This window comes from Pelodiscus sinensis, chromosome 1 (assembly GCF_049634645.1).
Source record: "Pelodiscus sinensis isolate JC-2024 chromosome 1, ASM4963464v1, whole genome shotgun sequence".
NCBI classification, from domain to species: domain Eukaryota; kingdom Metazoa; phylum Chordata; order Testudines; family Trionychidae; genus Pelodiscus; species Pelodiscus sinensis.
The window spans coordinates 329137920-329209430 of record NC_134711.1 but is presented as its reverse complement, the minus strand read 5'-3'; the positions used below and the strand labels follow the sequence as shown (position 1 = coordinate 329209430).

General features: G+C 45.3%; 6 protein-coding genes across 6 annotated transcripts; 2 read left to right on the top strand and 4 right to left on the bottom strand.

The window, feature by feature from the left end:
* Positions 1–5809: 5809 nt before the first annotated feature.
* Positions 5810–6409, bottom strand: LOC142829361 (olfactory receptor 52N4-like). Its single transcript, XM_075929034.1, has one exon. It carries the CDS (start codon positions 6407–6409, stop codon positions 5810–5812), a length of 600 nt encoding a protein of 199 aa, XP_075785149.1.
* Positions 6410–19636: 13227 nt separating this feature from the next.
* Positions 19637–20575, bottom strand: LOC142827326 (olfactory receptor 52D1-like). The gene has a single exon (XM_075922244.1). It carries the CDS (start codon positions 20573–20575, stop codon positions 19637–19639), a length of 939 nt encoding a protein of 312 aa, XP_075778359.1.
* Positions 20576–29107: 8532 nt separating this feature from the next.
* LOC102454755 (olfactory receptor 52P1-like) lies at positions 29108–30046 on the bottom strand. The gene has a single exon (XM_006111799.2). The coding sequence runs from the start codon at positions 30044–30046 to the stop codon at positions 29108–29110; it is 939 nt and encodes a 312-aa protein (XP_006111861.2).
* A 13934-nt stretch (positions 30047–43980) lies between these two features.
* LOC106732288 (olfactory receptor 52N4-like) lies at positions 43981–44961 on the top strand. The gene has a single exon (XM_014575496.2). It carries the CDS (start codon positions 43990–43992, stop codon positions 44959–44961), a length of 972 nt encoding a protein of 323 aa, XP_014430982.2. The 5' UTR covers positions 43981–43989.
* Positions 44962–54621: 9660 nt separating this feature from the next.
* LOC142827320 (olfactory receptor 52N4-like) lies at positions 54622–55560 on the top strand. Its single transcript, XM_075922233.1, has one exon. It carries the CDS (start codon positions 54622–54624, stop codon positions 55558–55560), a length of 939 nt encoding a protein of 312 aa, XP_075778348.1.
* A 13633-nt stretch (positions 55561–69193) lies between these two features.
* Positions 69194–70191, bottom strand: LOC102455014 (olfactory receptor 52D1-like). Its single transcript, XM_006111800.3, has one exon. The coding sequence runs from the start codon at positions 70166–70168 to the stop codon at positions 69230–69232; it is 939 nt and encodes a 312-aa protein (XP_006111862.1). The 5' UTR covers positions 70169–70191; the 3' UTR covers positions 69194–69229.
* Positions 70192–71511: the final 1320 nt, after the last annotated feature.

The window sequence follows — 71511 nt, the reverse complement described above, 5'->3', positions numbered from 1 at the left end:
CAATTCAAGGTCAAAGAGAGGAAAATGGGGCAGAGAAATTGAGTCTGAAGAAAGGGAAAAAGGCAGTTCATTTTGTGGCAGACTAGGAAGGAGAGCAGACCTGACACAGGCAGCTCCAGGAGAGAGGAGCTGAGGGAAGGCAGCATCTCCCAATGAACAACTACTCAAATGAGGGACGGGAGGGCCTGGCTCAGAGACATCCTGAGCGGGAAGCATTCATCTCTCAGATGAATTGTTCTGTATCCTCTGAAAACTTGCCACCTCGCTGTTTACCCCTTCCTCTGGATCATTTATGAACATGTTAACCAGTAGTGATCCCAATATTCTAGCTGGTCCTGGTGGCGTATGACTGTTTAATTTAGCCATTTTTTCCAAAATGTCTTCTAAGGACACCTCACTCTGGGACACCTCCTTAGATGTATCACCTAAAAAGAATGGCTCCCCTTCAGGAATTTCTCTCTCCCCTTCTCTGCAGTGATGACTGATGCAGGGTTGGGGGGTTCTTGTGCTGGCCGGCTGGGGTGTGTTTACACAGACAATGTGTTCTAGCCAGGCCAGCCATCCCTGTGCCGAGTCCATGGGGTGCTCACTGACTAATAGGCCAGGCTCTGCTTTTGACAGGCCGTGGCTGTTGCTTGTCGCATAACTTGTGCTGACTCTAGTTCAGGCCTCAGGCCTTGCAACAGGCCCATCTTTCAGCCGCTTTCTTTTGATTATGGTCACACTCCTAGAATTCAGTCGCTCTCAACTTGTACAGCATTTCTATGGCACTCACTGGATTTAATTTATTTTAGATATTGCTGCCATATTCATACTATCGACTAGAAAAAATATGCACCTCCTTGTAGAGGTCACACTTTTGTCTCAATCTTGCTCCTGGACACTCAACGAATGTCTGTATAAAACAGCCACTGGGTGAAGATTGACACCAGCTTTTTGGTTAAAATGGCAAACCCCCTTGAACTAACTGGGACTTTATACGGTTTATAATATTTATTGCTCCATTATAGACAGATCCCTTGTGGAAAATGCCAAAACAAGGTCCATAATCGAGGCCTGCATCTTGGACAAAATTATTTAATAGCGTTAAAATCTTTTTGCCAGTTGCTCGTGCTGATAGTGGATATTAAACAAGAAATTCCTCGTTTCCTTCTATTACTGTAGCACAATGAATGCCCACCACCAGCTGTGCAGCATTACCTAGGCTTAGAAACCTCAGAATTTTGTGAACAAAATTCATGGTTGTTCTTTCAAATGTTTTCAATTGTACATCGATCAATACAGCCTTGAAACTGCACTGCGTAGAGTTAAAAAGCAGCTTTCTCTTTATTTGTACTATAGTAGCTTAGGTTTCATGCAGCACTGGACTGCATTGGCTTTTGGGGGGGGGGGACTTACTGCCTCCTGATTGTGAATTTCTATTTCCAAATGAGGTGCGTGGTTGGTTGGACAGTCTGTAGCTCTGGTGTTCCTCACTGTGAGGTTTTCATGTATGGGTAGGTGCATCTCTCTGTATAATGTGCCCTCTGCTAAGCATCTTTCTAGGAGTTCCTCTGTTACATCACTGGCTGTCTGCAAAATATGGCGTGTTATTGTGTCATGAGAAAGTGGGATTCTGTCTAGCTGTGATGCTGCTTTCTCTCTTGTCATCCCCAGACATGTATCACCTTGCAGCTGGCAGTAGCAGCTTCTCACCTTTGTTGTGCGGCTTACTACACAATGGTAGTGCGCAACGTCACCCTGGCCTTCCTTTAACAGAACTGGGCTCTTCAACAACTTTTTTTTTGTCCTGTTAACTCATTGAACTGCCTCTGAAAAAAACCACAATGAGCTGAGGGACTAAGGTAGGTGTTTCGTGTGGAGAGAGAGGTGTGACTTCCAGGCCAGAAGACTGTCCTATGCCAGACCTCCATGGCGTACCACACAGCAAGGCCCCAGTGCATTGCTAGACCTGCTCCACAGAAAGCCCAGTTTGAACTCAACTTCATCATATTTTGGGCTTCTGCCTTTTGCTGTAGAAGTCACCTGGCTCTTCAAGCTGCAATATGAGTCACCCCTCTTCAGTGCTGCCTGTCTCTCACCTGGTTGGCTGGTTGTCTGCCTCCCTCAGCCCAGTTGGCTCATGGGCAGCAGGTAGGTTACATGGGAGCAATCAAATTACTCCCTTTAGGTACATAGCCTTTGTCCTCTGCCACATCCACATGTTAAAGAATTTCAACCTAAAACAAATCAGCTTGTTGCCTGATCTAAGATTACATATGAATTTCCCGATATCACCTTGAGGATTGACAGGTCTTTTGTCTCAGTATTCACTTATTCTATGGTTGGTAAACCTAATGTGCACAAATGCAACACTCACTCATAGGACCTCTTGCATATTGCACATATAGTTTATTAATGCATTTAGCACCATCACAAAATGCCTGGGCCTTTGTGGTTGTCATCATATTTGTTATTTCTGTCCTACCCAGTTAGTCAGTTTGGTCTCAAATGGTTATTTTGGGTTCTTCTAAGTACTGATGGACCAGCTAAGTTTGAGGGTATTCTTGGAACTGCCTATACCATGGAAAGGCACAGTATCTTATCACCAGCTAGCTAGGTGAAAAGTCTCAGACATATGTGAGCTAACTGCTATCTGGGTGAAAGTCCCAGACAAAAATAATAATCTTGCCTTCGCTCAACATAGAGGACATGGCCTGTAAGTCTCTTGTGTTACAGCCAAATTGTCAGTATAAACATGCCATCACTTATTATAATAAACATTAAATCAAAACCATATGGAAATAATGCTATTTATATTTCTATAGGCAAGCAACCAGGTTAGCCCTCTAGGCTACATTGTGTGTCCTCAGTTTGAGGGCAGCAAACCATAGGTGAAATTCTCCCCTGCTACTCCAGCTGTCCACGGTTTCACAAAACAATGGCAGACGTGAGATATCAGCCATTTATGTTGCAACAGGCTGATCACAGTGGAAAGACTTTCTATTTCATCAGACAGTGAACTCCCACAATGCTGATCTCAGCCAAAGCGGGGCACAGCAATCTTGGTTAATGAGGCGGTAATGGTTCCCTTCTTGGGACATAGTTTAAATTCAGAGGCTCAATGTGATCACATTCTGCAGATGTTTTTCCGCATTTTGTCACGGAGCTCTTTGGTTTTGACCCCATATATGATTGGGTTGAGCATGGGGGGAACAAGGACATTGAGGTTGGCCAAGATGACATGGATGTGGGGAACGATGCCCTGACCAAACCGATGTGTCACAATGGAGAAGAGGTAGGAAGTAAAAGACATCAGCATCACAGAGATGTGGGCCGTGCAGGTGCGGAGGGCTTTCTGGTGGGCTTTCTTAGAGGAGATTCTGAGGAGAGCCCTGGTGATCAGACAGTAGAATCATAGAATCATAGAATCATAGAATAATAGGACTGGAAGGGACCTCGAGAGGTCATCGAGTCCAGCCCCCCGCCCTCAAGGCAGGATCAAGCTCCGTCTACACCATCCCTGACAGATGTCTATCTAACCTGTTCTTAAATATCTCCAGAGAGGGAGATTCCACCACCTCCCTTGGCAATTTATTCCAATATTTGACCACCCTGACAGTTAGGAATTTTTTCCTAATGTCCAATCTAAACCTCCCCTGCTGCACTTTAAGCCCATTACTCCTTGTCCTGTCCTCAGAAACCAAGAGGAACAAATTTTCGCCTTCCTCCTTGTGACACCCTTTTAGATATTTGAAAACCGCTATCATGTCCCCCCTTAATCTTCTTTTTTCCAAACTAAACAAGCCCAGTTCATGAAGCCTGGCTTCATAGGTCATGTTCTCTAAACCTTTAATCATTCTTGTCGCTCTTCTCTGTACCCTTTCCAATTTCTCCACATCTTTCTTGAAATGTGGCGCCCAGAACTGGACACAGTACTCCAGCTGAGGCCTAACTAGTGCAGAATAGAGCGGCAGAATGACTTCACGAGTTTTTCTTACAACACACCTGTTGATACAACCTAGAATCATATTTGCTTTTTTTGCAACAGCATCACACTGTTGACTCATATTCAACTTGTGGTCCACTATGACCCCTAGATCCCTTTCCGCCATGCTCCTTCCTAGACAGTCGCTTCCCATCTTGTATGTATGGAACTGATTGTTCCTTCCTAAGTGGAGCACTTTGCATTTCTCTTTATTAAACCTCATCCTGTTTACCTCTGACCATTTCTCTAATTTGCTAAGGTCATTTTGAATTATGTCCCTATCCTCCAAAGAAGTCGCAACCCCACCCAGTTTGGTATCATCTGCAAACTTAATAAGAGTACTCTCTATCCCAATATCTACATCATTGATGAAGATATTGAATAGTACGGGTCCCAAAACAGACCCTTGAGGAACTCCACTTGTTATCCCTTTCCAGCAGGATTTAGAACCATTAACAACAACTCTCTGACTACGGTTATCCAGCCAATTATGCACCCACCTTATCGTGGCCCTATCTAAGTTATATTTGCCTAGTTTATCAATAAGAATATCATGCAAGACCGTATCAAATGCCTTACTAAAGTCTAGGTATATGACATCCACCGCTTCTCCCTTATCCACAAGGCTCGTTATCTTTTCAAAGAAAGCTATCAGATTAGTTTGGCATGACTTGTTCTTCACAAACCCATGCTGGCTATTCCCTATCACTTTATTACTTTCCAAGTGTTTGCATACGATTTCCTTAATTACCTGCTCCATTATCTTCCCTGGGACAGACGTTAAACTGACCGGTCTATAATTTCCTGGGTTGTTCTTATTCCCCTTTTTATAGATGGGCACAATATTTGCCCTTTTCCAGTCTTCTGGAATCTCCCCTGTCTGCCATGATTTTTCAAAGATCATAGCTAAAGGCTCAGATACCTCCTCTATCAGCTCCTTGAGTATCCTGGGATGCATTTCATCAGGACCTGGTGACTTGCTGACATCTAACTTTCCTAAGTGATTTTTAACTTGTTCTTTGTGTATCCTATCTTCTAAACTTACCCTCTCTCTGCTTGTATTCACTACGTTAGGCACACCTCCAGACTTCTCGGTGAAGACCGAAACAAAGAAGTCATTGAGCATCTCCGCCATTTCCAAGTTCCCTGTTACTGCTTCTCCCTCCTCGATAAGCAGTGGGCCTACCCTGTCCTTGGTCTTCCTCTTGCTTTTAATGTATTTATAAAAGGTCTTCTTGTTTCCCTTTATGCCTGTAGCTAGTTTGATCTCATTTTGTGCCTTTGCCTTTCTAATCTTGCCCCTGCATTCCCGTGTTGCTTGCCTATATTCATCCTTTGTTAGTTGTCCTAGTTTCCATTTTTTATATGACTCCTTTTTTATTTTGAGATCATGCAAGATCTCCTTGTTAAGCCAAGCTGGTCTTTTGCCATATTTTCTATCTTTCCTACACAACGGAATTGTTTGCTTTTGGGCCCTTAACAACGTCCCTTTGAAATACTTCCAACTCTCCTCAGTTGTTTTTCCCTTCAGTCTTGCTTCCCATGGGACCTTACCTACAAGTTCTCTGAGCTTATCAAAATCTGCCTTCCTGAAATCCATAACCTCAATTGTGGTGGTCTCCCTTCTACCTTTCCTTAAGATCATGAACTCTATTATTTCGTGATCACTGTCCCCTATACTGTCTTCCACTTTCAAGTTCTCAACTAGTTCCTCCCTATTTGTTAAAACCAAATCCAGAACAGCTTCTCCTCTGGTAGCTTTTTCAACCTTCTGAAACAGAAGTAGGATAGGGCGATGAGCATCAGGTCCAATCCAGCAATTAAAAAGGCCATCACCAAGCCTTAGAGCCTGTAGAATGTGAGGTTCCCACACGAAATCTTTGCCAGAGATATAGGCTCGCAGTACGTATGAGGGATAATGTGATTGGCACAGAACGGCAGCCTGCTTGCAAGCAAAGGCAGGGGCAGCACGCAAAGAACCCCTCTTATTAAACTGAGCAGCCCTAGCATAGCTATCCGTGTATTGCTGAGGATGGTGTTGTATCTCAGAGGGTTACATATGGCCACGTAGCGATCAAAGCCCATTGCCACCAGGACGGCTGAGTGCATTGCAGAAGCCGTGCTAAGGAAGGTAGTCTGGGTGAGGCAACCTCCCAGAGTGATGCCTTTCAAATTGAACCAAAATATACACAAGGCCTGTGGCACGACACAGGTAGAGATGGCGATGTCGGTAAACGCCAGCATGCAGAGCAGCAGGTACATCGGCTTGTGCAAAGTCTGTTCTTTGCCAACAATAAACACAACGGAGAAATTTCCCAGCAGGCAGATAACATAGCAAGTAGTGAAAGGGATGGAAATCCAGAGGTGGGCATCTTCCAGGCCAGGGATGCCTGTTAGGATGAAAGTTGATGTGTCAGAGGGGGTGAGGTTGGAAACTGCCATGAGGTAGCTGATGCATCAACAGGGCTCAGAAATGCACCAGGCACCTAGGAAGACACAGAAGCCCAGCGAGGGAGGGTTTCACGTTTTATAACAGATATCACAGAAAATATTTTATAACTATTGCCAATATAAAAGGAAGGTGAGTGATGAAGTGGCCACATTTACAGGTGGTACCAGATTACTTAGATTACAGTCAACTACAGAAAACACTTCAGCGGGAGCTGACTGGGCCAGGTTAATTGGCAGCACGATGGGAGATGAACTTTGACGTTGACAACTGCAGTGTGTTTGCCCATTAGAGGGAAAAGCTTGAACCCCTCAGACACCTCTCAAGGTTCTAATTGAACTGTATGAACTCAGGACAGGGACCTGGACATCATGGCGCACAGCTCTGAGCCCTGACAGAGTCTGACCAAAACATTGGGATCCAGGAGGAGTGGGAGGGGAAATCCTACAGAAAATGCAATGCCATGAGATCACTCACACCATGTTTCATTTTCCAGTCCAAGGTAGGGACCCAGACTGAGACAGATACATTCTGTAGGTCGGGGGTGGGGGACCGAGGCCTGGGGCCCAGGCAGCATGCCCCTCTCCCCTCCTCCCCGGCTTGCCTGGATCTGGCCCCCAAAGCGCCGAGCTTCCCCCAGCATTGTGGAGCATGTGCTGGCCCTCCAGCCTCCTCACAGTCTCCCCGTGGGGCTGGAGCACATCAAATCTACACGCCTGGGCGCCCCTCGACTGGTGCATAAGGGGAATGCTGGGAGTGTCTTTCTCCTCCTCAGTCGGGTGCCACGTCAGAGAGGATTTGGAGATTTTTTTGTTTCTCACTTCTGCGAAGCCCCCAACCCATTTTCTATAGGTCAGTGGCCCCCTGACCCAAAAATGAGCCCCACGTGTGCTGTAGATGAATGCCTGGCTGTGAAGATGGGGTCCCCAGGAGGGCTTTGGCTTTCTTGACTATTGGATGTTGTTCCAGGACGCAGGACTGCTAAGCAGAGCTGGGGTCCACCTATTGAGAAAGGGGAAGAGAGTGTTTGGCCACAGACTGGCTCACCGAGAGAGGAGGGATACAAACCATGTTTGACAGGGGCAGAGGACCAAAGCCCAAAGGTACATCAAACACATGAGCTACGTCTAGACTGGCATGATTTTCCGCAAATGCTTTTAATGGAAAAGTTTTTCCGTTAAAAGCATTTGCGGAAAAGAGCGTCTAGATTGGCACGGATGTTCTTCCTCAAAAGCACTTTTTGTGGAAAAGCGTCTGTGCCAATCTAGACACGGATTTGCGCTAGAAAGCCCCGATCGCCATTTTCGCCATTGGGGTTTTTTTGCACAAAACAGTTTTTAGCTGTCTACTCTGGCCCTCTTGCACAAAAACATTTCCAGATAAGGGCTTTTGCCCGAACGGGAACGTCAAAGCATTTGCGCAAGAAGCACTGATTTCGGACAGTGGAACATCAGTGCTTTTGCGCAAAATCAAGCGGCCAGTGTAGACAGCTGGCAAGTTTTTGCACAAAAGCACCTGCTTTTGTGGAAAAACTTGCCAGTCTAGACGCAGCCATGGAGAGCTGGGAGATGGTCCAGAATTTGAGGGGAGCATGGACAGTTTCAGCAGAGACAAGACGTAACAGGAGGGAAAAATCCAATCAGTATCCTAGTTGTCAGTGTACTAATGTGAAAAGTATGGGGAGAAAGCAAGAAGAACCTGAAGTACTGGAAATAACCCTAACTTGAGGGGATACGGCGCAGGACTAGAATATGGGTACAGAAGGGAACAGCTTTCTCAGGAAGGACCAGCAGGGGATAAAGGGAGAAACTGTTGCTTTATATGTTAAAAACTAGGAGACTCACCTTGCATTTCCCAGGTCTGGGTGCAGCCCAGGGCCATGGGACCTGTACACCCAGCCCGCTAGCTTCTCCCCAGGGCCAGCTCATGGTGGTAAGGGCTGCATGGCCAATTGGGTGACTGCTTCCCTGGGGCAGCATGAGAAAGTTGTGGCCCTGGGCAGTGAGGGACAGACAGTGTCCAGCAGCTGCTCCACAGGCCTGAGCTGGGGGGGGTTATATCTGTCCATGCTCCCACAAGTCTCCCTTTCCGTGTGATGTGAAACAATCACATTCCCTGCCCATCTCATTGTGCTGGCACAGCCACATGCTGACCTTGCTTTAAGAAGTGATAAGTGGTAGCAGCCTGCTAAAGTGGGTGGTCCTAGCTTTTATCGTTTACAAATGGACTCACCGACTGGTGGGTGATCAGACAGACCGATGCACAAGCCCTCTAGAGTAGATAGAAAGGTGTTGTCATGGCTCCTTCCCCACTATGGCACAATAAATGCAGGAGTGGGGGTCAGCAAAAGAACCCCAAAACCTTATCTAGCAGGCTTTGGTATGAAACTTCCCTCAAAAATCTTAACAATGTAGATTTTGGGGATAAAATCTGCTGTCACCACCCAAATATTAATAAAGCAACCAGGGAGAGACTACTTGGGAATTCTCACCCCTAAAGTACAAACCAGGGCTGTGTCCAGACTCAGGGTTTTTTTTCGAAAAAAGTAGCCTTTTTTCGAAAAAACTTCACCTGCGTCCAGACTCAAGCCGCGTTCTTTCTAAATTAAATCGAAAGAACGCGGCTTTTCTTTCGATGGCGGTAAACCTAATTCTACGAGGAAGAACGCCTTCTTTCGAAAGTTCCTCTTTCGAAAGAAGGCGTTCTTGAATGTAAATAGGGCTTCCTCGAAAGAGAGCATCCATACTCGCTGGGTGCTTTCTTTCGAAAAAGCAAGCCGCTTTTTCGAAAGTTCCGCGTGTAGTCTAGATGCGCTCTTTCGAAAGAGGCTCTTTCAAAAGAGGCTTGCAGTCTAGACATAGCCCAGGACACAAAAATTAACCAATACCAGGTTAATAAAAAGGAAAGAGAACGAACTTTTATTATCACCACAATACTCCTGTTGCAAGGATAATGACTAGATGGAACAGTAACAAAATAATATACTCCTAGGCTGTGTCTAGACTGGCAAGCTTTTCCACAAAAGCAGCTGCTTTTGCGGAAAAACTTGCCAGCTGTCTACACTGGCCACTTGAATTTCCACAAAAGCACTGACTTCCTACTGTAAGAAATCAGTGCTTTTTGCGGAAATACTATGCTGCTCCCGTTCGGGCAAAAGTCCCTTTGCACAAAACTTTTGCGCAAAAGGGCCAGTGTAGACAGCTGAGATTTGTTTTGCACAAAAAAGCCCTGATTGCGAAAATGGCGATCAGGGATTTTTTGCGGAAAAGCGCAGCTAGATTGGCCACGGACGTTTTTCCGCAAAACGTGCTTTTGCGGAAAAGCGTCCATGCCAATCTAGACACTCTGTTCCGCAAATGCTTTTAACAGAAACCTTTTCGTGAAAAGCATTTGCGGAAAACCATGCCAGTCTAGACGTAGCCAAAGAGTACTATTGAAAAAAGGCGTAATTCCTCGTAGAATGATGTTTACTGCCATCGACAAAACCGCCACGTTCAGGGATGCCAGAACAGCATATTGAAAGATATTTTGAAATAACAGGAGCATGTAAAAGACATGAAATAGCTATTTTGGGATACCTGTGGTATCCCAAAATAGCTCTGCTGTCTAGACGTACCCTCAGATGCCTCAGGACTACTCATTGTTGCCAAAAAAGGAAGTTACAGAGACAGAGAGAAGGGCACAGTAACAAACAAAAGACTGATTTTAAAGAAAAATATTTGTCTAAACTTTTTCCATTTGCAGTTCCAATTTGACCAGGTAAATCCCAGGGTGTGGCTAATAATGCCAAGTACTCCAAGTCACTGTGCTGGTGAATTCCTGCCCAGATAGTTCTAGATTAAAGCCCTGGAACCTCTCCTCAGTCAGTGGCACTAACATTCATGCAAAAAGAGGCAACTCACCAGACTCCCGCTTAGCAGAGAGAGGAAATCTCCTTCCTGCGGCAGTGAGGCAGAGATAAGAGACTCAGCGTGTGAATCTCACCTGTCTGACTCTCGACAAACTGAACTGTCACCTTTATGATTTCCCTGTTCGGTCCCTGTGGGGTCCCTGGGATTCACCGACAATTCCCTCCACTCTGTGAGTGGTGGGATGAACAGAAATTAGACCCTGGAGAACCTAGAACTTGAGAGCCTCCCCCAGGAGAAAAGTCATTTGATGCTAATAGGGGCTCAGGTTGTCTGGGCAAACTGGACCTTCCCACTGCTCAGCCTGGGCGAAATGGGATCTGAAAAGGTAAAATGTGAGATATCACGTCACCATGTGGGACTCCAGGTCACTCTGGCCCTGGGAGTGGCGTAGGAACCACACACTGAGTGGAGAAGTCCCCTGGTGCTGGTCCTGCTCTAGGACACCACAACTACTTGTCTGCTCTCCGGGTCCTATCATCACCCAGCACGGCAGCAGATGGCACCACACACCCAAACGGAGCTACCTCGGGGATTCTCTAAGCCAGCCAGGTACAAACGGCAGACACCAGACATTTGAGGACTTTCCCTTCACCCACTGCCCCGGTTCTTCTCACGCAGACACAAAGCAGAACACCAGACGTTTAAAGCGCAAGCAGTAACATATTTATGGCCATTAGTTTGCAGAAGGTGCTGGTACCATGAATCTGATGCTGCACAGCCTGATTTACCAGGGTCCCTTCCCAGCTCCAATGCCAGAGTCTTTACCCTATCCCCACTCTGATGCTGCAAAACCTGTTTTCCCCAGTGCACCAATCTTCCCCCAACCTTAGAAGGCAGAATGATGGTTTCTGTTCCATTTTACCAGTGGCAAGCCTGCAAGCCACATGTAGCCCATCAGGGTTCACTGCATGGCTCTGGGGACATGGTATTTACCATTGCCCATGTCCACGGCTGCCACACTCTACTGGTTTTCATCCACATAGGGTATTTTTCCCCTACACATATTATTTAAGTGACACGCACATAATGCAAAGGCACATGTGGTGAGGTTTGCACAGACTCAATACACAGGTTATTAATCCATTTAGCCTGAGACCAGCACTTCCCCGGTTTAGTCTTTGTTCCTCAGCTGTCACCAGGAGTTCTCTTGTGTGGGGAGTGAGACCATGAGATGTCGTCACATCCCACCTTATACGGTTTTATCTGGTGGTGGGAATTTCTTTGTCCTAGAGGCGGTTATTGGTCAGGTTTGTGAAACATACGGGCTACGTCTACACTGGCATCCTTTTCCGGAAATGCTTAAAACGGAAAACTTTTCCGTTATAAGCATTTTCGGAAAAAGCGTGTCTACATTGGCAGGATGCTTTTCCGGAAAAGCGTCCGTGCCAATGTAGACGTGCTTTTCCGCAAAAAAGTCCCGATCGCCAATTTTGCGATTGGGGCTTTTTTGCGGAAAAGACTACTGGGCTGTCTACACTGGCCCTTTTCCGGAACAGTTTTCTGGAAAAGGACTTTTGCCTGAACGGGAGCAGCATAGTTTTTCCGGAAAAACACTGACGATTTTACATTAGATCATCAGTGCTTTTCCGGAAATTCAAGGGGCCAGTGTAGACAGCTGGCAAGTTATTCCAGAAAAGCGGCTGATTTTCCGGAATAAGTGGCCAGTGTAGACAGCCACAGGGAGTGAAAGTGGAGTTCAGTGCCATGTGATCTGGTCACATGAATGTCCACACTCTGCTAACCCATAGCTGACAGAAGAATGCCTAGGTAGCCCTACCAGATGGGGAACGTAAGAACAAGAGTCACCAACGAAAATTAACAGACACCAGGTTTAAAACGAAGAGAAGGATTTCTTTACACACCGTGCAGTCTGCCTGTGGGACATATCGTTTTCCCAAATCCAATATATCTTTTTTTTTTAGATAGGATGATCAGATCTGCAGACAATATTCAAGATGTGGGTGTGCTGTGGATTTTCCTACAGGCAATGGGATATATTCTGTGGTATTATTTATTCTTTTCCCAGTGCTTCTCAACCCTTGCTTGGTTCGCTTTATTGCACATGAAGGGGTTCTTGTCAGAGAATGCTCCACAAGGATCCCATGATGACTGTCTTGGGTGGTAACAGCTCATTTTAATCCTGACATTTTCTTCTTATGGTTGAACTTCTGTTTTTGCATGTGAATTATTTGGCATTTCTCCGTGTTGAATTTCATCTGCCTTTTGGTTGCCCAATCACCTGATCACCTATACAGAACAACTCAAGGTAGTTAAGTCCCAAGCACATGGTGAAGTGTTACAAAGGGATCTGAGGGTGTGTCTACACCGCAAAAGTATTTCGGAATAATGACCGTTATTCCAAAATAGCTATGTGAGCATCAACACAACAATTCTGTTATTTTGAAATAGTTTCGAAATAACAGAGAGCTTTTTCTGACTTCTGTAAACCTCATTCTGCAAAGAATAATGCCTATTCCGAAATAGCTATTTTGGAGTAGGGGCTGTGTAGACGCTCCACTGCTGCTATTTCAAAATAGCCCCTCACCAGGGCCATTCTAAGTTATTCCTCCTGATGCTCTAAATTAAGATAGCACATCTACATTAGGGGAGCCTGCCTTGGACTAATTTTGTGGCTTCCCTGAAGTGAAGAGGTGCTATTTCAAAATAAACTGTTTCAGAGTAATCAATCCAGAATAGCTTATTCCAAAATAACGGTGCAGTGCAGACGTAGCCTGAGTCCGATTTAACTAAACTCTAGGCTTGGTTGGCCCCCTTTCTTTGCTGTTTGCTCTGCCCCATCATGTGTTCACTGAAACATGACTCCCTCCTCTCCTCCACTCTCCTCCTCCATGGCCCTCTCGCCTGCCACTCACTGGGCCCTTCCTCTCCTCCAATCTCTGCTCATGACTTTCTCTCCCCCCTCCCTCTCTCCCTGAGGCTCCTACCACCTGCCGCCTGCCAGTGAAAAGCAAAAGTACCTTTAAAAATGGGCCCTGACCTCCTGCCTCCCTCAACCCGTATTTCAAACCCTTTAGCTAAGTTGCTCCAGCATCAGCAGGCATATTAGGGGGTAGGAGGTGAGGAGAGTCCCACAGGTGAGCCAGGTAGAGCAGCCAGACAGCTACCAAAGAGGAGAAGCCTGCAAATCCCATAGGCCATGAAGTGTTGCAAAGTCCAAAGTAGAGGAGAAAGTGAACTAGAGACACTAGAATAAGCAAAGGGACATCTCAGTCTTTCCCATTTACATTGGAATATCACAAGACATTTTCATTTTTAGAGTACAGTGATCAGGTAGAGGCAAGTTTCTACTTTCTTTGGTGACAGTTTCCAGTGCTTTGAGAGACTCTAAGTCCACCAAAAACTGAGTAACACACTGGAAATATTAAGGGAAAAAAGCTTCATAAACGTATAGAATCAGCAGCACACAAGCAGTGTTTGGAAATGGGACATTCTTTTTAAACGGTCAAAGGACGTATGTTCTATAGTGGCATCATTCTCTCACGATGACGTTACAAGAAAACAGAGATGATGCCGCAAGAATCTCTGGTGTGCTGCTTACCCTGGCTAAGCAAGGAGTTGGACTGTGGGGACAGGCTGAGAGAGAAGACTCAGCACGCCACGGACGCTCGAATTACACTATTTCGTTTCACAGCATGATGGAGCAATTGTATTAAATGACAAATACACAAACCAAATTTTAAAAACCCGAGTGGCACTTGAAATCTCACAAGCCACTCAACTCCAAATGATCTTTGACAGGTTGCTGTTGATATTGTGAGAAGCCCAATGCTTCCAAAAGTGCTGGAAAAAGGGGTTTTGTATTGGTCTCATTGAGGAAGTATGCACTGTAATCATTTTTTTTTTGAGAGAGAGAGAGACAGAAAATCTAGAAATAAAGGAACGATGTCTAGGATTTGTTGATTGTTGTGAGTGAGGAGATGCTGGTATCACTTATCATGACCTTAAACAGTTCTTACGGGTATGGGGGACTGCGAATTGGCTGGTTGTCGTACAGTGTTATGATGGAGCCACTGTCGTGGCATGCCATGTAAGTGATAAAGAATTTGTGCTTCTGTCTGTCTGTCCATGTGTCCATCTGTCTGTGAGTCCATTTGTTCAAGAGCTCCTCCTCAATGGCAAGAGCTAGGGATGCCCAATGTGGGATGCAGCTTCCCCTTATCCTAGCTTAAAGCAAGGTTGGAGTTTGGTTGTGTCAGGTTAATGGGATGGCCTGGAATCTGATAGTGTTCCGTATGACAGAAAGGGAGGTGTCTGATAGAAGGGACAGTTATGCTCTGCAAGGACCACTGGGGGACAGCGAATGCAGGAGTCAGCTATACCACAGAGTGGCCACAAGGGGGCAGCTGCACCAAAAAGAAAGAGGCCAGCTGGGGCCAAGGATCTGCGTGTTGCCAGTCACTGGCAAAGGGTAAGTGCCCCCGTCCTCCTCTCCCAAATCTGCAGCCCAAACCTCTCCCCCAGCCTTTGGCTGCAGCACTGGATGGGGAGGGAGCCCCATGGGACAATGGCCCCCTGCCTCACCACCAGCAATCAGGCTTTGGGGAAGAGGTTGGGAGGTGCAGGAATCAGGGCAGGGGTTTTAGGGCAGGGAGCTGGGAGGTTGCTGCAGCTGCCCGTAGCAGTAAGTTTGGCACCACTCCCCTGGCAGCTCCTCCCAAGGGGCAGGAGCCAGCACTGCATTGCCTGCCCCGGCTCCTCCCAGGAGGCTGGGACTGTCGTACTCAGCTGGCGGCTTCTGAGGAACTGCAGCTGCCTTGCCTGGCTGCCACAGACCCCTGAGCAGCACCACCAGCCATGCAGCACAGCTCCACCCCATGAGGGGCCAATGGCTGAGTCTGGGTAGTGCAACCCTCCCTCCTTCCCCGGGAAGAGCCACCAGCAGATGCCGGGCAGCATGGTGCTTGGAAATGATAACATGTGACCCTGCGAGTGACACCCTCATCTTGAACAAAGACCTCCGACCTTTGCATTTCAACCCCTTGACATTTTTAGAGGAAGCTCAAGGAGAGAAAGGGAACTAAATGTGGTTTTGCAGAGCACGGAGCAGTTAACGTCGAAGGTTCCTCGGGTTTCTCCCTACGTGGCTCGCAGCAAGGACAAGGCTGGTGAGACACCCATCATGGGTAGTGATGATTGGAGAGAAAGCAGCATCACAGCCAGATGCGATCAGTGCTACCGGCATGGTTGGTCCTGTCAAACGTTGTGCCCAGTTAATTCAAGGCGTTTTGCCATTTTAGGTGAAAAATGTGCCCCCGCCTTGTAAGCCCTGGCAATCAGGAGCACAGAAATCCACAGTTCACTTTCAGACATTGCAAACAGCCCTATACATGGCAGCCACAACCTGAGCAAAGGCCAATCACAAACAAGGTAAGTGGTGCAGTGGGGGCCTGCATTAAATATTATTGGGTAAAAGTTTGGGACTGGGTCTGCCCACTGAGGGGATGGATCGATAATCCGTGGTATGTAAGGGGAGCCCCTGAGAACCTTGGAGCTCACTCCCAGGGGAAGGAGGGGAAGGAATAGTGCTAGAAACAGGTTACTGGGCCAGGAATGTTCTGGGAGGTCCTGGCTTGGCAGCCAAGAATATTGAATTTGTTAATCAAAGGATATGGGACAAGGAGTGGAGAGATTAAACCTTGGGACACATGGTATTGGTTACCCATTGAGTGAAAGCTCTGGGCATGGCACTAGAAGGGTGGAAAGTTATGGGGTATAAGCAAAATATAGTGAGGGTGGGTTCAAATCCTACCAATCCAAGGGGAAGAGCCCCCTGTGATCACTCCATATCCTCTACCTTGGTAGGCCAGGGAATGTATTGCTTGACAATTGCCACTGTATAAGACAGGGGCTGGATTACTAGCCATACAGAAGGTGTTTGCAGTGGAAGATATGGATGTAATGAAGTCCAATGGCACCTAGTGGATAACCCTTGAGTACCAGGGACTTAATAAAGCCACCCTGCACTAGCCCCTATTCTTGCTAGTCTACCAGAAATGATTTCCTGAATTCCTTCCCGGAGTCAAGGGTTCGATGTTCTAAATATCTCCATTGGCCCAGAATAGTTGCCGCAAGACTGCACACTTGGGAGGGAAAGCAACAAGCATGAATGATTCTGCCCCAGAGGTTCTATAATGCCCCCACTCTGTTCCACCGGGCGCTTAGGGATATATGGGGCAAGCTGCCAAAGGAGGTCGGGACTGATATGATCCAGCTCATGGATAAAATCGTAACCGACTCTGCCACAGATGAGTTGTGCCATGCCTTAACTGGACAGAGGGTGGAGCTGCTACCTGCAGAGGAGATGAAGTGCAACAGAGGAAAGGCCCAGAGAGTCCAGGGATAGAATGTGTCCTAGAGTCAAGACCAGTTGGCCCAAACTTGCCCATTGACACTAAGCATCTGGCCTTATTTCTAGGACTGATGGAATTTTGCAGGGAGTTCATTCTCCGGTGCAGTATGCTCCTGGTGCCCCTCTAGGCGTTGGTACAGGCTTTTAATTGGAACTGGACAAAGAGGCAATTGCAACCACCCCAGCACTGGTGACAGTCAATTTGGACCTACCAATAATCATTTACCCCAAATGCCTTGAGGAGGACGTGGTAGCTATAGTGCACCCACAGGTAGGGAAGGGTCTATGGTCAGTGACTTATGTCTCACGGTCTCTGTCATCTATGGAAGGTAAGTACGGCCCCTGTGGAATGGAGATTCCTGGCATATTGCAACAGTTTGAAGAATTTCCAATATCTCATTGGGTGTGAGATAATATATACCTTCCACAGCCTTTGAGCTGTTAGCAGCAGCAGGGGCCTATTAAACGGGGCAGGTCTCAAACACCCCGTTCGGGTGATGGACAATTGCTATGGATAATGAGAACATGGAGCACCAGTGTCCCTGTAACCCAGAGCATCAGGTCACTGGTATTATTTCATGATTCCTACTCTGGGTATTAGAACAGAGACAGGTAAAAGAAGGTGATGAGCTGCAGTGATTAGATGCCCAATTTGTGTCCATTTATTTTCTTGCATAGAGACAGTCTAGTTTGTCCAATGAAGACTGGTAACATACAAAACTCAGTGAGAGAACATTATAACCTCCCTGGACACACAGTTACAAACTTGGAAGTTGCCATTCATAAGCCAAAAAACTTCAAAAACAAACTGTAACATGAAACTACTGAGCTGGAGAGCATATGCAAATGTGACTCTGCAAGAATAGGTTTGAATGGGAAGTGGGAATAGCTCACTACATCTACACTGCACCCTTAGTTCGAAAGAAGATACACAATTTGTGCTACTCAAATTGCGTATCTTATTTCAATTCTTTTTCGGAATAGGCTATTTCAAAATGTGGCGCATCTCCAAATTTTGAACTAAAATACACTTTCAAGACCCCTTGTGCAATGGGGTTTGCAGGAATGCCACAATACCGCATCTGCTATATTTTGCATTAGTGGACGTGTTCAAGAGTCAAGGGGTAGCTATTTCAGGTATCCCAAAATATCCTTGCAGTGTAGACGTACATTAAGTAATTTTTTACTGCAAGTATTTTCACCATCTCATCTGCACACACCCAGTTTGAATTCGCTCTGCTATAACACATCTCTGTACCCCACTATCTGTTTCTTTTTCTTTCACTTCATGCATCTGATGAAGTGGGCTGCAACTCACAAAAGCCTGTGCCATAATACATGTGTTAGTCTTTAAGAAGTCACAAGATTTCGTGTTGGTTTTACATAGGACACAGTGGGTCTGGAACATCACTTTTGCTAATTTTCAATAAACACGTAATATCAGAGGCATCGAGATGCAAGGTTTTCAACCGCTTATCTTCTTTCATTCTCACTTACTTACTTATCTTTCCAGATAGATGTTGCCTTTAATCTAACAGCTTACTGGTGAGAGTTGTGAAACTGTGTCTTTGAGATCTGGATGGTGATGTCCCGGATTTGAGGGAAGTCTACCCCAGAAAGTCATCAACCACATGACATCCATAGGATGGGTACTTGGTTACAATGTATTATAAAATAGAACACCATATAGCTTATATTAATTGGAAAGAGGCTTTAATACGGGGGGGGGGGAAACCCACAGAAAAATCAAAATCACTCAGGGGCCACACTCAAGTGAGAAGCAAAAGAAAAGAAAAGAAAAACAACCAAATCGTCACTGGAGTGGCCCCCAGTTGAAAAGGAGAAAAACACTCCCCACATTCCCCTTGCATACCACAGCCTAGAGAGGCCCATGCTAGCAGAATTTTACCCTAAGGCATAGAGGCCGGATGAGCCCCCCCTCACTTGCCTGGATCCATCCCTCAAGGCTCGGGGCTCTCCCCAAGCACTGGAGAGTCCATACTGACGTTCCAGCCGTGTGGGAGGATGGTGAGGAAGGCTGGAGCACTAGCATGCACTCCTCAATGTTGGGGGAGAACTCCGAAGCTTGGGGGACAGATCCAGACAAGTGCAGGAGGGACACATCCGGCTCCTGGGCCCTAGGTTCCCACCCCTGCTTTAGTAGGACCTCCTTAATTACTGAAACACTTTCCCTGGATTAATGCTTTCCTTCAGAAATATTTGATTAGGGTCACTGGATCACTGTGCATACGATGAAGAAGCTCAGCACTGCAGTTGCCCATTCATACAGGAACTAATAGAAGGCCACTTTGCTTGAGAAAGTCTCAGTCTGATGGTCTGGAAGTCATGGAAAGGCCCAACTGACAGGAAACATGGTGTGGTGCTGGGGTGGGCAAATTCCAGCCCATAGGCCAGATCCGGTCTGCAGGGTTGGTCCCTGGTGGCCCCCCACCTCCATGTTTACCTGTGCCTCCTCAGGTATTGAAGATTGCAGCTCTGTTTGGCTGTGAATCACCTTTTGCAGCCAACACGAGCAACAGGAAGCAGCATTCCGGCCTATGGCACTTCCTTCCACTAGCATTTGCCATAAACGGCAATGCACGGGCAACCAGAGCTATGATCCTCCGATGCTTGCTGAGGTGCAAGTAAACATAGTGGTAGTGGTCTGCCCGAGACTAGCCCTGCAAGCTGCATTTTTTTAGTGCCCACCCCTGGGATGGTGGCTGATGGGTGACACTGAAAGGAGTCAAGGGATAGTTAGAGAGAGGGAACTCAGCAACGGAGAGCACAGTGCTTGGTGAGGCAGTGATAAGATGTTAGGTTTGAGAAACTTCTCAGGCTCTCAACTACCACAGAGCTGAGATCAGACAAACTCTATTCACAAGGAGATATACTTTCCTGCTGTTGTGACACAGGTTAACGTCAGGGGCCCAAAGCAGTCACATTCTGCAGGTGTATTTCCCCACTTTCTCACGGAGCTCTTTGGTTTTGACCCCATAAATGATTGGGTTGAGTGTGGGGGGGACAAGGAAAAAGATGTTGGCCAAGATGACATGAACGTGGGGAGCGATGTTCTGACCAAACCGGTGGGTCAGAGAAGAGAAAAGGGAAAATATACAAGATGTCAGAATCACACTGATGTGGGCTGTGCAGGTGTTGAAGGCTTTCTGGACAGCTTTCTTGGAGGGGATTCTGAGGACGGCCCTAATAATTAGACTGTAGGACAGGGTGATGACCAGTAGATCTAAACCAATGACTACAAATGCCAACGCCAAGCCGTACAGCCTGTTGAATGTGATGTCCCCACAAGACATCTTCACCACGGCCATGTGGTCACAGTGCGTGTGGGGGATAATGCGGTTGGCACAAAACGGCATCCTACCCAGGAGTAAGGGCAGGGGTAGAACAAACAGAACAGCTCTTATCAAACCTATTAACCCCAGCATAGCTATCCGTGCATTGGTGAGGATGGTGGCATATCTCAGAGGCTCACATATGGCAACGTAGCGATCAAAGGCCATTGCCACGAGGATGGCTGACTGCACTGCGGGAATTGTATGAAGGAAGAACATCTGGGTGAGGCAGCCAACCACAGTAATGGCTTTCATATTGAACCAAAATATCCACAATGCCTTTGGCACAACAGAGGTAGATGTACCAATGTCCGTGAGCGCCAGCATGCAGAGCAGCAGGTACATTGGTTTGTGGAGGGTCTGCTCTTTCCCTACAACGAACAGAACTATGAAATTTCCCAACAGGCAGATAATGTAGCACATAAAGAAAGGGATGGAAATCCAGACATGAGCAGCTTCCAGGCCAGGGATGCCTGTTAGGATGAATGTTGACGGATCAGAAGGTGAAAGGTTGAAAGCTGCCATTAGAATATTGAAGCGTCTATTGGGTCCAGAAATGTTCAAAGTTTCTCTGAAAGGAGAGAAGCACAGTGGATGGGGCTAAACTCTTTATAACAAATATGCTACATAGTTTATAGTTATTATCAATCTAGAAAGGGTGGCGAGCAGTGAGGTGGCAACTCAAGGCTGTGTCTAGACTACAGGTTTTTTTTTCCAAAATATTGGCCTATTTTTGAAAAATTTCACCTGCGTGTTGACTGTTGCCACATTATTTCGAAATTAAAGCTGTTCTTGAATGCGGGCTTTTTCAAAGACAGCATCCAAACTGCCTTGGGTGTTCTCTTTCTCAAAAGCGGATCGCCTTTTCGAAAAAGCAGCGGCTATCTAGACGATCTCTTTCGAAAGAGGTTTGTAGTGTAGATGTACCAGTAAGGGGTATCGGAGGTGGTGGAATCTCAATCCCTACAAGTTTTTAACTCTTGGCTTGACAAAGTGACAAAGCCCTGGCTAGGATGATTTGGTTGGGGTTGGTCCTGCTTTGGGCAGAGGGTTGGACTTGATGACCTCCTGAGGTCTCTTCCAGCCCTAGGATTCTACGGTTCTATTATCTAGAAACAAAAAATGTAGGATATATTGATGTGATGGTGGACTGTTGTGGGAAGAGCAATAGCCCTGAACAATCTTTGTGGGTAGCTAAACATGAGCTCCTAGTGTCACCCGTTAGCCAAAAAAGTCAATGTGATTTTTGGATGCTAACCAGGGCATCTTAAAGAGTCATAGAGATGTTATTTTACCTCTGTGTTTGGCAGAGTTGTAACTGCTGCTGGAATCCTGTATCCAGTTCTGGCCTCAATGATTATGGATGGATATCGATACCTTGAAGAGAGGTATACCTGGTCAGAGCCTGCAGCTAAAATAACCACCATCTGCCTAGCCTACTCTCTTGTCCTGGTCCAAACTCTGACCAGTGAATTTGTTACCCAGCTCCTCCATTCCTCCATGCGGGGAGGACAATGCACACTGGATGTTGCTACACTAAGATTTTCTATCCACACACATCACTTCGTGCCTTGGCTTAGATCCAAGGGCGGATATAGGGCAGGGCGAACGGGGCGGCCGCCCCGGGCCCCGCGCTTCAAAAAGCCCCGCGCATGCGCTGTGGCAAAGGGGGAGCCCCGCTAAATTATGCTGCCCGGGGCCCCGCAAAACGGTCATCTGCCCGTGCTTAGATCCGATCATAAACAAATTCATTCACTTCTACAGGTTGCTTTTTTTTGGTGATTATAAAGGACAGCAAATGTACCAACATAGGTTAATTTGCACTTACACAAAAATGCAAATTAAGTTTCACATATTTGTTAAACTGACTATGAATGTGCAGTTTCTCACCTTTGTTGATGACCCAAGCAGTCCATCGGATTCTCAATGCACAAGCTACATTTCCTTTGCATCTTCAGTTTCTCAGGTTTCCATGCACTTTCCCCAGTTCAGTCTTTTTTCTCAGGTGTATCCAGGAGTCTGAATGAAGAGAATGAAGAAAAATGGATAACATCACTCCCTTCCACATAATATTTTAACATGTGACATCAAACCTTGGTTCCCAGAGCAGTTTGTTAGAAAATGTAAACCCCTCAAGTTGGAGTCCACAGTTCTGGGGCATGGTCACACGCCCCTGTAGAGTCATTAGTTATATTATATCCATTACTTATAGGCATTCTAGAGCATTCTCAGGAAGGTACACCAGGTGGTAGATATGTTTCTTTTAAGGCCTATTGTTTTCCCTAATGGTCATTACCCTGAACAGATACTTCACAACCAGCTGTTTAGCCTGGAATATTTTTTTCCTAGAGAGTAGGATTAGCTACACACAGCCATAACTACATTTGAAATACAAATAAACGGTCATTATTCATAACTTCACATACAAGAAAAGATGCATACAAATAGGATAATCCTATTAAGCAAATTATAACATTTTCAACTACATGAACTAGCAGTCACCAAATTAAATGAATAGGAAGCAGGTTTAAAATGAACAAAATAAAGGTTTTCTTCACACAGTCAACCAGTGGAACTCCTTGCCAGAGGATGTTGTGAAAAGCAGGACTTTAACAGGGTTCAAAAAGAAGTAGCTACATTCATGGAGGTTAGGTATCATCAATACCTGTTAACCAGAATGGGTAGGAATGTTGTCCTTAGCCTCTTTATGTCAGAGGCTGGACGTGGTTGAGAAGGGGGTGGGAAAGAAAAGTAGGCCCTGATTGATGTTGCTGTCAGGGAAGTGAGTGTTAACCAGGAGTGACACAGTGAAGGCAATGATGAATTCAAAAAATGGAGGGAGTCAGAGGAAAGAGCACACCACTCAAAAAAGAAAGCTATCAAGATACATAGAAGGACATGGTAAGATACAAGGAACTGTTCATAAAACCAAGTATTTAAGCTATTTTCAATGCATCTGTTGTTCCAGTCTTGCTAGGCAAATCTATTGGTGTTTCTGACCATACTAAACAGTTCAAGACATCGTTCTGGTGAATTCCTGCCTATATGTTTCTTGACTTGATCCCTGGAATGACCTGAGAGCCCTCAGCACTAACTGTAATGCAGAACGAGGCAACTCACCAAAATCCAGCTCAGTAGCAAGAGGAAATCTATTGACAATCAGCGTGTGAATCTCAAGTGTATGACAGTCTACATGCTCGACGGTGGCTTTTATGATTCTCCTGAACAATCCCTGTGGACTCCCTGATGGGCTGGGACTCCCAGATTCCTCATGTCTGTGACCAGCAGAAAAAGCAAAAAATAGACTCCAGAGACCTGCAGCCTCAGAGCCTACCTTGGGGAGTGAAGAAATGATTATCTGACGCCAGACACTGAGATTATCAAAACAAATGGACTTTGTTCACTCTTGTAATTGCCGATGGCTTATTTTTCTGTGTTTAATCTACTGTCATTTCCAGTGTTTTCGTCATGTTGCTACAACATATGGGAGCAAACCCCAATCTTCTTGGATCATAGCAGCTTAACACTGCACGCTGGCCAAACAATTGTAATATCCAGTCTGATAGCTTCCGAAAAGTTATTGCACTGCCAGTAAAGGCCAAATGACATGATCCTGAACTGAAGTAAGCCGAAGGATGTGGAAAGTCCTTCTTCTCCACACATTCTGGCCTTAACCATATTTGCATTATTCCTCTGTGAAGTCTAAAGTGGAGATATAGAGATATAGATACAGATATAGGGTATGTCTACACTACCCCGCTAGTTCGAATAGCGGGGTAATGTAGGCATACCGCACTTGCAAATGAAGCCCGGGATTTGAATTTCCCTGGCTTCATTTGCATAAGCGGGGAGCCGCCATTTTTAAAACCCCGCTGGTTCGAACCCCGTGCAGCGCGGCTACACGGGGCTCGAACTAGGTAGTTCGAGCTAGGCTTCCTAGTTCGAACTACCGTTACTCCTCGTGGAATGAGGAGTAACGGTAGTTTGAACGAGGAAGCCTAGCTCGAACTACCTAGTTCGAGCCCCGTGTAGCCGCGCTGCACGGGGTTCGAACCAGCGGGGTTTTAAAAATGGCGGCTCCCCGCTTATGCAAATGAAGCCCGGGAAATTCAAATCCCGGGCTTCATGTGCAAGTGCGGTATGCCTACATTACCCCGCTAGTTCGAACTAGCGGGGTAGTGTAGACATACCCATAGATATAAGTCAAGCAGGGACTTAAAACCTCTAGAGATGGAAATTCTACCACCTCCCTACGTAACCCATCCCAGTGCTTCCCCACCCTCCTAGTGAAATAGTTTTTTTTCCTTATATCCAACCTACACCTCCCCCACACTGCAACTTGATACATGACACATCTGAATCTTTGTCACAGTTGCCCTGGGGTGTAGTTTGGGCTGTGGGGAGGGAGGAGTATGTATTTGATGGGTAGAATCTCTGGGGGCTTAGAGAACTGCATGATGGGTTGAACCCCAGAAGTCCCCAAGAGACTGTTACCCGATGGGCTGACCATACTACTAAGCCCACTTCCCAGCCCTTTGAGGTGTCCCACCTCCGTGTCCTGCTGGGCCACAAATTCTAGTCCCTCCTCACAAGGGCACCAATTTGGGGGAACAGCCCCACAGCAGAGCGACACAGGTGCTGATAACAGCTCAGCTGTGGGTGGGCTCCATTACAAGGAACTTGTGGACCCAGTATCACAACCCCAAAAAGGCAACAACCTATTTTTCTTTCCTGAATAAACTGCCAGAGACCTGATCCATGGAAAGCCCACTTTGAACTCAACTTCATCATATTTTCAGCTTCCACCTTTTGCTGAAGAAGTCACCTGTCTCTTCAAGCTTCCTGTCTCTCACCTGGTTGGCTCGTTGCCCGCCTCCCTCTGCCCAGCTGGCTCATGAGCAGCGGGGGAGGTTACATGGGACCTATCAAACTGCTTCCTTTAGGTACCTTTAGGTACATAGCCTTTGTCCTCTGCCTCAACCTAAAACAAATAAGCTTGTTGCCTGATGTAAGGTTACTTATGAATTTCCAGATATCATCTTGAGGATTGACAGGTTTTTTGTCCCAGGGTCAGGCCCAATATTCAATTATTCTGTTTGGTAACTCTGATGTGTACAGATACAACACTCACCCTATAGGAACTCTTGTATATTACACATAGGATGCATCTAGACTGGCATGATTTTGCACAAATACTTTTAACGGAAAAGTTTTTCCGTTAAAAGTATTTGCACAAGAGAGAGTCTATGCTGGCATGTGCCTTTGCGCAAAAGATTTGCTTTTGTGCAAAAGCATCCGGGCCAGCATAGACGCTCTCTTGCGCAAGAAAACTGCGATGGCCATTTTAGCCATCGGGCTTTCTTACGCAAGAAATTAACGTGGCTGTCTACACTGGCCATCTTGCGCAAGAATACTTAGGGTTTAAGAATACTTGCTCAAAAGAGCTTATCCCTGAGTGGGAGCATCAGAGTATTTGCGCAAGAACCACTGATTGTGTACATTACAAAGTCAGTGTTCTTGCGAAAATACTCACGGCCAGTGTAGACAGGTGGCAAGATTTTGTGCAAAAGCGTCTGCTTTTGCGCAAAATCAACTGCTTTTGTGCAAAATCATGCCAGTCTAGACGCAGCCATATAGTTTCTTGATGTATTTAGCACCATCACAAACACCCCAATTCCATAAGATAAATAGGGAATATCCATCAATATTTCCATACTGTATACTCACACCAATCCTTCTAAAGCAACCTGACGTGATAGGCATCATCTTCCTCATCACTTGCACCATCCCCATCATCATTCTGGCCCCTCCCAAGAATGACATCTCCTCCACCTACCAACCCTTGGCTGGGGCACCACTTTTATCGTCTGTCACTCTGACGTTGTTATGTCTAATGAATATTCAGTAAGGGATGTTTCCTTTTCTCCTTTTTTGTATTTCCTCACCTTACTAATGGTGAAGTGTCTTTTTCCAATAGGTCAGTATAATGGATGGTCCGAATAGGAGAGGCAGACTCCACAGAGAATGGGTAGATGATAGAGTAGATTGGAGCGGAGCTAGTCTAAAGAAACAAAGCCACTCCGCACTAGACAGGGAAAGATGGAAGGAAATACAGGCAGTCCCCGGGTTACATGGATCCGACTTACATCGGATCCCTACTTACAAACGGGGTGAGGCAACCCCGCACTAGCTGCGCCCTCCCAGCAGACCATGGAGACGCGAAGCTAGCAGCCCCCCCCCCAGCAGACCATGGAGACGCGAAGCTAGCGCCCCCCTCTCTCCGCCCGCAGACCAGGGAGACGCAGAGCGACTTTTCTCAGCAGACACCTCAGCTTGAGAATAAAGGACTGAGGGAAGTGAGGTGTGGGAGAATAAAACAGCTCTGGAGAAATGTTTGGTACCAGTTCTGACTTACATACAAATTCAACTTAAACAAACCTACAGTCCCTATCTTGTACGTAACCCGGGGACTGCCTGTAGTGAGGGAGGCATCGGACCCCTACGGGCACTGAGCCCAAGGTTGTTGATGATGATGATGAGTTTATCATTGATCTCAACTTATTATCATATGTGTCAATTCGTTACCATTGGCCTTTTGTGGTTGTCTATCACGTTTGTTATTTTTGACATACCCAGTTAGTCAGTCGGGTCTCAAATGGTTATTTTGGGTTCTTCTAAGTACTGATGGACCAGCTAAGTTTGAGGGAATTCTTGGGACTGCCTATACCATGGAAAGGCACAGTATCTTATCACCAGCTATCTAGGTGAAAAGTCCCAGACATATGTGAGCTAACTGTGCTATCTGGGTGAAAGGTCCCAGACAAAAATAATAACCTTGCCTTCGCTCAGCATAGAGGACAGGCCCTGTAATTCTCTTGTGTTGCAGCCAAATTGACAGTATAAACATACCATAATTTATTATAATAAACATATAATCAAAACCATAAGGAAATAATGCTATTTATATAGCTATAGGCAAGCAAGCAGGTTAGCCCTATAGGCTACATTGTTTGTCCTCAGACTGAGGGCAACGAACCAATAGGAGAAATTCTCCCCTGCTACTCCAGCTGTCTATGGTTCCACAAAACAATGGCAGACTTGAGATATCAGCCATTTATGTTGCAACAGGCTGATCACAGTGGAAGGACTTTCTACTTCCTCAGACTCTGAACTACCACAATGCTGAGCTAGCCAAAGTGAGGGATAGCAATCTTGGTTAATGAGGCAATAACGGTTCCCTTCTCTTCCACATCCACCCAGTTTGAAGTCACTCTGCGGTAACACTCCCATCTCTGTGTCCCGGCTATTTTTCATTTTCTTTCACTTCATGCATCTAATAAAGTGAGCTGCAACTCACAAAAGTCTGTGCCATAATACATTTGTTAGTCTTTAAGGTGCCACAAGATTTCATGTTGCTTTTACAAAGGTCATAGTGGCTCTGGTGCATCACCTCTGCTAATTTTCAATAAACATGGAATATTTTATCTTCTTTGAGGGTATGTCTGGACTACAGTGTTTTTCTGCTTTTTTTTTCAGAAGATGTTTTTCCATCATTTTGGGGCCAAATGGCGGAAAAGCCTCCTCTTTTGGAGCAGTCTTTAGTCCTCCTAGAACGAGGAATACAGGGCTTCCTGAAAGAGAGTGTCTGCTCGTATGCGAAAAAAAGCGGAAGAGCAAACACTTTCCCTGGACACAGCGGAGTTTTTCAAAAACTTACTTATTTTTCCAGCTAGATTTTGCCTTTACTCTAACAGCTTATTGGTGACTGGACTGTAATGTCCCAGATTTGAGGGATGGGTACCCTGGAAGGTCATCAATCACATGACATAGGTTATGTACTCTGCTAAAAAGAATTAATAAAGTAGAACACCACATAGCTTATATTAATTGGAAAGAGACTTTAGTACAGAGGTGGAGAATCTTTTTAAGGGGTATTGGGAACTGCTGACCCTCAGAAAAATCAGTCAGGAACCCCACACAAGTGAGAAGCAAAAAAACAAACAAACAAAAAAGAACCCCAAGAAAATGAGAAGGAGAAAAAAAATGAGAAGGAGAAGACACTCCCCACATTCCCCTCACATACCAGAGCCTAATGGGACACAGGCTAGTAGATTTTATGTGCTTCATCCAGGGGGATGGTGAGGGATGCTGGAGCACCAGCATGGACCACCCAGTGCTAGAGGTGGGGGAGCCCTGAGCCTTGGGGGATGAATCAAGGCAAGTAGGGGGGTCATATCCAGACCCTGGGCCTTCCCACCCCTACTTTAGTAGAACCTCCATAATTACTGATACACTTTCCTTGGATTAACACTTTCCTTCAGAAATATTTGATTATGGTCACTGGATCACTGTACATTAGATGAAGAAGCTCAGCACTGTAGTTGCTTTCTTTTCCCTTTGGCACAGCTTCCGTTCATCCAACTGATCATGAACCCCATTCACACAGGAACTAAAGGAAAGCCACTTTTCTTTGGAAAGTTTCAGTCTCATGGAAAGGCCAAGTGACAGGAAATACCGTGCGGTTCAGGAATGGTCATATTGTGGCTTATGGGAGGGATCCAGTCCACAGGGTTAATCCCTGGTGGGCCCCCACCTCTATGTTTACCTGCACTTGCACAGGTTAAGGAGCATTGCAGCTCTGGTTGGCCATGAATCGCTGTTCATGCCCAACATGATCAGTGGGAAAAGGTGTCCCGGTCTATGGCACTTCCTGTCACTCTCATTGGCCGCAAACGGTGATTCGCGAGCCACCAGAGCTGCGATCCTCCGATGTCTGCTGAGGCTCAAGTAAACATAGTGGCGGTGGCCTGCCAGGGACTAAACCTGTGGGTTTTGGGTTTTTTAGTGTCCACCCCAGGTGGCTGATGGGTGACACTGAAAGGAGTAAAAGGATGGTTAGAGAGAGGCAGTGATAAGATGCTATGTTTGAGAATCTCCTCAGGCTCTGAACTACCACAGAGCTGAGATCAGAAAATGAGGAAGGAACACCTTCAATTCATGAGGAGATATACTTTCCTGCCCTTGTGACAGAGGTTTAAAGTCAGGGGCCCAAAGCAGTCACACTCTGCAGGTGTATTTCCCCACTTTCTCACGGAGCTCTTTGGTTTTGACCCCATAAATGATGGGGTTGAGCATGGGTGGGATAAGAAAATAGAGGCTGGCCAAGATGACATGAACATGAGGAGCGATGCTCTGACCGAACCGGTGGGTCAGAGAGGAGAAGAGGGAAAAAATACAAGATGTCAGAATCACAGTGATGTGGGCCGTACAGGTGTTGAAGGCTTTCTGGAGGGCTTTTTTGGAGGGGATTCTGAGGACGGCCCTAATTATTAGACTGTAGGACAGGGTGACGACCATTAGATCTAAACCAGTGACTACAAATGCCAACACCAAGCCATACAACCTGTTGAATGTGATGTCCCCACAAGACATCTTCACCACAGCCATGTGGTCACAGTATGTGTGGGGGATAGTGCGCTTGGCACAGAACGGCATCCTGCCCAGGACTAAGGGCAGGGGTAGAACAAACAGAACAGCTCTTATCAAACCTATTAACCCCAGCATAACTATCCGCGCATTGGTGAGGATGGTGGCATATCTCAGAGGGTCACATATGGCAATGTAGCGATCAAAGGCCATTGCCACGAGGACAGCTGAATGCATTGTAGAAATTGCATGGAGGAAGAACATCTGGGTGAGGCATCCAACCACGGTAATGGCTTTCATACTGAACCAAAATATCCACAGTGCCTTTGGCACTACAGAGGTAGATGAACCAATGTCTGTGAGCGCCAGCATGCAGAGCAGCTGGTACATGGGTTTATGCAGGGTCTGTTCTTTCCCCACAACAAACAGAACTATGAAATTTCCCAACAGGCAAACAATGTAGCACATAGAGAAAGGGATGGAAATCCAGACATGAGCAGCTTCCAGGCCAGGGATGCCTGTTAGGATGAATGTTGAAGGATCAGAAGGTGTAAGGTTGAAAGCCGCCATTAGAAGTTTGAAGCATTTATCGAGTCCAGAAATGTTCAACGTTTCTCTGAAGGGAGAAAAGCACAGTGAAGGGGGCTAAACATTTTATCACAAATATTCTAAATAGTTTATAGTTATTACCAATCTAGAAAGGGTGGTGATCAGTGAGGTGGCAACTTTACAGACGGAGCTAACCTCTTAGGGTATGTCTACACTACCCCGCTAGTTCGAACTAGCAGGGTAATGTATGCATACCGAACTTGCTAATGAAGCCCGGGATTTGAATTTCCCGGGCTTCATTAGCATAAAGCCGGCGCCGCCATTTTTAAAAGCCGGCTAGTGCGAACCCCGTGCCGCGCGGCTACACAGATAGTACAGATAGTTCGGAATAGCTAGCTAGTTCGAACTATCTAGCCCGTGCCGCGTGTAGCCGCCGGCACGGGGTTCGCACTAGCCGGCTTTTAAAAATGGCGGCGCCGGCTTTATGCTAATGAAGCCCGGGAAATTCAAATCCCGGGCTTCATTAGCAAGTTCGGTATGCATACATTACCCCGCTAGTTCGAACTAGCGGGGTAGTGTAGACATACCCTCAGATATCTGAGGTGATGGAATCTTCATCTCTAGAGGTTTTAAGTCCCGGCTTGAAACAGCCCTCGCTGGGATGATTGAGTTGGGATTGGTCCTGCTTTGGGCATAGGGTTGGGCTTGATGACCTCCCATGGTCTCTTCCAGCCCCCGGATTCTATGACTCTATGATCTAGGAACAAAAAATGAAAAAAATTATATTGACATGATGGAGGACTGTTGTGGGAACAGCAATAGCCATGAACAAGTGTTGTGGGTAGCTAAATATGAGCTCCTAGTGTGACCTTGTAGCCAAAAAAGCCAATGTGATTCTTGGATGCTAACCAGGGGTATCTTAAAGAGTCATTGAGATGTTATTTTACCTCTGTGTTTGGCAGAGGTGCAACTGCTGCTGGAATCCTATATCCAGTTGTGGCTTCAATGAATATGGATGGATATTGAGACCTTGAAGAAATGTAAACCTGGTCAGAGGTTCTTTGACCAGCAACTGCGTGATCCAGAAATAGAGGGAGGACAATGCACACTTGTTGTTGCTACACTGAGATTTTCTATCCACACACATCACTTTCCAGCTTCGTTTAGATCAAATCATAAACAAATTGATTCACTTCTACTGGTTGGTTTTCGGTGATTATAAGGGACAGCAAATGGATCAATGGAGATTAATTTGCCCTTACACCAGAATGCAAACTAAGTTTAATATATTTGTTAGTCTGAGTATCAATTTGCAGTGTCTTACCTTTATTGATGACACAAGCTGTCCATCGGATTCTCGATGTACAATCTACATTTGCTTTACATCTTCACTTTCTCAGGTGTCCATGCACATGACCCAGTACTTCCTCCAGTTCAGTCTTTTTTCTCAGGTGTATCCAGGAGTCCTCTTGTGTAGGGAATGAAGAACTATGGATAATATCACTCCCTTCCACATATTGCTTTAACATGTGGCAGCAAATGTTGGTTCCTGCACATATTGTTGGAAAAGTATAGACCCCTCATGTTGGAATCCACAGTTCTCGGGCATGCCTCTGTAGTCATTTCTTATACTACATCCATTACTTATAGGCTTTCTACAGCATTCTCAGGAAGGTACACCAGGTGGCAGATATGTTTCTCCTAAGATGTATTGTTTCTCCTAACGGTCATTGCCCTGAACATATCCTTCACAACCAGCTGTTTAGCCTGGAATATTTTTTTTTCCTAGAGAGTAGGAAACTACACCCACCACTAAGTACATTTGAAATACAGATAAATAGTCATTATTCATAACTTCATATACAAAAATGATGCATACAAATAGGATAATTGTATTCAGCAAATTATAACTTTTCCAACTACATGAACTAGGAGTCACTAAATTAAATGAATAGGAAGCAGGTTTTAAACAAACAAAAGGAATTTTTTCTTCACGCAGTGCATAATCAATCAGTGGAACTCCTTGCCAGAGGATGTTGTGAAGACCAGGACTTTAAAAGGGTTCAAAAAAGAAGTAGCTAAATTCACGGAGGTTAGGATCATCAATACTTGTTAACCAGGTTGGGAAGGAATGTTGTCCTTAGCCTCTTTGGCTGTGTCCAGACTCAGGGGTTTTTTCGAAAAAAGTAGCCTTTTTTCGAAAAAACTTCCCCTGCGTCCAGACTCAAGCCGCGTTCTTTCGAAATTAATTCGAAAGAACGCGGCTTTTCTTTCGATGGCGGTAAACCTCATTTCACGAGGAAGAACGCCTTCTTTCGAAAGTTCCTCTTTCGAAAGAAGGCGTTCTTCAATGTAAATAGGGCTTCTTCAAAAGAGAGCATCCAGACTCACTGGATGCTTTCTTTCGAAAAAGCAAGCCGCTTTTTCGAAATTTCTCCGTGCAGTCTAGACGCGATCTTTCGAAAGAGGCTCTTTCGAAAGATGCTTTTGAAAGAGCCTCTTTCGAAAGAAGCCTGCAGTCTAGACATAGCCCTAATGTCAGAGGCTGGACGTGGTTGAGAAGGGATAGATAATTGGTGATTCCCTGTTCTGTTCATTCCCTCTGTGGCATCTGGCATTGTCCATGGTCGACAGACAGGACACTGGGCTAAATAGACCTTTGGTCTGTCCCAGTATGGCTGTTCCTTTGTTGTTATGTTCTTATCTTACATAACTCATCTTGCACAAAATTCATCAAAATTAACATAGAATCACAGGGCTGGAAGAGACCTCAGGAGGTCATCAAGTCCCGCCCCCTGCCCAAGGCAGGACCAATCCCAACTAAATCAACCCAGCCAGGGGTTTGTCAAGATGGGTCTTAAAACCTCTAGGGATGGAGATTCCTCCATCTCTCTAGGGAACCCATTCCAGTGCTTCACCACCCTCCTAGGAAAACAGTTTGTCCTAATATCCAAACTAGACCTCTCCCACTGTAACTTTGGACCATTGTTCCTCGTTCTGCCATCTGTCACTGCTGTGAACAGCCTCTCTCCATCTTCTTTGGATGTTGAAGGCTGCTATCAAATCCCCCCTCACTCTTCTCTTCTGAAAATTAAACAAACTCAAATCCCTCAGTCTCTCCTCATAGGTCATGTGCTCCAGCCCCTAATAATTTTGGTTGCCCTCCCCTGGACCCTCTCCAATGCATCCACATCCTTTCTCTAGTGGGGGGCCCAGAACTGGACACAATACTCCAGGTGTGGCCTCTCCAGAGTCAAATAAAAGGGAATAATCACTTCTCTGGATCTGCTTGCAATGCTCCTCCTAATGCAACCTAATATGTCATTAGCCTTATTGGCTATATATCCAGCTTCTCATCCACTGTAATCCCCAGGTCCTTTTCTGCAGAACTGCTTCTTAGCCAGTCAGTCCCCAGCCTGTAACAGTGCTGGGACTCTTCTGTCCAAAGTGCAGGACTCTACACTTCTCCTTGTTGGACCTCATTAGATTTCTTTTGGCCCAATCCTCTAATTTGTCTAGGTCACTCTGGACCCTATCCTTGCCCTCCAACATATCTACCTCTCCCCCAACCATATTGTCATCAGCAAACTTTCTGAGGGTAAAATCCATTCCCTCATCCAGGTCACTAATAAAGATGTCAAACAAAACTGGTCCCAGAACAGATCCTTGGGGCACTCCGCTAGAAACCGACCACCCACCTGACAACAAGCCGTTGATCACTATCCGTTGGGCCCAACAGTCTAGCCAGCTTTCTATTCATCTTACAGTCCATGTATTCAATCCACACTTCCTTAACTTGTTGGCAGTATGTCATCATAATAGCACCATGAATAATATGGTGGGCAATGGTACACAAGGATCAATGTGTTGTTTTCCACTGGCAAAACGCCTGAAGCTACATAAAAATGAGAACAGTTTTGCACAAACCTGAGGTACAGTTGTGACACCAAGGCTGAAGTTCTGTGGCCTGCAGGGGAAAAGAGACCCTGACACCCATCCAAAGATGTTCGGGGTCAGGAAAAGTCCAAGCACAGGCTATGGAGGAACAGTGACAAAGAAAAAAATATTTTTAGCTGTGCTGCTTGCCTGTGCCTATATACCTTCTCCCTGTTCCCACAACCCCCAGTACCCACCTCCCGCCTTATGCCATAACCCTCAGCACTTCCTGCTTCTCCGAGACATCCTGCTACCTACCCCCATAATCCTCAGTGATGTCTGACTTCCTGTGTTCCTCTCTCTCTGCCCTGAAATACCCTGTGGTGACTTCTAGTCTGTAACATTCCCACCACTGTGGACTTGCAGCTCTGTCATACAGTGATACCTCTTCCAGGACCAGAACCAGGCACAAGACCCCACAGGGGCAGCTCACACACATATCTCCTCTGACCAGGGTCAACTCAGCATCTGCCTGCACTGGGGAAAAGGAGGAAAAGGTCTGCATGGGAGATGGTATCAAAGACAATCGGTTAACGTGAGGTCCATATTCCATTACAGTCTGAGACACCTCTTACCCCACGAGGCCACATTAATCTTTGGCCTGTGTATTAGGAAGAATGTCCATTCCCTATCTGACCTGTTTCCAGGACTCTGTGCCACTGTGATTAGATACTGCATGTCCCACTGTCCTATCTCTGCCCCGATACACACCATGGCTACATCTACACTGGCCCCAAATTCTGGAAAAGGGATGCAAAGCAGGTAAGTCAGAATAGGGAAATCCTGAAAGTAGGAATAAGAGATCCTCTGGAAAAGGGCTTTATTCCAAAGGATCGCGCCAGTCTAGATGCTTTTTTCCGGCTTTTCCCCAAGCCGGAAAAAAAGCGGCGGACATGTTTATTTAAAACCACGGGGGATATTTAAATCCCCCGCGGATTTTCCTATTCTGACTTACCCGCTTTGCATCCCTTTTCCGGAATTTGGGGCCAGTGTAGACGTAGCCCATGTGTTCCTGGACCTTCCACTTTCAGACTTCCCAACACAACATGGATTCCTCTAGGCCAGAAACATGCTATTGTTTTCACTGCCTTTTTGTGTTTCTTATCCTCTTTAGACCCAGAGATGTAGAGGCACAGAGAGAACAGACCCCTCTCTCTTCCTGAAAGATAAAATCCTAATTGTTCTGAAAGTCTCTGAGTTTGAGATTTCAGCAACACTGTTATCAGTTCTTCTTTGGGACAAAGGGTCGTCCTAACAGACCATAGGACATCTCCAGCTGAAGTCACTGGAGGCTTATACTTTATGTAAATTTAACTCCTTATATGTGGATTTAGGATGATCTCAGTAGGTCCACAATTTCCCACTTAGCTCTTGCATCAAGCTGCAAAAATCTCCGATTCTACTCCGGCTACAGAGAGCACTATAACAGTGCTGAACGAGTCTGAGGAAAGCACCCAGTTTATGTCACTTCCAGAGATGAAGCATGAAAGATGGGGGTGGGAAAGAAAGGTAGGCCCTGATTGATTTTGCTGTCAGAGAGGTGAGTGTTAATCTGGAGTGACTCAATGAAGGCAAAATGGGAGAGCAGAATCTGGTCAGTGTGTGACACATTCTTGTTGTGAATCCTCTGGTAACAGAGACATCCACAGCAGAGATTTTAGCTCCACTTCCTAACAGGGCAGTGAAATTGCTGAATTCAAACAATGGAGGGAGTCAGAGTAAAGAGCACACCACTCAAAAAAGAAAGCTACCAAGACAAATAGAAGGACACAGTAAGAGACAAGGAACTGATCATAAACCAAGTATTTAAGCTATTTCCAATGCATTTATAGTCCCAGTCTTGCTAGGCAAATCCACCTGGTGTTTCTGACCATACTAAACAGTTCAAGACACTATTCTGATGAATTCCTGCCCACATGTTTCTTGACTTGATCCCTGGACTGCATTGAGACCTCTCAGCACTAACTTCAATGCAGAAAGTGGCAACTCACCAAAATCCTGCTCAGCAGACAGGAAATCTTACTGTGATAAGACAGCGGAGCCTTGAGAATCTCATGCATGTGACTCTCGGCATTTCGGCCAGTGGCTTTTATGATTCTCCCGAACAGTCCTTGTGGACTCTGATGTGCTGGGACTCGCAGAAAAATCCAACAGGTCTGTGAGCAGTAGCAAAAGCAAAAAATAGACCCCAGAGACCTGCAGCCTCAGAGCCTACCTTGGGGAGTGAAGAAATGGTTAGCTGATGCCAAACACCAAGATTATCAGAACAAATAGACTCTTTACCTTTGTTCAGCCCTGTAATTGCCGATGGCTTATTTTTCTGTGTTTAATCTACTGTCATTTCCAGTGTGTGTGGGAATGTTACCACAACATATGGGAGAAAAAGCCAGTCTCCTTGCATTGTAGCAGCGTAACACTGTATGCAGGCTGAAAAATTGTTATATCCAGTCTGTTAGCTTCCGAAAAGTTATTGTACTCCCATTAAAGGCCAAATGCCGTGAACCTGAATTGAAGTAAACTGAAGGGTGTAGAAAGTCCTTCTTCCTGCATTCTGGCCTTCACCATATTTGCCACTATCCCTCTATGAAATCTAACATGGAGAGATGATATTGATATAGATATAGATGTTGGCTCCCAACTGTTCTAATAGGTGTACGTATACAACAGGACTTCTCCACGCACTGTGTGATTCCTTCACCACTCCCAGTGCCCAGTGATAACAATTCCATCACATACAGTATCCCACATTTTATGCACAAATACCCTGATCTATGGCAATTTTAGTATGCTGGAATTTTAAGTAGGTGAGAACAATATGGGAGAACAAATGATTATAGAATCAGAATGCTAGGGCTGGAAGAGATCTCAAGGAGTTGTTGAGTCCAGCCTCTTGCCCAAAGCAGGACCAATCCCAACTAAATCATCCCAGCCAGGGCTTGGTCAAGCCAGGACTTAAACACCTCTAGGGATGGAAATTCTACCACCTCTCCAGGGAACCCATTCTCGTGCTTCCCGACCCTCGCAGGGAAATAGTTTTTCCTAATATCGAACCTAAACCTCCTCCAGTGCAACTTGATACATGATACATCTGAATCTTTGTTACAGTGGCCCGTTGGCGTGGTTTGGGCTGGGGGCATGGGGAGTATGTATTTCATCGATGGAATCTCTGGGGGCTTAGGGAACTGCATGATGGGTTGAATCCCAGCGATCCCCTTGAGACTATCACCCGACGAGCTGACCATACTACTGAGCCCACCTACTTGCCCTTTGAGATGTCCCACCACCGTGTCCTGCTGGGCAACCAGTTGTACTCTCTCTTGGCAAAGGCACTGATTTGGGGTAACAGCCCCACAGCAGAGTGACACAGATGGACTAAGTTTAGATTGCATCCCTTTTTCGTAAATTAGACGCATCGCAATTGCTAATGAAGTGGGGATTTAAATCTCCCCCGCTTCATTAGCATAAAAATGGCTGCCGCTTTTTTTTGGCATGGAGTTTTGCCAGAAAAAAGCGCCAGTCTAGACGTGGCTCTTTTGGAAAATAAAGCCTTTTCTGAAAGATCCCTTATCCCTTATTTTAAGAGGTTTAAATCCCCGCTTCATTAGCAATTGCGTTACTTCTAATTTGCATCCCTTTTACGAAAAAGGGATGCAATCTCGATGTAGCCATTCTGATAACATCTCAGCTCCGGGAGGGCTCCATTACAAGGGACTTGACAGTACCCAGGAGCACATCCCCTAATAGAGAACAACACCCCCCCTCCATTAATCCATCTTATGCCATGTAAGAAGTATTTACGGTGGGATTGACAATAAACAAAAGTGATATTACTAAGTATAAAAAGTACCATTAAATGGTTGCAAGTGGTGACAGACCGACTAAAGGAAGTAACTAAGGTAAAAGAAAGAAAATATATCACCTAAGCCTAATACTCGAAGGCTACATCTATACTATAAGGTTTTTGCGCAAAAACTCATAGGCTGTGTCTACATTGGCACCCTTTTCCGGAAAAGGGATGCTAATGAGACACTTCGGAATTGCAAATGCCCCAGGGATTTAAATTTTCCCCGCGGCATTTGCATGAACATGGCTGCCGCTTTTTTCCGGCTTTGCCGGAAAAAAGCGCCAGTCTAGACAGGGATCTTTCGGAAAATAAAGCCTTTTCCAGAAGATCCCTTATTCCTCTTAAATTCAGAGGAGTAACGGTAGTTCGGAATAGAGAGCCTAATCCGAACTACCTCCTCCGTGCCGCGTGTAGCCGCGGGCACAGAGTCCACACTAACGGGCATTCAAAAATGGCGGCGCCTGGCAAGATGCAAATGAAGCTCGGGATATTTAAATCCCGGGCTTCATTTGCAACTTCGGATGCCTACATTAACCACCCGAGTTCGAACTAGGGTGGTAGTGTAGACATACCCGTAAAGAGTAAGAGGCGAAGTGGAGGGTCACAATGACATAAGGGCATAATACTCTCGGCCAGAAGTGCGGGACCCAAGGGGCACAGTTAGAGCTTTGCCACAGCAAGTTTATACTTTATCCTTGCAACTCACATACGAGAATGATACATTCACACACAGACTATGTATATTTCAGCAGATGTCAATGAGAGATTACAATCTGCAGTTTGCATAAAGTATATTTGAGTTACGCCTATTCATATTCAAAATACATTTCCACCAAAAATATGGGCGTTTACCATCACACCGTGTCACAATTGCCAGACCAAGACCGAAGGCAAAGAATCCAAACATTTATAGACAGAGACAAACAATCTGGGATACCTACCTTATGTACATCTTACACATTTCATGATATGTTTGTTCCCCTCCCTTTGTACGTTCCTCCTGCTATGTCACACAAAACATTCCTGTTTATCACCTGTCTCTGTATTTTCACTTCTGATGTGTCAGACAAAATATCACTGTGCATCACTTTTGTCAAGTTGCTCTATCGTGTGCTAGGTTGGGGTGTCCTTGTTCTGTCCTGGTGGAATGTATTTTCATGGTCCGTGTGTTTTAGCACAGCTAGAAACAGACACCGGTTTGCAAGCAAACATTTGCTTTGAACATGGCCTGCCTACTACTCATAGCATAACTCTTGCTGACTTTCCTTCAGGCCTCAGACATTGAGGCTTTCCTACAGCGTAGATGTGCTATTTCAAAATAACCTTTTTTGGAGTAACTATTCCGGTATAGTTTGATGGTTCCGGGGATGGTTTGATGGGATAGCATGATCTTGGCAACTAATTGACCCTTCACTATCAGTGGTAAATAGGCCAATGGTGGGATGATAGGAGTTATTATAGAGAACTTTTTCCTGGGTGTCTGGCTGGTGAGTCTTGCCCACATGCTCAGGGTTCAGCTGATAACCATATTTGGGGTCGGGAAAATTTTTTCCTCCAGGGTAGATTGGCTGAGGCCCTGGAGGTTTTTCGCCTTCCTCTGTAGCATGGGGCACGGATCACTTGCTGGAGGATTCTCTGCATCTTGGGGTCTTCAAACCATCATTTGAGGACTTCAATATCTGAGATATAGGTGAGAGGATTATTTCAGGACTGGGTGGGTGAGATTCTGTGGCCTGCATTGTGCAGGGGGTCAGACTAGATGATCATAATGGTCCCTTCTGACCTTAAAGTCTATGAGTCTATGGCTACGTCTACACTGGCCCCTCTTCCGGAAGGGGCATGTAAATTTCACGAGTCGTCATAGGGAAATCCGCGGGGGATTTAAATATCCCCCGCGGCATTTAAATAAAAATGTCTGCCGCTTTTTTCCGGCTTTTAAAAAAGCCGGAAAAGAGCGTCTAGACTGGCCCCGATCCTCCGGAAAAAGTGCCCTTTTCCGGAGGGTCTTCTTCCTACTTCAAAGTAGGAATAAGAGCCTCCGGAAAAGGGCACTTTTTCCGGAGCATCGGGGCCAGTCTAGACGCTCTTTTCCGGCTTTTTTAAAAGCCGGAAAAAAGCGGCGGACATTTTTATTTAAATGCCGCGGGGGATATTTAAATCCCCCGTGGATTTCCCTACGACGACTAGTGAAATTTACATGCCCCTTCCGGAAAAGGGGCCAGTGTAGACGTAGCCTATGGGTATAACTTATTTCAAAATAAGCATACAATGTAGATGTACCCATAAGCTGCAATGTCATTTCTATACTATATTGGGCAGATGCTGTTATGTTTGATGCATATTCAAGTAAGGGATTTTCTTCCTCGTTTCCTTTTTTTGTATTTCCTCGCTTTCTTAACGTGGGAGTGTCTTTTTTTCCCTATAGGTTAGCATATTAACAATTTCAACTTGCTATTATAGACATCAATTTGTTGCAATGGTCCCTCTTGTGGCTAGGCATCACGTTTGTTAGTTCTGTTAAAATTGGCTATCTTGGTTCTTTCCCAATTCCGAGATGTGCTATACTTGTTGAGCATTTAGGAAAGCCCTATTCCAACGTGCTGGAACACATCCTCTGTGTTAAAGGTCTCAGATAGATATGGACCTTAGGGTTTCACTCAGCATCATCTCTCTCAGGGGATAGTCCCAGACATATGTGTGCTAACTCAGCCTTAGCTCAATGCAGAGGATGTAGACTGCAGGTCCTTTGTGTTACAGCCAAAATATACTGTAATATAAACCTATAACCCTATTAATAAAACAAATAATCAAAACAATATGAAAATATGAAACTTATGAGTAAAGAAAGGGCTGAGCCATTGGGAACAAGCCTCCTTTTGATGAGGCGTTTTGTCACACAGGTGTGGATGGAGATGTTCAAGCACCTCTGGGATAGAGTCAATGCCATTTTTAGGTGGAGGAAGGGTATCATAAAGACGAAACTCTGAGGCTGGTACTTTTCTGGAATGGTGTGTGTATATCTTTCTAGGTCTTTACTTATATTTGTTATATTTATGAGCAAAGATATATAGGAAATATTGTCTCCTTCTTTCCTATATATCTTTGCTCAGCTCATAAGTATAACAAATATAAGCAAAGATCTAGAAAGATCTCCAACATCGACGATGGCAGATAGATAGCATGGGGATGGAGAAACAAAGATAGAAACAGAGATAGACATAGACATAGGATGTGTCTACAGAGCACTCTAAACTCAAAATAAGATACATGTATCTTGTGTATCTTATTTTGATTGAATTTCAAAATAGCATATTTTGAAATTTGGCGTGTCTACACATCGCCAAATTTCAAAATAACATGCTATTTTGAGACATCCCTTAATGCTCATGGAATAAGGGTTACAGGGATGGTGAAAAAGCGCATCCAATATCGAGACCTATCTTGAAATAGCGGGTGCGTTCAAAAGATGCGGAGTAGCTATTTCAGGATAGCCCCGCTGTGTAGACGTACTCATAGATATCCATCCCCATACTCTATCTATCTATCTATCTATCTATCTATCTATCTATCTATCTATCTATCTATCTATCTATCTATCTATCATCAAAGTTGGAGATAGATATAGATATAGACATATCACAGGCTGTTCAGCCTAGCAACATACTATGTATATTTGCCATTATCGATGTTTAGAACCTTCCTAGGTCTTTGTTTATACCAGCTGAGTTCATACTGTGTTTAGGGAAAATAATCCCTAAAGCAATTCTTTGGGCAGTAACCCATCCTTTTAACCCAACAACCACCTGAGTGGTTGTGAAAATTCATACACTTCATTCATTAATTGGGTAGTAGCTTGTCTGGCTTTAGGCATATCTTTAGTAATTTGAGTGAGGTCGGTCTCCTTATGGGTCCATAATTATATGAACTGTAACCCACCCCCCAAGCAAAATAGACAAGAAATGTGGGTGTAGATTGCATAATTAAATCCTGATACATTGGCTCAGATTGGAGGGTGATGATGTTTTCAAGAGCAGGAATAAGAGAAATTACTTGATTCACCAACAAAATATGTTGCCTTGGACTAAAACAAATTTGGGTTAGGATAGGACAGATAGCCAGACATTACACACAACATTAATCGCTAGGCTGAACAGTCTGCAGGGCTCATTTTGCTCTGACAATCTGATGTATAAGTGGTATTGTCCAATTATTTCTTCCCTCCTGGAGGTGGCTCTTAAGTTGTAGTTCTCCAGGGTCTATTTTCTGCTCTTCCTGCTGCTCACTGAGCTGAGGGAATTGTCTGGGAGTCCCTCCAACCTAAGAGTCCACAGGGACAGTACAGAGGAATCATAAAGGTAGCCGTCCAGCAGGGTGAGTGTCAGACATGGGAGATTTATACACCGATTCTCAGAGCTCTGACTTCCTGTCACAGGACGGAGATTTTCTCTCTCTGCTGAGTGGGATTTTAGTGAGTTGCCTCTTTCTGCATTCAGGTTAGTGCTTAAGGTCTCACGATTCAAGCCAAGAATGACCTTGGATAGGAACTTATCAGGACAGAGACTTGAAATGTTGAGTATTGTCATGAAGAGCGAGGGATTTACCTGATGAAGTGGGAACTACCAATGCAATGTAAATAAGTTAGATACAGGTTTGTTTTAAGATCTGTTCTGTGCTTCTTACTGTGGCCTTCTAGCTGTCTCAGCAGTTCTTTGTCTGGTTGTGTGGGAGACTGGGTGGCTTTTCCTCTAGTATGTCCATGTTTTCCCATTTAGGAACTTCACTGCCCTGGTTGGCAGTACAGCTACTGGCTCTACCGTGGGTTTCTGTGTTACCAGAGGATTCATAACAGTAATGGTCGCACACTGGCCAGATTCTGCACTCACATTCTGTCTTTGCTGGGACTCTCCAGAGAGACATTGGCTGCCATTTTGGAATACCCATCTCTCATTCCTGGTTTCAGACCGCCAAATAAATTGTGGGATCTTCCGACATCTGGAGCACTCTAATAAAATAGCTTTCTCTGTTGCAGGATCTGAAGCCATGATTTTTGCAGTTCAGACCAAAAGTTAAACACTAAAGCCAGGTCGACATTAGACCCAGCAGATCGGTTTACAATACACAACTCCAGCTACGTAGAATGCGTTGCTGGGGTCGGCTTGCCTTGAGCCGAGCCTTGGCGGTTTCCACACAGTAGGAAGCACAGGCTGAGCTGCTGAGGGGGTTCCCCTCAGAAAGGTAGTTCAGGCTGGTCATCTCCTGGGATGATTTAGTTGGTGTTGGACTCAATGACCTTCTGAGGTATCTTCCAACCCTAGAATTCTATGATTCTATGATTCATGTGAGAGTTTTCCCATGTCCTTAATTGTTCCAAAGTGGATTGAGAGAGGCTGTTCTCAGTAGTGACGGATGGCAGAACAAGCAGCAATGGTCTCAAGTTACAGTGGGGGTGGTCTAGATTGGATATTAGGAAAAACTATTTCCCTAGGAGGGTGTGGAAGCACTGGGATGGGTTCCCTAGGGAGGTGGTGGAATCTCCATCCCTAGAGGAGTTTAAGTCTCGGCTTGACAAAGCCCTGGCTGGGATGATTAAGTTGGGGTTGGTCCTGCTTTGGGCAGGGGGCTGGACTTGATGACTCCTGAAATCTATGATTCTATGATTCTGTGATTTACACTGTCATTGCCTGACCCCTCTAGTTCTACAACATCCTATGTGAGAAGGGTATTTTCTGTACGGTTCCCCATTCCACTTTCCTGAATGCCAATAATTTGCTCCATTTCTCTCCATGCTTGCACTGTGAGCAGGATTTCACAGAGCTGCTTACCATGATGCCCAAGCCTCTGTCCTGAGTCCATACAGTTCAATTAAAATCTTTTAAAGTATTTGAGTTCAAATATTCCTCTGAACTGGGCACACGTGTGGCAGCTATTGACGCCAAAGTTCATCTGCCCTTTCACCTGGCTGGGTGAGCTTCCTCCAAGGACTTCTATAGCTTTGACTATGAGCTAAATAATCTGGTGCCATCTGTAAATGTTGCCACTTCAGTGCTTCATCCCTTTTCTAATTTGTTAATTTCTATAAAATATTTTCATTCTAATTGTATATAGTGTGTAACCCTCTTTCTTATGCTTCTTCCCTGACACAGTTACCTTGAGCATCTTTGAGCCCAATCGCTGCATTGAACACATGGTAACGTTCAACCTCACTCCTTCTGTCTCTTCAACATTCATCCTCAATGGCATCCCTGGACTCGAAGCTTCCCACATCTGGATTTCCATCCCTTTTTCTATCATCTACTTTGTCAGCCTCCTTGGAAATTTCACACTTCTGTTTGTGGTAGGCAAAGAGCAGACCCTGCACAAGCCAATGTACCTGCTGCTCTGCATGCTGGCGCTCACAGACATCAGTATGTCCACCTCCGTTGTGCCTAAAGTACTGTGTATATTTTGGTTCAACTGGAAAGACATTACGGTGGGTGGCTGCCTCACCCAGACGTTCTTCCTTCATTCAGTTTCTGTGATGCAGTCAGCCATTCTTGTGACAATGGCCTTCGATCGTTACGTTGCCATATGTAACCCCCTGAGATACAACACAATCCTCAGCAACGCACGGTTAGCTAAGCTAGGGCTAGTGTGTTTGATAAGAGCTGTTCTCTTCATTCTGCCTCTGCCCCTGTTCCTGAAGAGGCTGCCATTCTGTGCCAAGCGAATTATCCCAAACACTTTCTGCGACCACATAGCTGTGGCAAAGCTGTCATGTGGGGACATCACAGTGAACAGCATGTATGCCTTGGTGATAGCATGTCTAGTCATTGGGTTAGATCTGATGCTCATTGTCCTGTCCTACGCTCTGATCATCAGGGCTGTCCTCAGAATCTCCTCCAAGAAAGCCCACCAGAAAGCCCTCAACACCTGCACATCCCACCTGTGTGTGATGCTAATATTTTATATTCCCTGCCTATTCTCCACACTTGCACATCGATTTGGCCAGGGCATTGCTCCCCATGTTCACATCATCATGGCCAACCTGTATTTTCTCATCCCCCCCATGCTCAACCCAATCATCTATGGGGTCAAAACCAAAGAGCTTCGGGAGAAAGTGCAAATATCCACCTGTCAAATGTGCTCTCCTGTGGCCACTGAATTTAAGTCTGCGTGACAAGTGTGGGAATGTTTATTCCCTCATAAATCCATGATGCTCTGTCCCACTTTCGCTCTGCTTAGCAGTATGGAAATTCACATTCTGAGAAATTCCTTGAACCCAATTACTTGACACTCCATCACCAAGCACTGCTCTTACCATTCCTCTGTTCACTATCTCAGACCATCATCTGATCTTTCCCCCCCCCCCACATCTACACACCATGCCAGTTGGCCATTCCTTGACTTCCAAATTCCAGTAAGATACTGCAGCTTTCTGAAGCAAGACAGCTTCCCATTAATCCCTTTGGGTATGTCTACACTGCATGAAATAGCCCAGTATCCCAAAATAGCTACCCCGTGTCTACACAAGCCGCCCATTATTTCAAAATATGTTTTCAAAATAACAGGCGCACTATTTCACCATCCCAGTAAACATTGCATCCCGGTAAACCTTCACCATCCTGGTAAACCGGTTGCATGAGGGATAAGGGATGGCTCAAAATAGTGCATTATTTTGAAATTTGGTGCTGTGTAGACATGCCAAATTTCAAAATAGATTTGAAATAAGATATGCAGTTTGTGAAGCATAAATTGTGTATCTTATTTCGAGTTTAGGGTGCTGTGTAAATGCATCCTATATGAACAGTACAGGGCTCTTAATCAGTTTGGGTTTGTCTGTACAGCAGGGCTTAACTCGAAATAAGCTACGCAAATTGAGCTACATCAATTGCATAGCTCATTTCGAAATAGCTTATTTCAAAATTGGGAGTGTCTGCATGGCACTTATTTAAAAGAGGAGCACTCTTCCTCTGACTTCCCTTACTCCTCATAAAATGAGGGTTACAGGAATCGGAGTAAGAAGTCCTCCAGCTTGACAGTATTTTGACATTATTTCAAAATAACTGCCTGTTGTGTAGACATGGACTAAGATATTTTGAAATAATGTTGCTGTGTAGACTTACCCTTTGACAAAGTAAAGCTACGCTTTCTGGTGGCTAAAGACAAAGGAAGCAATTACATTGCTGAACGTCGTTAACATATGCACAAGTGACTCACTGATCAAATTGTACCTCAGGAAAGAGATCTTGGAGTTATCGTGGACAGTTCTCTGAAAACTTCCACACAGTGTGCAGAGGCGGTCAAAAAGGCAAATAGGATGCTAGGAATTATTAGGAAAGCGATAGAAAATAAGACCCAGAATATCTTACTGCCCCTGTATAAAACTATGGTATGCCCACATCTTGACTACTGTGTACAGATGTGGTCTCCTCACCCCAAAAAAGATATTTTGGCCTTGGAAAGAGTTCAGAAAAGGGCAACTAAAATGATTAGGGGTTTGGAACAGGTCCCATACGAGGAGAGGTTAAAGTGACTGGGACTTTTTAGTTTAGAAAAGAGGAGACAGAGGGGGGATATGATAGAGGTATATAAAAGCATATAAAAGGTATATTAAATCCCCGCTAGTTCGAACTAGGAAGCCTAGTTCGAACTAGCGGGGATTTAAAAATGGCGGCTCCCTGCTTATGCAAATGAAGCCCGGGAAATTCAAATCCCGGGCTTCATTTGCAATTTCGGTATGCCTACATTACCCTCCTATTTCGAATTAGGAGGGTAGTGTAGACATACCCAGAGAGACATGCTTGTCCCTCTCTCTAGCTGCAGAGAACACACCCAGAGAGACAAAAGGGAGAAAGGAAAAAAAAAACCAAATTCCCAGTTTGAAAGTCCCACCTACATTCCTACTGCTCACTCCACCTGGCTAGGTGTAGTTAACCCCTTAATACCCAGGCTGCTGGCTAACCCTCAAAATCATGACACTCCCCCTAACAGAATAACTTCCACTGTAGCAGGACCCAAAATCCTGACCTTTGATCTCACAGGGACCAGATTCCACCGTAGTGTTTAACCTTTGGTTCTGAGCTGCAAAGGCAAAACTCCCAACATGACCAGGCATTCGCCCTAAATCCACAGGTCAGGACTTAAATACATAGCCTGATTTACACTTGCCATGAGCTTCCAGTGACTTCAACAGGAGTCATCCCCTAGCTACAAAAGAGGGGTGAGCTCGTTTGGATTGAAGAACCGACAGGGATGCTGATCATACCTCAAATTCACAAGCTTAGCGGTTTAAAACAATTAGGGAACAAAAGAAGGAAGTGCTGAGGACGGCTGCCTGTGTCCTGGCATGTCTGGGTCTGGAGAGGACGAGAAGCACCAAAAGGCAGTAAAAATAAAAGCCTTCTTTCTGGCTCAAAGGAAACCAAGCATTCTGGAATTCTCCCGAGGAAGCTCTAGGAATGCCCAGTGTATGTGAAGTGATGAGGGAGGAGGGTAGAGAGTTGAACGGACAGTATCCAAATCACAGTGTCATGGAGTCCTGAAACTGGGCAAAATAGGGACTGGACATCCTGCCTAAAGCGCAGACCAAAGAGCTGTCAGAAGTCCTCCTTTGGTGGGGTTGTCACCTTCTTCGGAAATGCAGATCACCTTGCGCAGACTGTCTCGGACACCACCCCACATCTGACCATCCCTCGTTCTGGGAACAACCCCACACCCCGCAGCCTTGTGGCAACATGCAACAGGGAAAACCAGACTTGGCCAAGTGTGCCTTGGGTTCTAACTGGCTGCAATTCATTAATGCCTTCTGACATTTTGAGGTAGAGTTACACCCACTGGCTCCTCTTATTTTTTCATGTCTGCTCTTCCTCAGCAGCATCTCTCTCTCTTTCCCTGCACAGGCTGAGCGGCTGTCCGGGTTCCCTTCACCCCCAGAAAGGCAGTCCAGGCTGGTCTCCCCCTTTTCCCCGGTGCAGGCAGACCCCGAGTTTAACCTGGTCTGAGGTAATAGTTTTGTGAGCTGTCGCTGTGGGGTCTGGCACCTGGTGTTGTTCCTGGGTGATGAGTATCACCGTGTGGCTGTGCTGCACAATGTGGTGATGGAGAGTTAGATGGAGACATGACCAGCACTGGGGATTGTGGGAAGAGAATTAGTTGTACCCAGGCAGGTGAGCAGCACCTGTATGGGTGGGGAGTGCTGGGGATGTGGGTGTATGAAGCGATGTGTGCACAGGAAAATGGCCAGCGATGAGAGACGTGGGGGTTGACAGAGGTTTACAGCAACGGATGAGCCCCGCTGATGGATTTGAGGACAGCGTGTCCATAGACAGGTGGGCACCGTTTCTGAAATTACATTTGTTTTGTTATTATTGGTCTGAGGCCAGACCAAGACTTTTCCTAGGCCAAGCGCATTAGTGGTGTCTTGGGTCTCTTTGCTCTTGGAAGCCACAGAATGGTTGCCTGGATGTCACAACCATTACTCAGTTTTATTTTCAACTGTTGTTGTTATGTAACTTAGACTCATAGAATCCCAGGGTTATAAGAGACCTCAGTAGGTCATTGAGTCCAACCCCTTGCCTAAAACAGGACCAACCCCAACTAAATCATCCCAGCCAGGGCTTTGTCAAGCAGGGACTTAAAAACCTCTGGGGATGGAGATTCCACCTTCTCCCTAGGGAACCCATCCCAGTGCTTCCCCACCCTCCTCGGGAAATAGTTTGTCTTAATATCCAACCTAGACCTTCTTGCATCTCACTGGTGGAAAGAAACATTGAGCTGTGTGTGATGCTGCACCCCGTATTCTTCCTAGAGATATCGATCTGATACGATTACAGCAGAATGATGATAGATTTTATGCCAGTCTGATCAAGTAAGATCTGCTTGGTTATATTTTGCGGCATAGCATTGCCATATTTGTATGAACGTAATGTTTTTCTCGATAAAGATCTGAATAACAACTATGGATCTGAGATACAAATCTATGCCCCACCTGGGTAATGCCTGCTAGGCAAGGTGCTTTCAGTCTAGGTAGCTTGCTAGGCAATGAGCCATTCCTTAAAATGACAGGCCAAATAAGGAAAGCATTTCCCATCCGGTGAGCCTTCCTGAGAATGCACCAAAGAGTGTCTTAGTAAAAGATACGATGATTCTGGAAGGGAATGTGACCCAGCCACAAACTTCAGGACTCACTTTTTGGGGCATCTTGTACTTTCCCCCTCAACTCATCTGGGAGCCAAGATTTCAAACACTGGGTTCCCATCATAAAAGCTTTATCAGACAGGAAGTGACAACCTCAGTGTTTCTTCGCCTCCCACCCTCCGAGAAACCCCTGAGGAAAATAGACTGGACGGGGAGAAATGCTGGGGCCAGCTAAAGGGATTTCTATCTTATGTATGGAAATCAGAGAAACCCAACTTGCAATGAAAAGGCAACTTTGATGACACAACCAGTCAGTACAATTCTCAAAGCACAAAGAGGACAAGAAAGTGCTAATTTATAACTGAGCTAATTAGTGTGTTACTAGATTCCCTAACAAACAAACAAAAAAATACAAATCATGCTTAAATATCCTTCACAATCACTTCAACATACCTTTTGTAGTTAATACATTTGTTTTATGTTTCCCTCTATACACAGTAGGTCCTTAAGTGAAGGGTCTGGGGACAGAAATGTCAACTTGGTTACCATAAGTGTGCATTGCCTTCCAAGCACTGAGGCTACACCTACACTGCAAGTTTTGCTGGGAGAGGCAATGCAAATGAAGTGCGGTTTAGAATTTTCTCATGCTTCGTTTGCATCATCTCTTCCGATCTGTTTTTGCACTTGGTTTTGCGCAAACCCAAGCAGTGTGAACATTTCCTTTTTGCATAAAACCCCCTTTTTCCGCAAGATCCTTATGTCCCAAACGAGGAGGTATACCAATCTTGTGCAAAAAGGGAGTTTTGCGCACACAAAAACATCCACGCTGCTTGTTTTTGTGCAAAAACCCCAGCACAAAAACGGATCAGAAGAGATTATGCAAAAGAAGCACGAGAAAATGCTAAACCACACTTCATTTGCATTGCCGCTTCCGGCAAAACTCATAGGCTACGTCTAGACTGGCATGATTTTCCGCAAATGCTTTTAACGGAAAAGTTTTCCGTTAAAAGCATTTTCGGAAAAGAGCGTCTAGATTGGCATGGACGCTTTTCCGCAAAACCACTTTTTGCGGAAAAGCGTCCGTGCCAATTTAGATGCGCTCTTGCGCAAAAAAGCCCCGATCGCCATTTTTGCAATGGGGGCTCTTTTGCGGAAAACAAATCTGAGCTGTCTACACTGGCCCTTTTGCGCAAAAGCTTTTGCGCAAAAGGGACTTTTGCCCAAATGGGAGCAGCATAGTATTTCTGCAAGAAGCACTGATTTCTTACATGGATCGTCAGTGTTCTTGCGGAAATTCAAGCGGCCAGTGTAGACAGCTGGCAAGTTTTTCCTGAAAAGCGGCTGATTTTCTGGAAACACTGGCCAGTCTAGACACAGCCATGGAGAAACTCATCACACTTTGCTCCTCATCGGCTTCAGTCTCCCCTGTCTGTGCTTCCCATCCTATCCTAGACATCCCCAAAGTCTGTCTACACTGCAGAGATTTTTTTTCAGAAAAACAGCCATTTTTCCAAAAAAAAGTCACTTACGTCCACATAGCAATCATGTTCTTTCAAAAAAGAATCGAAGGAACAGAGGGTTTTTTCCGATATTGGTAGACCTCTTTCCATGAGGAAGAAGCCTTTTTCCGAAAGAGCTCTTTCGGAAAAAGGCGTGTGTGGACGGGGAAGAGGCAGTTCTTTCAGAAGAAGAGGAAAGAAGAAAAAGCATAGGTGCCTTGGTGGCCACTCAGTCCACAGTAATCTCAGCTTACATGCAAGACAGCGTCCATTCCGTGTGGACGCTCTATCAAAAAAACAGATCGTCTTTTCAATGTGCTTTTGCTGTGTAGAGGCTCTCTTTCGGAAGACATTTTTTCAGATCTCTTCCCGAAAAGCTTCTTCAGAAAGAAGCCTGCAGTCAAGACATAGCCCCAGTTCCAACAGCACGATGGTATGACCAGTGTTATCCGTGCTCCCCAGTCATCCCTGGCTCCTACAACCGCCAAGCTGCCTCACAGCTCTGTGGTTGAGGTGCCTCCTGTCACATCTGCTGCCTTGGCTTGGTGTAATCAGTGACTGTTTCAAGCAGAGAGAAATCTCACACACAAGAGGTCAATGCCAGGGCACCTGTATGGTTTCTCGTGCACAAGGATGACAACACAGGCACAGCTTGAAAATGGAGAGGCATCCACATTATCAAAATGAGACAATGTGAAAGCCTGGAAAAATACAGCTGACACATGTAGGAGCCACTGGCAGGAGACAGTGGGCTGGTGGGACCTAGACTTTAAACTCAGGATGTTCTGGGAGCATTTGCTTGTGAGCTCTTAAAATGCAGCAAGGGCAGTTTAGGTTGGACATTAGGAAAAACTTCCTACCTGTCAGGGAAAAGTTTTCCGTTAAAAGCATTTTTGGAACAGAGCGTCTAGATTGGCACGGACACTTTTCCGCAAAAGCACTTTTTGCGGAAAAGTGTCCGTGCCAATCTAGATGCGCTTTTGCGCAAAAAAGCCCCGATCGCCATTTTCGCAATTCGGGGCTTTTTTGCAGAAAACAAATCTCAGCTGTCTACACTGGCCTTTTTGTGCAAAAGTTTTGCGCAAAAGGGACTTGTGCTTGAATGGGAGCAGCATAGTATTTCCGCAAGAAGCACTGATTTCTTACAGTAGGAAGTCAGTGCTTTTGTGGAAATTCAAGTGGCCAGTGTAGACAGCTGGCAAGTTTTTCCGGAAAAGCGGCTGATTTTCCGGAAAAACTGGCCAGTCTAGACACAGCTTGAGACTATAGGATAGGTTAATTATTCTGGTGACTCTTCTCTAAATCCTCTTCAATATATGAACATCCAGGTTTAATCCTGGCCACTAGACCTTGACAAAGTATTCCAGCAGTGTCAAATGGAGAGGTAAAATAACTTCTCTTCTTCTCATTGAAATTCTCCTGGTTATCGTCCAAGCAACTTTTTATTTTGGCCACAGAATCACACTGTGGTCTCATGTTTACCTTATCATACCTTCATGCCCCCAAACCTTGTTCAGAATCATTACATTTTCTATGATAGTCCCCCATCATTTAAGCATCCCCTACAATCTTTGTTTCTGGATGTGGATATCTACATGGCTATTTTAGAATATACTTTGCTTGTTTCAGTGTTTACCCACCAATTCAGGGTACATCCACACTGCACTTTCATTTTGAGATAACTAGCTTTATTTTGAAATAACAATGCAAGCGTCTACACAGACAGGCAGTTATTTAAAAAAAATTGAAATAATGGGCGACTTATTCCAAAATCTGTAAACTGAATTCTATGAGGAAGAATGCCTATTCCACAATAGCTATTTCAAAATAAGGCGTGTGTAGATGCTCCAGTGTTGCTCTTTCAAAATAGAAAAAACATCACCTGCGTCTAGACTACAGCCGCGTTCTTTCGAAATTAAATTGAAAGAACGTGGCTTTTCTTTCGACGGCGGTACTCCTCATTTCACAAGGAAGAACGCCTTTTTTCAAAAGTGCTCTTTCGAAAAAAGGCATTCTTGAGTGCAAACAGGGCTTTTTCGAAAGAGAGCATCCAGACTGCCTGGGTGCTCTCTTTCAAAAAAGCGGCTCACTTTTTCGAAGGAAGAGATTGCAGTCTAGATGCTCTTTTTTGAAAGAAGCATTTTTGAAAGTATCTTTTGAAAAAGCCTCTTTCGAAAGAGGCTTGCAGTCTAGATGTAGCCTAAGAAATTCCTCCCCAGTGCCTCCTGGGGTTCTGCTTTAAGATGGCATGTCTATATTAGGGAAGCCTGTCTCGGACTAATTTAGAGGCTTACCTGTAGTGTAGATGTGCTACTTTGAAATAAGCTATTCTGGAATAACTAATAAACGCTGAGATTGCTCTGAATCAATGACCTGTCCACTTCATGGTTTATGTTCCACTATTATTTGTCATCTACAAACTTCACCAATATTGAGACACGGGAAGTGTAAGCAGATGAGTTGCTGATACACGTCTCTGCTTTCACTTACCAATTAACACTTGGAATGTATGTGTAAGACAAAGCTGGGCACTTCCAAGAAAGTGTCTCATGGAAAGAATCAAGGGAAGTTGTAGAGGTGTAGGTCTGTAGCCTTAAATATCGAGGCCCTGGATCTTTGATGCCCATTCTTTTGTGCTCAAAGTCAGACCAGCAGAGTAGTTTATTTCTCCATGAAGTTAAACCTTCTTTTCAACATCAGAATTGCATCATGGATCAGACCTATGGTCCTTTTGGTCCAGTGTCCTCTCTCAGCCAGTGACAGCCCCAGGTGCTGCAGAAGAAGGTGAAAGAAACCCAGTAGCAGGTGGATAGGATGTTTCAGGTGTGGCTGTCAGGAGGATGTTACTCTGGGTAGATCTACAAGCTACGTCTACCTCTGGTATCCCGAAATAGCAATTCCGCACCTTGAAACGTGACCATTATTTCAAAATACATTTTGAAATAATAGGTGTGCTATTCCGGCATCCCATCGTTCCATGAGGGTTAAGGGATTTGTCACAATAGCATGTTATTTCGAAATTTGGTGCCGTGTATTTTGGAATAACCTCCAAATAAGCTATGCAATTTGTGTAGTGCAAATTGCGTAGCTTATTTTGAGGTAAGGGTGCTGTGTAGACAAACCCTCTGATGCCTAATAGCCAGAAACCGATTTATACTCTCAAAGTACATGGGCATATAGGCTCTGAATAATATTTATTTCACTATAATTATGGTAACTGGATAGCCTTACAGTCCATGTAAATGTCCAAAACCTCCCTCATTCCTGCTTAGCTCACGGCCCCAATTACTTCTTGTAGCAATGAGTTTCATAGAAAAATCAGACATTGAGTGAAGAAAACACTTTGGAATGTGTTTTGAATTTTGCTACATTTTTGTTTACTCAAATGTTCTCCTGAACGTATGAGACAGAAAGTACACAATCACAATCCACTCTCTAATAGTCAAGAATGTATATACTGTTCCCATAGCCTATGCAATCCCAATCTTTTCAACCATGTGAGAATTTGATTGGGCCCTTCAGTATTCGGGTTGCCCTTGAATGAACCTCTTAACTTCTACAATAACATATGTGAGAAAGGCTCCCAGTAATACAGGAAGGAATCCTGAGGGGAGTGAAACATTAACATCTCATGGCAATTTATTTTCTGTAGGATTCCCCATCCCACTGCTCCTGAATCCCAGTGTTTTCCTTAGTGTTTTCCTTAACTGCTCTACTGTACAAAATCAGACGCTATTCCGGAAAAGCCACGCTGCTCCCGCTCGGGCATAAGTCCTTATTCCGGAACACTGTTCCGGAAAAGGGCCAGTGTAGACAGCCCAGTAGTCTTTTCCGGAAAAAAGCCCCGATAGCGAAAATGACGATCAGGGCTCTTTTCCGGAAAAGCGCGTCTACATTGGCCACAGATGCTTTTCCAGAAAAAGGGCTTTTCCAGAAAAGCAGCCTGCCAATGTAGACGCTCTTTTCCCGGAAATACTACTAACGAAAACTATTCTGTTTTAAGCATTTCCGGAAATTCATGCCAGTGTAGACACAGCCCCAATGTTGCCACCTCAGTTCTCATACCCTGTTCTAGAGTGTCAATAATTATTCAATATTTACCCTGCTATTCGTTATGAAGTGTATAATGATCCTCACTGTGCTTCTTTCCCTTCACAGGTACTTTGAGCATTTCAAGGTCACATCAATGTATCAACCACCTAATGGCATCATTCAACCTCACCCCCTATGAGCCTTCATCATTTACTCTAACCGGCATCCCTGGCTTGGAAGATGTCCATGTCTGGATTTCCATCCCCTTTGCTACATTCTACATCATTGGCTTGTTTGGAAATTTCTCCATTCTGCTTATTGTCGGTAAAGAGCAGACCCTGCACAAGCCGATGTACCTGCTGCTCTGCATGCTGGCACTCAAAGACATTGGCATGTCCACCTCCGTCATGCCAAGGACACTACTGATATTTTGGTTCAATCTGAAAGTCATTACGTTGGACGCCTGCCTTACGCAGATGCTCTTCTTTGAAGTGATTTCTATTGTGCACTCAGGTATCCTTGCAACAATGGCCATTGATCGCTACGTGGCCATATGTATCCCTCTGAGATACGCCACCATCCTCACTAATGCCCGAATATTGAAGCTAGGGTTAGTGGTTGTGATCAGAGCTTTTCTCTTCTTTCTTCCTCTGCCCCTGCTCCTGAGGAGTCAGCCATTTTGTGCCAACCGCCTGATCCAACACACGTTTTGTGACCATATGGCTGTGGCGAACATGTCGTGTGGGAACATCACAATAAATAAAGTCTATGGCTTGGTGTTGGCCTTTGTCGTCATTGGGTCAGACCTGACACCCATTACAGTATCCTATGGTCTGATCATCAAGGCCCTTTTCAGAATCACCTCCAAGAAAGCTCATCAAAAAGCCCTCAATACCTGCTCAGCCCACATCTTTGTTATACTGATGTCTTATCCTCCCGGACTCTTCTGCGCTCTGGCATACCGGTTTGGTAAGGGCATCGCTCCCCATGTTCACATCATATTGGCCAACCTTTATTTTGTCACCGCACCCATGTTCAATCCTATTGTCTATGGGGTCAAAACCAAAGAGCTACGTAACAAAGTAGGCAAATTAATCTGCAGAATATGATCACATGGGGCCACGGATTCTAAACCTGTGCATCAAGTGGAACTAAGAGATCTCATTAATTAAGGGTTTTCTCTTCTCCTTTGGCTGAGTACAGCATTGTGAAAGTCCACAGTCTGAAATCTTCCTCACACCAATCCTGTTATCACCATTTCACCAAGAACAGCTCTCTCTGACAAAGAGTTCCCTTTCTCTCATCATCATCTGAGCTCTTTCAGCATCACCCATCACATCTCACCTCCAAAGAGCCTATCGCTAGTGTTTCTATGATGTCCACCTTTTGAGAAGACACTGTAGTTTTCTTCAACAAGACGGCCTCCCATTAGCCCTTAAAGGAACCAGAATATTGATCAGTTCAACAAAGTGAAGAAATGCTTCTGATAGACAAAGACAAAAACAAAGATGGGAATGGCAATGCTGAAGTTCTTTGTCAGAAGTACAGTGATCCGGTGAACAAAATGTATCCGATTTTTCAATGCCCGTTACTTCACAGAGCATGGAGGATAAAGCTGCAAATGAAACGTTTCAGTTTGAACATGTTAATAAAGGAAAGATGCTTCATAAATGGAGGATATTCTACCACAGCTTATTGGTGAGTTTTGTGAAACAGTGTGATTTCATAACTGGACAGAGTCACTCTGGATTTGATGGGTGTGCACACCAGAATGCGATCAGTCCACGTGCAAACATACGATGTATGTTCAGCCATTCTGAGTTAATAAAATAGAACACCACATAGGTTAGCATTAATTGGATGAACGGGCAAAATATAGGATTCAGTGATATAGTTAAAAAGCTTCAGAGGGATAGCTGAGTTAGTCTGTAACAGGAAAAGCTTAAAAAACAAATAGTCTGGTAGCACTTTATAGACTAACAAAACACGTAGATGGTATCATGAGCTTTCGTGGGCACAGCCCACTTCTTCAGATGTCATGGAATCAAATAATTTACTGGTTTGCACAGTCATGTTTTGAGTCATTTTCAGCTGGAACTTCCAAAACTGGCACCAGCCAGCCCTGTTGGCAAGGCAATCTAATGTCAGTGTTGAAATTTCATCTTGGAATCGTGACCCAGACAAAACAGAAATTGCCACCAAATGTCCAACTGATTGACTCACTTGCGGTGCTAAGTTCTTAGCTTTCTAGATTGACTGATCTCATTTTCCCCATTCTACGGTGAAGACCCCAGACACTTGGAACAGCAGTGGAGAGTTTTGCTCCACCTACTCGACCAAGTAGAGTAGCTTTGGGTTGCAGGTGTTGAACACATGGATGCTACCGGGAACAAACTTTAGTGAACTTGGCTTGTTTGGTTTCTCACTAATACTGCCCCCTTTTAGTAAAGCTGCCATTGAAAAACTGTTTGCTCAGATGAATTGGATAAAAACAAAACTACCCAACAAGAGGGAGGAGGAAACTTTAGAGAGCATTTTTTCCCATTAGGGGGCATACCCAATTTATGAATAGGTTACCCCAGGAAAGAAATGATTGCTAATATGTACAACTAGGAGCAGAAGCATTCTACTTTCAAGGACAACTGCAAGGATATAAAGTTGTCCAACAGTAACAAACCAACTCAACTCAGAATATACACACTGACTACCATCATGCAATGCAATTACAAATATGTAATAAAATAATGTTGTTGTTGTTTTTACACTGCATACATTTTGGGATTGTTTGGGGCTACTTTGAATACTACTTTGGTCTACTTTTTTGTTTGAAACACCTTCAGTTAGGATATAGGTCTCAGTACCAGGAGTTTGAGTTTGAATTTAATTGTCATCTCAAAGCTTTGATGCTAATTTGGGCAAACTTTTGCTGGGGCGGTAACTCTTTTTTAAAACAATTAAATCTGAACTGGATTTCTTATGAATATTTTATTTGTTACTTAATGTATAGAACAATATGTTAGTGGCAGAAAACATTTGTTTCAAGAAATCGATTGGGCCACTTTGACGTTAGTTTCAAAGTAATTTTGGGTGATTTATGCAGTAGTCATCAAGGAGACTTGAGCAGCACCTCTAGCTGGGCTGGGGACAGAGCAGCAGCAGCCTGAAACACAAGGACCAGAGAAGCAGCCCAGCAAGGAGAATGCTTGGGCAGGAGCCAGAGCAGAAGTTCTGGTAAAGTTTGCGGATGACACTAAACTGTTTAAGATAGTCAAGACAGAAGCAGACTGTGAAAAACTTCAAAAAGATCTCACCAAACTGAGTGACTGGGCAACAAAATGGCAAATGAAATGTAATGTGGATAAGTGTAAAGTAATGCACATTGGAAAAAATAACCCCAGCTATATCTACAGTGTGATTGGAGCTAATTTGGCTACAACAAATCAGGAAAGAGATCTTGGAGTTATCGTGGATAGTTCTCTGAAAACTTCCACACAGTGTGCAGCGGCGGTCAAAAAGGCAAATAGGATGCTAGGAATAGTTAAGAAAGGGATAGAAAATAAGACACGGAATATCTTACTGCCCCTGTATAAAACTATGGTACGCCCACATCTTGAATACTGTGTACAGATGTGGTGGTCTCACCTCAAAAAAGATATTTTGGCTTTGGAAAGGGTTCAGAAAAGGGCAACTAAAATGATTAGGGGTTTGGAATGGGTCCCATATGAAGAGAGGCTAAAGCAACTGGGACTTTTCAGTTTAGAAAAGAGGAGACTGAGGGGAGATATGATAGAGGTCTATAAAATCATGAGTGGTGTGGAGAGGGTGAATAAAGAAAAGTTATTTATTAGTTCTCATAATATAAGAACTAGAGGACACCAAATGAAATTAATGGGTAGCAGCTTTAAAACTAATAAAAGAAAGTTCTTCTTCACATAGCACATAGTCAACCTGTGGAACTCCTTGCCAGAGGAGGCTGTGAAAGCTAGGACTATAATAGAGTTTAAAGAGAAGCTAGATAATTTCATGGAAGTTAGGTTCATAAAAGGCTATTAGCCAGGGGATAGAAATGGTGTCCCTGGCCTCTGTTTGTCAGAGGCTGGAGAAGGATGGCACAAGACAAATCGCTTGATCATTGTTTTTGGTCCACCCCCTCTGGTGGCACCTGGCGCTGGCCACTGTCAACAGACAGGCTACTGGGCTAGATGGACCTTTGATCTGACCCAGTATATCCTGAGTGAGGGCAACCAGAGCACGTAGAGAAAAAATGCTTGGCTGTCCCTCAGTGAGGTAGGCAAGCAAACAGGGAAACCTTAGAACTGGCTGTTTGGGGGTGTCCCTTTAAGCAAAGGTATCAGGTAACTCCTGACCTGATGCCCTGCCAGAACCGGTTCCAGCCGGCCTTAAGTGTCCTATCAGTGTGGACGTGCTATTTCAAAATAGCAAAATGCTATTTTAAAATGCATGTTGTGTGTAAGTGCGTTATTTCAAAATAACTATTTCGAAATAAAATATTTCAACATAATGCCATAGTGTAATGTACCCTTATTCTCCAAAGCCACTGAACTAGCTAAATTTCAAACTGAGTTCAAAGAAGCCAAACATTCAGCAAGTCAGCCATCAGGAAAACGGGGCAGACATATCACCTCTGAAGAGACATGCTTGAGGAAGGCAAAAAGGCAGGGATGCGATGCAATTTGGTGGCAGACCAGGGAGGAGAGCAGAACTTCTACCAACAGATCCAGGGGAGTTGAGCAGTGGAAAGGCAAAATTTCCCCTTGAACAACTGCTCACAGTGTCCCTCCCTGAGGGAAGGGAGAGGGGCTGCTGCAGGGACAGCCTGAGAAGGAAACATTAATCTCATACGTATGCTAGACTTGACTGATCGCCTTTCTTTGCTGTAGGGCATACCCCAGCAAGGGAGAGAACTTAGAATCAACTGGCCCTGGGATGCCCATACCATAGGGAGAGGATCATGACCAATCTTGCGACATGCAGCTACCACAAGGTGCCTTGTTATGAGTGGACACCCATCATGTTGTCCCACTCCAGATGGAGAACTTGGGACAATGGAAAGGGATGGGGTAGGAAGTGTCCCAGGTGCTGTCCAATGGCAACAGGTATCATAGGCCACCTGGTAGTGCTTTCTCTGCAACCTCATGCCCCCCACTGCTTGTCCCCCATGGTGCTACCCATGGCCTACCTCTTCCTCTCCCTGCTCCGCCCTTCCTCAGACCCCCGCGACTTTTCACTGGATCATTCCTCTCCTCCCCCATGACAACCCCCACGGCCTGTCACTCGTAGAGTCTCTTCCCTCCTCCAGCCCTGACAACCTCCTCTCCTCCAGCCCCTCTCAGTGGCCCACCACCTGTCCATCACCGAGGCCCTCTCCTTCACTCCCCATTCCATGTTGCTCCTTGCCCATTGCCAGTGAGACTGTCCTCCTAGGGAGGGGTCACAAGTGCTGTGGAGGATAGGGTCATAGACCATTTCTCCAGTTTGTCCCGGTCATTCTGAACTGAGGTAAATAGGATGAAGCTGAAACTGGTCAAGGTAGTTAAGACCAAAGCAGACTGTGAATCCCTTCAAAAACGTCTCACCAAACTAAGCGACTGGGCAACAAAATGAAATTTACAAATGAATACAATACAAATGAAATTTAATGTCAATAAATGTAAAGTAATACACGTTGAAAAACATAATGCCAACTATATATACAATACGATGGGGACAATTTAGCTACAACGACTAAAGAGAGAGATTTTGGAGTCATTATTCATAGTTCTCTGAAAACATCCACTCCATGTGCAGCAGCAGTTAAAGCAAATAGTATGTTAGGAATTATTTAAAATGGGAAAGAGAATAAGACCAAGAATATCTTTTTGCCTCTGTATAAAACCATGGTATGCCCTCATCTTAAATACTGTGTACAGATGTGGTCACCTCATCAAAAAAAAAAGATATATTGTCATTGGAGAAAGTTCAGAGAAGGGGAGCGAAAATGATTAGGGGTTTGGAACGGGTCCCATATGAAGAGAGATTAAAAAGACTTGGACTTTTGAGCTTAGAAAAGAGGAGACGAAGGGGGGATATGATAGAGGTCTATAAGATCATGACTGATGTGGAAAAAGTGAATGAGGAAAAGTTATATACTTGTTCCCATAAGAACTAAGGGTTACCAAATGAAATTAATAGGTAGCAGGTTTAAAAGAAACAAAAAGGAAGTTTTTCTTCACAGAGCGCACAATCAATCCGTGGAATTCTATGCTCTAGGTGACAGGAGCCGATGGAGTGGAGATGGTCTCCGTTTTTCCAAAGCACGGATACAAATGTGTTTAACACTGCCATCAAAGTTCAGTGAAATCACTCTACCGACCCATCACTTTGGAGATGATAGGTCAACATTCGTAACGTCCTTACTCTCCATAGATTGCATCATTTTTCATCGCCATTGCATCCTTAATCAGTAGGGATTTCTTGGGGTATTACCACACCAGAAAGGGATTTCATATGCACGTTTGCTTGTTTGTCTTATAATAGGGTGCTAGGACGATGCTTTGAGGACAAAAAGGCCGGTCTCTGGCAAGCCATTTTAGGCAGGGAGGTCATATTGGCCTTGATCAGAAAGTGGGCTGCCCAAAGTTACCCATTTCAGCTTCTATCCATGTGGCGTTATTGGATTTTTGATGTGAACATATGGATCATTGTTGCACCCACTGTTGTATGTTTGCCCCAAATTTTGTACAATGTAAGCCAAACAAATTGTCTATTGAACGCCGGTGCTCTTCTGATTCTGTTTATACCAGGCCTACTCAAGACACCGCGGCCCATTTGTTTGCAGCCAGCAGTGTGGCTTGTGTTTACATGGGGCTCAATACATGGCTCCTTTGTGTGGGATCCTTTGAACATAGCCTCCACTGGGAACATGCTCCACAATGGTGAGACGGCTCCCAGGCGGCGTGAGCACTGAAAGACGCAAGTGGACGGACTGGCTGGAACAGACGGGTACAGGGTGTCAGCATTTCTAGCCCCCAAGGGAGAAAGTGCCAGGAGCACTGGGGCATTCTGGGAAGTGCTTTGTATTCATGCCCGTCAGTGTGGAAGAAGCTATTTTCATATATTTCCATATATATTTGCATGCATATGCAACCACACTTAAGTTGCAGCCCTCAACATGTGCCGTGAGTATCATTGAGGAGGCAGTAATAGAGAGGTAGCCGTGTGAGTCTGATCTTGCTAAAACAAAAGGAAAAACTATGTAGCACTTTAAAGACTAACGAGATGGTTTATTAGGTGATGAGCTTTCGTGGGCCAGACCCACTTCCTCAGATCAAATAATGGAAGAAAATTGGCCTGACCATATATACCAAAGGAATACAATGAAAAAAGCGGCGAGGAGTCCTGTGACACTTTATAGACTAACTGAAGTGTAGGAGCATAAGCTTTCGTGGGCATTAGGAAGTGGGTCTTTGCCCACGAAAGCTTATGCTCCTACACTTCAGTTAGTCTATAAAGTGCCACAGGACTCCTTGCCGCTTTTGCAGATTCAGACTAACACGGCTTCCCCTCTGATAATGAAAAAAGTGAACACATTATTAAACTGGCAAATCAGATTTAGTACAGAAGGTGGGGTGAGTGAGAGGGAGAGAAGAATTAGCTATTTATAAGTCAATGAATGGCTAATCAGGGGTGATAATGGGTAGGGTAATTAGCATCGTTGTTAAGGCTCATTCGTAAAGTGCCACATTGAAGCATGAATGAAAGTTCTGAAGTTGCCCTTTGTAATCTGGTGTTAAAGTCTCTTTGAAGTAAGATGCAGACACTTTATGGTTACTTGGGACAGAGCGGCCCCACTTCTACGTATTGTCTTCACACTATACTCTTCCCTCGCCCCACAGATCGCTGCACTATGTGCAGACCAAATGTAATTTATTAAACAGCAACTGTAAGAAAAACAAAGAAACAATAGGAGAGAATCAAGGAAATCCTTGCTCTACGGCACCAGGACATCACAAGCAGGTGTGAAATTAATAGGTGGCAGGTTTAAAACAATCAAAAGGCAACTTTTCTTCACTCAGTGCACATTCCACCAGTAGAACTCCTTGTCAGAGGATGTGGTGAAAACGAAGACTTTAACAGGAGTCCAAAAAACCAAAAAGCTAGATAATCATGGAGGTTAGGTCCATCAATGGCTATTAGCCAGGATGGGTAGGAATGGTGTCCTTAGTCTCTGTTTGTCTGGGAATGGGTAAAAGAAGAGGGATCACATGAGGATCACCTGTTGTGTTCCCTCCCTCTGGGGCATCTGGCATTGGCCACTGTCAGCAGACAGGATGTGGGGCTAGATGGAACTTTGATCTGACCCAGTCTGCCATTCTTATGTCCCTGGGATATAAGGAAAGTAAAGATGACTCTGTACCTCGCATGTTCCAAGCCTCTTGCCTAGAGGATGGTGGAATCTTCATCCCTAGAGGTTTTTAAGCTTGACTAAGCCCTGGCTGGGATGATGGAATTGGGGTTGGTCCTTGTCACATTACTGAGTTGGAGGGAAGCAGCCAGATCGCTGCTGCACCCCTAGGTGGGGGTGTTGGCCCCAGAAATTGGTGTGGGGGGAGCCATGTGGGGTATTGAATGGGAGATTATTGTTTGTTGATCTTATGTACACTATTTATGTGAGTGTATAATGTCTGTGTGTGTAGGTAGGAATCTGTATCTGTGTGGAAGCTGAATATTTCTGTGAATGTGGTTGAGCATTGCTATGGACAGACTGAGTAGTGAAGCCCTGTGGAACAATGGCCCTTGATGGCCCAAAGACACACCTAAAGCAGGAGGGCGGAGACCCAAGAGCTGCCAGCAGAGAGGCTGAGGACCAGGTGACCTGCTACATACTAGAAGAGGCCAGGAAGGAGTATAAAGAGGCCATGTGGTCGATGCCATTTTGTTCTCAGCTCAGCACTTCATCCCAGAGGCAGCACTGCAGGGATTGAAGAGCCCGGAAGACCTGTGAACCCATCCTGATCGTAGGATGTGCAATAAGAACTTTTAAACCAGCAGCTGCAACACCTCTGCTAGAGCCTGCATCGAGGACTGGGAGATTCGGTGCATGTAACGTACTGTACTTTAATAACCTTACTCTCATGCTTTTCTATCTTGTGATAATAAACCTTTAGATATAGATTCTAAAGGATTGGCCCAGCGTGATTTGTGGGTAAGGTCCAGAGGGTAAATTGACCAGGGATCTGTGGCTGGTTTCTTGGAACCGGACAGGACTTGTTCGGGGTAGGTGGGATTGGGTGCTAGGACCCCCCACCTGTGTATAGGCCCGGGGCCATCTGGGGCACGGATATTGCTGGGGTGTCGGAGGGGTTTTGCTCGGGAGGCTTCAGGCAGGCTGCTGAAGCGCTCTGTGAGACTGGTTTGTGGCCTATTTGGAGAGGTCACCAGTCTGGGGGGGCTGTAAGGAGCCCCGGATTTGAGCAATTCGCCCTGAGCGGATGCCCTCAGCTGTGCCCAGACACGGCCCAGTCCGTCACAGTCCTGCCTTGGGCAGGGGGCTGGACTCGGTGACTCCTGAGGTCTCTGAAAGCCCTACGGTTCTAGGATTCTATGACCCTGGCTGTAATATGGCAGGAATCTAGCAGAGCGACACACCCTTATGCTCTCAAAATAATGAGGACTACAGAATGGCCAATGAATTTTAAGGCTGATAGACTGAAAGTAATGCATTTGGGAAAACCTAATCCCAGCTATACATATAATATGATGGGGACTAAATTAGCTGTGACAAGTCAAGAGAGAGCTCTTGGAGTCATTGTGGATAGCTCTGAAAATATCCACTCCGTGCGCAGTGGCAGTCAAAAAAGCAAACAGGATGTTCGGAATCATTAAAATAGGGATAGAGAATCAGACAGAGAATTTCTTATTGCCTCTGTATAAATCCATAGTAAACCCACATCTTGAATAGTGCGTGTAGATGTGGTCGCCTCTGTGATGTAGTGGGGGGGAGGGCTGTCCGCTCACTGGTCACTACGCTTGGGCTGTGGGTGACTCCTCTGGCCTGTGTCTGTGAGCACTGCCCAGCAGGGGGTCACCCTGAGCTCCAGCACGTAGACAATGGCCGGCTGGGGCTTCTCACCTGAACAAAGGAAGGGGTGTGGCTGCCTGGGGGAGGTGTGGTCGGTAGTTTTGGGGAGAGACAGTTTGGCTGGGGAAACATGAAAAGAAGAGACTAAGCAGAATGCTGGGAGTTGAGGGGCTGCCAGCGCCTGATGGCTTGGGTGCGTCTAGACCATATGGTTCCTCAACGGAGCTATGTAAAGGAGTGTACTCAACGTAGTCAATGAAGGGGGAATTTAAATAATCCCCGCTTCATTAAAATAAAAATGGCCGCCACGCTGTGCTGACAATCAGCTGATCCGGCACAGCGCAGGAGTCTAGACACGGATCGGTCGACAAGGGAAGCCTTTGTCGACTGCTCCGGTATGCCTTGTGAAACGATGGAGCCATGTAGTCTAGACGCACCCCTTATGTGCATATCACGTCTGTGACGACGCGTTGGAGTTCCCCCGCCTCCTGCACCCCTGAAATGACACGAACAGACTCCACCAGCCAGTAGAATAGAGGGAGTTTATTGCTTCTCCAGGATACAGCACAGCACAGATGTTATCTGGTTACAGGGCAGGCCTAGGATACCTCAGCCCCCCTTGATATGGGGTGGGGGGGTCTCAGCTTATAAACCCCCAGCCTGTTGCTTAGGCTGCTTCCTCCATGATCCCAGACAGAGACTAACTACCTCTCTTCCAGCCCTGCCCCCCAGCCAGGGGTGGCATTCCACCTTCCTTTGTTTCTCCCCATGGGGGGTAGCTGGTCAGACAGGTTTGGAGCCCCCTTTGCATAATGCAGGGGTGTCCAAACTTTTTTCAACGAGGGCCAGATTTGATGAAGTGAACATGCGTGAGGGCCGGCCATTTTGCCTGACATTCTTTGAACCATTAAAATTAAATGCAAATTAACTATTTTATGCAAAGTTTATTGCAAACAGCATACTTTTCATTTCGTCACATGGATGACAAATCTAAACAGGTGTTAAATCACTCTGCCTTTCATATCTGAAGGCCAGATGAAAAAAAAAATCCAGGAAACTGAAATATATGTCAGGAACATTGTAAAGTACATTACATATTATTGGTAATAAAGGTTGTCTGTCAACTTTTAAGTTCAAAAAATATGAACAGGAACATAACACCAAGTATACATGTTGTGTCCAAATATATTTATAACTGATTTAGACCAACTGACATTAACTGAGATTTTACAATGTATTCATCTCAATACATATGGATTCGTTGGGGGGCCACAAAAGATAGATATTGCCAAATTACCTGTGGGACCGTATTAAACCAGAACACGGGCCGCAATTGGCCCGCGGGCCGGACTTTGGACATGCCTGGCATAATGACTCACCCCTTTCCCTGCTGGGTCTTGCTACAGACAGCAGAGGTCACCACAGCCCTAGCAAGTTACCCCCACTACGTCACAACGTCTATGCTGTGCTGTATCCTGGAGAGGCAATAAACCCTCTATTCTACTGGCTGGTGGACTCTCATCATGTTGCAGACAGGGTGCAGGATCGGTGGGGTCCCCGATGCACCGTCGCAGCCCCATCTCAAAAAAAGATATCTTCGCACTGGAAAAAGTTCAGAAAAGGGCAACTAAAATGATTAGGGATATGGCACAGCTGCCTTGAGAACAGATTAAAAAGACTAGGGCTTTTCAGCTTAGAAAAGAGGAGGCAAAGAGGGAATATGATCGAGGTCTATAAAGTCATGACTGCTGTGGAGAAAATAAATAAGGAAAAGTTGTTTACTTGTTCTCATAACTCAAGGATTAGGGGCCACCCAATGTAATTAATAGATGGCAGTCTTAAAACAAATAAAAGGAAGCATTTCTTCACACATCGCACAGTCAATCTGTGGAACTCCTTGCCACAGGATGTTGCAAAGACCAGGACTTTAACACGGCTCAAAAAAACAAGTAGATAAATTCATGGAGGATAGGTCCATCAGTGGTTATTAGCCAGGATGGGCAGGAATGGTGTCCATATTCTTTGTTTTTTAGAAGCAGGGAAGGAGTGACAGGGGAGGGATCGCTTGATGATTCCCTGTTCGGTTAATTTCCTCTGGGGCATCTGGCATTGGCCCCTGCTGGAAAACAGGATGCTGAGCTAGATGGACCTTTGGTCTGACTCAGTCTGGCCACTCTTATGTTCTGGATGGCAAAACCCAACCCCTCAGAATTTGCCTTCCCATCAGATTCATCCTCCCCATTCTGAGTCCAGCTGCCACAGCCCTTTAGTCTGGTGATAGCTCGCTGTGTGGTGCCCTCTGTCCATGTCTCCACCTTGCTCCCCCAGATAATCATTGGGGCTGTGTCTACATTGGCATCCCTTTCCGGAAAAGGGATGCTAATGAGACACTTCGGAATTGCAAATCCGCGGGGGATTTAAATATCCCCCGCGGCATTTGCATTTACATGGCTGCCGCTTTTTTCCGGCTCGGGGTTTTTGCAGGAGAAAAGCGCCAGTCTAGATGCGATTTTCTGGAAAATAAGCCCTTTTCCGGAAGATCCCTTATTCCTACTTGAAAGTATGACAATGAAATTCAAAATCAAAATCCCAATACAGTAAAACCTTTGTTATCCGGCACTCTGTTAACCAGAAAACTTTGTTAACCAGCATTGCCACAATTCCGTCACATCTTCAGGCGCACAGGCCTGGCTTGGTTTACCATGATTGGCTTAATTTTTTTTATTTAAGAAATACTCATCATCTTTAACTGAAAATAGAAATGTGAGACCAACTGCCTCACAGTACAAAACTACCAATATTAAAAACTTGAGTTTTACTGTTATTGTCCATTGGTTTTTCCTAGGTTTATGGGACCCTCAGATAACTGGAATTTTAGATAACTGGAACGCCCTAATCCCCATGTGTGCCAGATAACACACGTTTTACAGTACAGGCAGTCCCCGGGTTACGTACAAGATAGGGACTGTAGGTTTGTTCTTAAGTTGAATTTGTATGTAAGTCGGAATTGGTACATATTATAGGGGAAACTCTAGCCAAACATTTCTCCAGAGCTCAGTTCTATTCTCCCACACCTCACTTCCCTCAGTCCTTTATTCTCAAGCTGAGGTGTCTGCTGAGAAAAGCCGCTCCGCGTCTCCCTGGTCTGCTGGGGGGGGTGCTAGCTTCGCGTCTCCCTGGTCTGCTGGGGGGAAGCAGCTAGTGTGGGGTTGCCTCACCCCGTTTGTAAGTAGGGATCCGATGTAAGTTGGATCCATGTAACCCGGGGACTGCCTGTACTTACATCCTGATTGAGGGTTGGCATGTGTTTCCAACAAATGATGGTGAATAACATTATTATAAATAGCCCCAACGTAGCCCAGAAGTAATGTAGTGTCAAAACGCAAGATCGTTTCTATATTATTTATTCCTAATTGCATTCAGCGATGGTAGTCAATGTCCATCTTTTGAGGTGAATTAGGGTTGGGTTTTTTTTTCTGTGCCTAGGAGGCAACATTTCATCCTTGCTGTCATCCTCCATGGTAGAATATTTCTGATGCTGGTCGTGCCTATCAGCGGTCACCTGTGCAGTCATTTCTTTCCTTGGTGCAAATGCTTCATAGCCGATTTTGTCTTGTTGCACGTAGACCCTAACATTTTGAATATTTTCCAGAAAATTCCTCTTGCATTTTTTTATGCAGTTTTGGGGTTTTTTCCAGTTCACTTGAGAAAATCATGTTCCAGTGACAGCATTGCTAAAAGGTAGCAATAGCAATGAAAAAGCGAAGAAGCCAAGTTCACGAATGTATTTCCCCCCTAGCAGCATACATATGTTGGAGACCTTCACCCAGAAATGTTCACGCTTGGTTGTTCTGAGTATGACAATAGTGATCCCAACACGCATCAATACAGTTTAGTGGAATGTCCTCCATTCCTGCAGCAGCTTTCTTGTACAGGTGAACCTCTCTAGTCTGGCACCCTTGGGACGCGACAAATTCCGAACCAGAGAATTTTCTGAACCATGGGAGGCCAATATTGTCTAGCATCATTAACAGCACTGCCGCTGTTTACTGGGATGCTAGAGGATAGTTAGGGGTAAATTAGAGCTAAATAACAGCACAGAACAAACACAGAGCTAGTACGAGTGGCTTTAAACAATCTTAATGGGACCATGGGACACTTGGCCACACCCATGAAAAGTGGACAGCTGGCTAACTAAAATCATGCTGGACCATGAACATTTCAGGACCACAGAGTGCCGGAATAGATAGGTTCAACCTGTATTATAACTTCCCAACTGAGCCATTCCATTTCCTGGTTTCTTCTCCAGGCTTCCTGAAATATTGGGCATAGAAAAAATGAGGTAAAATGTGTTCACCGGATCACTGTGCTTAAGATAAAGATGTTGCGTAATGTAGTTCCTTGCTTGTTTTTGGCTAGCAGAATCATAGATTCAGTTTGTTGAGCTGATCAAAACCCCTGTTTACATAGGGTATATTGAAAAGCTGCTTTCCTGCAGAAAACTGGAGTTTTTACTCATAGTCATGAAAAGACCTAGTGATGGATAAGGCTGAAAGCGATCAGACGATGACGTGAGAGGGAATTTGGCAAAGGGGAGAGCAGTCTTTTGGTGATACTACGATCAGGTGTGAGTTGTCAGAATGTGAACTCCCCCTCCCCCCTTGTTATGCAGCTTGACATTTAGGGGCCCTCTGGGATCACATTCTGCAGATATATTTGACCAGTTTCTCACGAAGCTCCTTGGTATTCACTCCATAAACAATGGGGTTGAACATGGGGGGGGTGACAAAGTAGATGTTTGAGAAAATGATGTGAACATGGGGAGCGACGCCCTGGCTGAATCGGTATGACAGAGAGGCAAAGAGGCCAGGAGGATAAGACATCAATATAACGAGGATGTGGGCGGTGCAGGTATTGAGGGCTTTCTGGTGAGCTTTCTTGGAGGAGATTCGGAAGAGGGCCCTGATGATCAAACCATAGGACAGACCAATGAGCATCAGATCACACCCAATGATGAAAAGGGCCAGCACCATGCCGTAAATTCTGTTTATTGTGATGTCCCCACATGACAACTTTGCCACAGCCATGTGGTCACAGAACGTGTGGTGGATAATGCGGTTGTCACAGAAAGGCAGCCTCCTCAGAAGTAGGGGCAGAGGAAGAAAGAAGAGAATAGCTCTGAACACTCCCACTAGCCCTAGCTTAGCGGTTCGTGCGTTGGTGAGGATGGTGGGGTATCTCAGAGGGTTACATATGGCCACGTAGCGATCGAAGGCCATGGTCACCAGGATGGCTGAGTGCACAATAGAAATCGCTTGAAAAAAGAACATCTGGGCAAGGCAGCCATCCAACGTAATGCCATTCAGATTGAACCAAAAGATTGACAGTGTCTTTGGCATGACAGAGGTGGACATGCCGATGTCGGTGAGCGCCAGCATGCAGATGAGCAGATACATTGGCTTGTGCAGGGTCTGCTCTTTCCTTACAACGAACAGAATGCTGGAATTTGCAAACAGGCCAACAATGTAGCATGTAGCAAAAGGGATGGAAATCCAGAGGTGGGCAAATTCTAGGCCAGGGATGCCCACCAGGAAAAATGTCGACGTGTCAGATGGGGTGAGGTTGAAATCTGCCATGTAGTCGCTGATGCATCAATGAGTCTCAGAAGTGCTGAAGGTGCCTGTGAAGAGAGAGAAAACAACTGAGGTGATTATGCACTTCATAGTAAAAAAAAAAAGTGGCAGAAATGGGGCAGGATTTCCAGATGGCACCAGACGATTTAGAGAATAGTCTAATCTAGTGAAGTCATGAGAAGAAGTGACTCAAGCCAAGCATGATGGCAAAGGAACATGCAACTTCAATGTGTATTCCAGGGCTACTCAACTTTGGAAGCCTCAGGGGCCACAATGATAGTCACAGCACATGCCGAGGGTCACAACTTAAGTGTGGTTGCATACTCATGCAAATCTATATTCAAATATATGCAAATAGCTTATTTCACACTGATGGGCATGAATACAAAGATTAAGGCAAGACTACACACCACATAGGCCCCATTTAAATCAGTTCTGCTGATATTAATAAAATGCAATAGTTACTCGATTTCTACCCATAAGACAGCACTTTTAATGAGCAACGACAGTCCAGGAATGTAACTACTAAAACTCATGTCAACAGAAGACCATTCTATTGACTACTTTTTTGTTTTGGCTCCCACCCACAGCCCACAATCAAACGGGCCTGTGGGCCGCGTGTGGAGTAGCCTTGCCCTTTAGAGGGAAACACTTGAAGGCTTCAAACAATGAACAGGGATAAAATTTAACTGTGTGAACTCAGGGCAGGGAAGCAGGCATCGTGGTCCACAGCTTCCAAAGCAAGCATGGAAAGAAACTAGGAAAACATTTGGATTCAGGAGGAGTTGGATAGAGAATCCTACAGATAATTGCCCCAATTTAGTCAATGTTTCAGCCTCTTCTACACCAGTGTTGCCTCTATGCTGCGCACCTGTACGGCCTCACACAAAACTTTTTAGGCCCACCAACTTCACTTGCAGAGCTCACCGCTTACTTTCCTGCTGGACCAGAAGTTGAGTGGCGGTGGACCCCTGATGGGGCCATGTGACAGAAGGTGGCTGCCTTGCCCCTGTTTGCTTCAGCTGGAGCCAGGACATGGTGAGGCTGTCCCTGCTGGGGCAGCCTCACCAGCCCCGGTTCCAGCTGTGGCGTGTGAGTGGCTGAGGCCCAGCTGCCGGGTCTGTGTAGCTGGAGGTGGTGGTTGCTTGGGCAGCCCCGGCTAGGGCTGAAGCCACGTGGTTGGAGGTTGTGGCTGGTTAGAGTCATAGAATCATAGAATCCTAGGACTGGAAGAGACCTCAGGAGGTCATTGAGTCCAGCCTGCTGCCCAAGGCAGAACCAATCCCAACTTAATCATCCCAGCCAGGGCTTGGTCAAGCCAAGACTTAAAAACATCTGGAGATGGA

Excerpts from the sequence above, each read along its gene's own strand:
- LOC142829361 (XM_075929034.1), bottom strand. The coding sequence starts at position 6,409 with ATGGCAGTTTCCAACCTCACCCCCTCTGACACATCAACTTTCATCCTA.
- LOC142827326 (XM_075922244.1), bottom strand. The coding sequence starts at position 20,575 with ATGGCAGCTTTCAACCTTTCACCTTCTGATCCGTCAACATTCATCCTA.
- LOC102454755 (XM_006111799.2), bottom strand. The coding sequence starts at position 30,046 with ATGGCGGCTTTCAACCTTACACCTTCTGATCCTTCAACATTCATCCTA.
- LOC106732288 (XM_014575496.2), top strand. The coding sequence starts at position 43,990 with ATGGTAACGTTCAACCTCACTCCTTCTGTCTCTTCAACATTCATCCTC.
- LOC142827320 (XM_075922233.1), top strand. The coding sequence starts at position 54,622 with ATGGCATCATTCAACCTCACCCCCTATGAGCCTTCATCATTTACTCTA.
- LOC102455014 (XM_006111800.3), bottom strand. The coding sequence starts at position 70,168 with ATGGCAGATTTCAACCTCACCCCATCTGACACGTCGACATTTTTCCTG.